This window comes from Marmota monax, unplaced genomic scaffold (genome assembly GCF_021218885.2).
Source record: "Marmota monax isolate L192 unplaced genomic scaffold, Marmota_monax_Labrador192_F-V1.1 WCK01_AAM20220418_F8-fsc00024, whole genome shotgun sequence".
Classification (NCBI taxonomy): Eukaryota; Metazoa; Chordata; class Mammalia; order Rodentia; family Sciuridae; genus Marmota; species Marmota monax.
In genome coordinates this window covers 8,731,092-8,802,378 of record NW_026695224.1, presented here as the reverse complement: position 1 = coordinate 8,802,378, position 71,287 = coordinate 8,731,092, and positions in this window count along the sequence as shown.

The window sequence follows — 71,287 nt, the reverse complement described above, 5'->3', positions numbered from 1 at the left end:
CGCGGTTGAAAGACGCCTGTTACGCCGGGCGGAGACGGAGGGAGCCACGGCGCAGGGGGCGTGGGGCGTTGATGGAAGAGGCGCAGCATGGAGAGGATTCGGGGCTCCCAGGAGACAGCCCATCCCAGCCCCCAAGAGAGACCTCACAAGACCTCACAAGACCTCACACCCTCTGGAGTCACCCCACCTGTGACCATGACATCCACAGGTTGAGCTGAGGCCCCAGGACAGTACTGAAGCCCAGGTCCTGGACCAAGGCTGGGGTGCAGGTCAGTTGTAGCGTCAGCACACAGTGTCCTGGGAGGAGGAGGGCCCGTGGTGGAAGATGCATCCCTTTCTTGTGGGTCATTTGTCCCCCTCAGGTGGGACCTTGAATGTACCTGTGCTTAGAGGCAGTGTGGCATCTGCTAAGACAGGACTGGTTTGCTCACCAAAGCAGCTGCCCTGACACCTATGATGTCCGCACCATATGAGGCACCCAGGGGGTGAGCTGGTGGGACACTCCCCCTCTTTGACCCCAGGGAGCTGACAGTTGGGTTGCAGAGAGGGGCCCACTGTGACATGTGCGCACCCAGCAGGGAGCCGGCCACAGGTGGTGGGCAGGAAGGCCACTGGGGGTCCTCCTCCCTGGTGAGCCCAGTGTGGCCACATCCCATCTTCAGAGAACACTGTGACCTTGGAACAGTCAAGATGTGAGTTTCTTTGGCAGGTGACGCCCACCCCCACATCCACCTCCAGGAGGGACGGAAAAGAAAAGCCACCAGTAAGCCCCGTGTCCCCGGCTCCTCGCCCCCTTTCCAACCAGCTGCCTGCCGTCCCTCGTCCTCCTGTTTGGGCTGTACCCGGAGTGGCCCGTGGCAAAGGCCGGGGAGGGGGCTAGCTCCTCCAGTCACTGCGGTGGCCCTGGGCAAGCCACACGCCACCCGTGCCTCAGCGTCTTCACTTGTAAGTGGGAGTGACAGCCTGTCTCACGGGGCTGCTGGGTCCCGAGTGTGGCGTCGGCGTGGAGCCATCGTCAGTATCTGTGGCCCCCTCCCTGCACCTGGCCACCCTGTCCCCGTCCTTCCAATGCATCCCCCTGTGAACAGAAAGGTAGCCGGAGTCCCCAGGGCCGGGGGGGCTGTGACACTGCCTGGGTGAGGCCTGACCCTGCTCTCGCAGCCTGAGACGGGCAGGGGCCAGTTCCACCTCCCAGCTGCCCTGAGGTGCTCACCTCCAGCCCATGTTTGCCGCTGGCTGAAGCTGGGCTGTTTGCTGACTGGCTCCAGCCTCCGTCCACTCTCTGGATGATCCTGATCCCCGTAAGTTCACGGAGACTCTTGGGGTGCAGGGAAGGCGCCTCAGGGCTCCAGGGAGGCAGGCGGCAGTCAGGGGAGCTGGAGCCGTCACCTGAAGGCCCAGGAGGACTCCGGCTGCAAGCCTCGGTGGCCTCACCCGGGAAACGGAGCTCCCATGACCCACTGAGGCCAGCTGCTCAGTCACAGGGTCCACTCAGGAGCCACGTGGGCAGGAGCGTCAACACCAGAACCCAGAGCACCCCTCCAGCGTCAGCTCATGCCAGGCCCAGGTGCAGCCTCTCCCCTTGGGGACCCAGCTGTGTGGGGAGAAAGGCAGTGAACAAATGTATGAAGAAGTGCAGTGGACACAGTGGCCGCGTGTCTCTGATGGCCTCCCGTCGCGGCTCAGTTACCTCCAGCTCCTGCTTTCCTGCTCAGAAGACTCCTGGCTTGGAAAATGAATTCTGTACCCGCCTCAATAGGAAGAAAATGAGAGCATCCAACCAAGCGTCCTTAGATGGGTCGGGAAACTCAGTCGAGGGCTGAGGGTTTTGTTATGACCTGGATAAAGGGAAGGAGAAAGCTGAACAATTATCTGCAGAATGAGCCAGGTGGGGGAAACAGTAAGATCAAAGGCCCTGTGGCAGCCATGAGCTTTGGGCATTGCAGGAACAGGAAGACTCACAATGCAGTTGGAGCAAGATGAGCAGAGGACGCAGTGTTGCAGAAGGAGGGCCCGGGGCAGGACAAGATCACAGAGGACCTGGTGGCCCTGAGCAGGAAATCTTTTTAAGCTTTGTTCTCCAGGACAGATGTCAGCAAACTTTTTCTTGGGAAGGCTGATAGTAGGTGATTTAGACCTTGCGGGCTCTGCTGCAACGGCATCATTGTTTATGCTGTTTTTAATACCAAAAAATAGTCATAGGAAATATGCAAATGCAGGAGGCCACGTTCCAATAAAACTTTATTTACAAGAACAGGAGGCAGGCCTGCCAATGTGGGCCCAATTTGACCTCAAGCCAGAATTTGTTGACCCGGTTTTCAGTAATAGGAGGTTATGGAGGGATTTTATGATCTGGCCAGTGTGACCGGAGGTGATCTTCATTGTTAAAGGAATCTCTGATCTGGGAGGAGAGTGGATGGCAGTAGGTAAATAGAAATGCCTGTTTTTAAAGACCTGCTAGAGAACTCCCGAGAAGCGCTGTGGTCTTGGACTTGGAGTTTAGCAAAGAGAGAGACATGAAAGACAGATTTGGGAGCAGCCCAGATGGGTTGTCCCTGAGATTTGTGGCTCTGAAGTATGATTACTAACACTGTCACCTGTACCTTCTTGCTTGTCACAGGGGCTGGCTGGCCTGGCGGCCACCAGATCCAAACATAAAGTTTTGCAGAAATTGCCTTCCTAGTTCAGATCACTTAGAAAAGCCCAGGCTGCAATTATAAAGCTTCATAGCTGTGCAGCATCCATAAAAAGAGGTAATTTTAATATTTGGTTCAACTTCAAAGCAGTAACTTAGAATTATATATACCCCATTAAAATATAATGTTTTTCCCCCAAACTAATCAAATGGCTAAATCAATTGTTGGTGGATTGCCAGTGGCCTGAGGATCAATGGGAATAGAAAATGTATTCTATATTTTCCTTGTTACATAGAGTTAGAGCACATATTTTATTAATGTTCATCCTTTAGAGACCAGATTTGTGCGTTCGCTAAAATAAACACTATAGTCTTTGGGGTTTGGTTGGATGGACAGCACAGAAGTATAAAGGTGAACACTGGTTCACAGTGAAGCAGCCATCCTAGACCTCTCACGGGCTGATGGAAGGTGCTCAGGGCTGGGAAACAGAGACCTGAGTCCTGCATCCACCGCTCATGACTTGAATGACTTTGAAATACATCCTTTCTCTTAGTCTCTTCTTTTGTCAAACGAAGAGCTTGGATATGATCACAAAAGGCAAACAGGCTTTGCACTCATTTAGCTCACCTAGTAGGCATGGTATGGAGTTTTGCTTGGGGAAGGATTCTGAAACCATACCTGGCTTTGGAGGGAGGTGTCATGGTTAATATTATTTGTGCACTTGACGAGGCTAAGGATGCCCACTATGGCTGGGTGTATAAGTCTGTTTTGTGTTCCTATAGCAAAATTCCAGAGGCAGGCTAAATTCACATATAAAAAAGGTTTATTTAGCTCACAGTTCTAGAGAGTCAAGGTCCAAGCTTAGGCAGTTCCATTGGTTTCCGTCTCTGATGAAGGCCTCTGGTGGTGTCACATCATGGTAGGAGTCTCTGAGGAAGAACGAAGAGTAAAGATCATGAACTGGGGAACAACCACATCAGTCTTGGTCTGAGAACCAGGAGTGCTGATTTCCAAGGGCAGGAGAAGATAGAATGTGTCTTGAGTCAGGAAGCCAGAGAGCTGGGCTTGGGCTTTTATAACAGTCCTCTTGCCAGAGTTGATCCAGCCCCTTAAGAAATATCCTTTGGATGGCACACCTCTAATTGACCTAAGAGCCTCCCATTAGGCCCCTCCTCTTAAAGGGTCCACCCTGGCTCCCAATACCATCTCTCTGGTGATTGATTTCCTGACAATATAAACCTTTGGTGGGATAAGCATTATGCAAACCTAGCACTGGTAAGATATTTTTTTCTAGAAGAGATTTGTATTTGGATCAGAAGACTGAGTAAAGAAAAAGCACTGTCCCCAAAGAGTGTTCATCTTCCCATAGACCAAAGACCCGAATAAAACAAAAAGGTGGAGGAAGGGCAAATTCTCTCTCTGCATCTTCTCCTGCCCTTGGACATGGACATGCTGGTTGTCAGGCCCGTGGACTCAGACCAGGACTTATGCCGTTGTTCCCCCAGTTCACGGCTCTTTGGACTTCATCCTAATTATGCCACTGGCTTCCTTGCTCTCCAGTTTGCAGGTGACTTCCTACCGCATGAGTCAATTCCAGTCTCTGTCTCTCTGTCTCTGCCCCCTGTCCCCCCACCTCCCGCCACACGCACACTCACATTGAGTCTGTTTCTACAGAGGATCCTGTCTAATACAAAGGGGCATGCTGTGATCAATTAGTAATGTCTGCCATGGACATGGGTGCAGCATGCTGGAGGTCAGCTGATTGTGATCCCTGAAGGACATGAAGTCTAAAGTCCCTTCTCTTCTAACAGACCGAGTAAAGGTCTGTTGGTCTCATCCAACAATCCTCCTCTATGACTTGTAGGATCTTTGGCCAGCATTGGTCTGACCGGGCCTCCTCGGGGTGCAGAGAGACCCTGTTCTGTATTCAATATGCCAAGTGTAAACGTCAAGGTGTGTACTGTGCACCAGGCAGAGCAGATTCGAAGCTTCCCAGCCATGACTGCAGCCTTGTGTGAGCAGGGCCTGTGGAGAGGGGCACTTAATTTAAAAAGGGCCATCAACTAACAAAATACAACCTGCGTCTCCCTGACTTTCCTTCCATATTAGGGGGCAGCCAATCAAGAGGGAGCTCTCTGATCTCTCTTCCCCCTCTGAGTGTCACCTCCTCCTTGGCAGTTGCAGGCAGCAGTGACTTCTAGGCAACCAAGAAATGGACAGGAAAGCTATCGGGAAGAGCTCCTGGGGTGACAGGGAGGCTGCAGAATTGGCTCAGAAAAAGAGAGCGTGTCCTGGAGTAGAAGGGACTTGTGGGGAGAGTCCCGGTGGCCAACTGGAACTCCATTCTCTTTTCTTGGTAGCAGAGACCTTTGGTTTACAGATGCACATGATGGAGGAGAGAGAATGTCTCAAAAGAAGGGCCAGAGGCAGATGGCAGCAGAAGGGGACCTGGATGTTGGGACATCAAAACCAGACCACGCCCGGAGCAGCAGACCCCAGCTCTTCCCCTCCACAGCCGGCGGGAGCCTCCCGGGTCCCTAGTGAAGGGCCACCAGGGCTGCTGTAGACGGTAGGGTCTGACCCACCTGCTGTGTTATTTCCTGTGGCTCCTGGGACAGATCCCCATGAGCTAGATGACTTCAAGCAGCAGAAATGTGTCCCCTCATGGTTCTGAGGGCAGGAAGTCCAAAACTATCAGCAGGAACCTGGTCCTTCAGGAGGCTCCTGGGGAGAATCTTTTCTGTGTTTCTAATGGTGACAATTGACATCCCTTGACTTCTGACTCCGTCACCTCCCTGGTGACATTGCCTTCTCTTCTGTCCATCGCAAATCTCACTCTACCTTCCTCCCACAGGGCATTTGTCACTGGATTAGGGCCTCCATGGTGATCCAGAGTGATCTCTTCATCTCAAGATCCTTAACTGCATCTGCAAAGACCCTTGGTACAAAGAAGGTCGCATTCACCAGGTCGGGGATTAGGAGACGTCTTTTCTGGGTCCACATTCAACCATTTCTCTGATGCTGGACATCCTTCTTCCTTGGGACCTATTTCTCTCAGGATTCCAAGGGTGGGGAACATCCTCACATTTTCCTAAATTTTTTTTATACATTCTCTATAATGTTTCTTTGAGTTTCTTTCCCCCATTTTTTATGGTGCATTATAGTTGTATATAATGGTGGGATTTGTTGTTACGTATTTGTACACGCACACAACATAATGATATGATTTGTACAATATTTGTTAGAGGTTTTAGATATCCAGAGTTCCTGCCATGTGCCAGGCATTATCACATGCAAGACTAGTTTAATCCCTACAGCAACTCTACTAGGAAGAGACTGGTTTCCTAATCCCAATCCCCTGTGGTCCAGAGGGGACGTGAACCCCTCTACTAAGAAGCCATAGAGCTGGATTTCCACAAGGGCTCGCTGAGTCTCTCACCTGAACACTTTTCAGTGTGAACAACTCCTTTTTGACAATCCTTGGGATTTATTCTAGCCCTTATTTCTCCAAGAACCTTAAGGAACCTCCCTGAAGATTGGGTAAGGAGGACAATGTGAGTGTCATCTCCTGATGTCACCCCTAAGGTTGTCCTTCTCTGTCCCCCGAATGGCCCGGATTTGCAGGCTGGGCTGGAACGCTGGGAGCCTCTCCTTTCTCATGGAGTTTGAGGGCCTCAAAGCTCCGTGCCCTCTTAGCGGTTCATCCCCAGTTCCTCCAAGAGGACCCAGGACTACAAATGTATCTTCCTATAGTCCCTCGGAGTTCCTCTGTAAAAGTGGGAGACCTGGAACCCCTCCAGTCAAGGCTAGGTTTCCTCCTGCTCTCAAGGGGCTACCATCAACCTGCAGGTGCAGAAGGGTTGGACAACAGCACCCAGCATCCCCTCACGTGTTGTCTCAGGACGCACGATTGAAACTTTCCACGTAGATTGGTGGCCTGGGCCGTGCATTCGCTCTGTGAGCAGAACTCTACCTGGTCACTGCACTCTGAGGATTGAGGGTGCTGCGGGCCCCTGAGCCCCTGCAATGATGGAATGGGAAAGAACTGAGCAGCATGAAGCCAGAGACACCCCCAGGGTTGGACATTGCCCAGTTCAGGCCCGCGGCTTCCCTTAGGACTGGGAGGTCTATTAGTCGGCGTCTAGTTAAACGTTTTCACATTCCAGACGGCGACACCAAGGCCCAGGGAGAGACCAAGACCTGCTCAAAGCCCCCAGAGCTCACCTGTCCTGGCTCCCTCCCTGGGGCTTTCCCCAGCTCCCCAGGTGGGCTGTGTGAAGCAGTGGGCAGACCCCGTGCATGGGGGCCTGTGCAGCAGCCAGGGATGGAGCCCACCAACTAGTCCGGAAAGTGACAAGCATGAGAGAAATCACCTCTACAAGAAACCTAGACGTTCCACAGAGAAAATCAGACTCCTCACAGCCTCCAAGTGCCCCCATACAGGATCCTGGCCAAATAGCCAAGAACACACGGCAGCTTGGGACTCCTTCACAGGCTCCATTTAAATGATTTCACCCGGGGAAAGGTTTTGTTTTATCCACTGGAAAAATAAGAACCATCAACTTAGTGGTTCAGAGGGAATGCCTTCTTGGAGGGAGAGGAGACGCGTTTGCAGAGAAGCAGCCATCCACTCGCTGTCCTGTTCTTTCTTTTCTCAGGCTTTACTTTAGTTGTAGTCAATGCTAAGCACTAAGGAGACAGCAGCAAGCAAGAGAGACCTGGCCCTAGGATGATGATGATGATGATGATGATGATGGTGGTGATGAAGGTGGTGAAGATGGTGATGATGGTGATGGTGGTGGTGATGGTGGTGATGATGGTGGTGGTGATGATGGTGGTGGTGGTAATGGTGGTGGTGGTGGTGGCTGTGGCCAGGAAGATGATTGGTGGAGGCTGGAGGTGGAGGTAGCAATGTTGGTGACAGCATTTAACCTTTTAGGGTGCACCAGGCCCATGCCAGGTTCCTTCCCTGACTATCTCATTGGACCCTCTGCACCAAGGCCGTGAGGCCGGAGCTTCTGACAGATGGGAGGTGGGAGGGGCCCTCCAGTGGTGCTCACTTGGAAACCGATGGAGCCAGGTTGGATTCAGGAGAATTAAAGGAAGGACCTCTGTGTGTGTGTGTGTGTGGGGGGGGGGGTGTCTTAGGGGAAAGCTGGAAAACGATGTGTCAGTAGGCCTCGCGTCACTGGGGAAAGTCGCCCAAGGTAAACCAGCCTATGAGGGGACTCGGGGCCTCGGAGTCCCCAGTCCATGTCGTGTGGCTCTGTTGCTGTGGGCCTGGGGGGGCACAGTACCTCCTGGGGGAGCACGTGGCAGAGGGGGCCTGCTCCTGCCATGGCAGCCAGGGGGAGAGGTCCAGGAAGAGGCGAGGTCCCCATTCCCCTTTCAGTGACACCTGGGGTGGAAGTCAAGTCACGGTTGCTCCTCCACACGGTCCTCGCTGCCCCACTCCTGAGCGACCCCGCCTGGACCCACACACTCGGTCAGACCATGTGACGTCCCCCTGAACACGAGCTTCTCTCTCACCTCGAGCTGCCCGGGCTGTGCCCCGCGGGGCTGCCATGTTGTTCCCAGGGCCATCTGTGCTGACCTCATCTTTCCCAGACTGACCCGTCTTCCCACACTCAGCCTGATCCCCTGGCCGGGCCCCCCAGGAGGGTCAGCGCAGCTCACCTGAGACACACAGTGTCGGGAGGGTGGGTCACAGGAGCAGAAGGAGCCCTGAGGCCCAGTCCAGGCTCATTGACAAACCTCGGTCCATGCCAGCTCCGTGACCCTGGGAAAGCCACTCAACCTCTCGGAGCTGGGACTCCCGTCTGCAAGAGGGGGCCAACAGCATGGACTTCACGTACCTTTGCTGTGACATCTGGTGTGCGCTGGCTCTCTGCTGGGGGGCTCCTCAGGACCCCACCTGAGATGGGCACCCGCAGGCACAGGGTAAGCTCCACTGTGGTCACTAACAGCCCTTCCTTGGGGAACCCGCTTCTCTCCCAGCCAAGTTGCTGAAACCAGAAGCTCCTCACCCTCATCCCCATACTAGCTTGATTGTCCCCTTCCCAAGGACATTGGCCACGGACCAGCTGGAAAAGATGGACAGTGCCAATCAGATTCTTGCATCAAGATGTTCTTGGGCCATGAGGGCTCTGCCCCCATGAACAGGTCAGTCCACTCATGGATCAATGGGCCCAGGGGCTGTGGAAAGAGTAGCTTCCTGATGAAAAGTGACCTCTCGCCGGCATGCTTGCCCTGCTACCATTTGATACCTTCTGCCATGTTGTGACACAAAACATCACCCTTCCCAGATGCCAGTGACATGCCCTGGGGCTTCCCAGACTCTGGAACTGTGAGCTCAATAAACCTCTGTTATTTACAAGTTAACCAAGCCTCAGGTATTTTGTTTTGGCAAACAGACAAACAAACAAAGACCACAATGGTTGGTTCGATGGTTCGGTTGGGATCTGTACCTGCATTAGAGGGACTTGTGCCCTTCACTTCTGCTGGGGGACTCTTCTGTTTACTGCTCTCACCTGTAGGATTGCTACGTAGCTTACACCATCTGGAATGGGGGTTCCTAACTTCTAGCTGTAAAGCAGTTAAATAGTTATTGTGCAAAGTAACAGTGTCATTAAAAGGTCAATGCAACCTATAGGAAGTGAGCGGGGAACCCAGTGGAGCAGGGGACAGCAGGGGTCCCACAGGGGTGGGCTGAGAGTTGTGTGGATCCTGTGGGCTCCGCGAGCACTACAGGGAGAGAGTGGAAGCTGTGGGGCTGGTCCCAGCACTTGGGGCCTCAGCCCCTCCAGGCAGGAGGGCTGTCTACTTAGTCCCCTAAATCTGTATAAGTGGGACAGGGCCACACCCTTCCAAAGGCTCCCTTCCAGAGCAGATGGTCCCGCCTGGCTCCCATGTGATGACATCACCTCCGAGGCCAAGTTCAGCTCCGACTGAGTTCACCAGGTACTGGAGCACTGGATGTATGAAAGCAAGACACTTGCAGGGTCCCATTCCAGGACACAGGTCATTCATTCATTCATCACATATTTATTGACCCCTTATCATGTGGCTGATGCAGGACTAGATATTGGCGGGGACAGTGATGACCAATGTCCTAGCCTTCAGAGAGCTCATATCTAGCCAGAGTGACATGAAAGTCACAGCGGATGGGCTCTGGTAGACTTTTCAATATAGGTGATTCCAGTAGGGGGGGCGGGGAGCAGGGGACGGGACTTTCACAGTCAACAGGTACATTGTGTCTGACCTGCTCAGTGGGGAGTTTTTTATTTATCAACTTGTACAGCTTGGAAGATTTTATATAAACACCTAACAAGAAGTCTGCTGCAGTTTGGCCAGGAGCCTGCCCTGGCCTCCTCTCTCCGCAGCCCCGACTGTCAGAGGAGCTGTAATCATGGGAGCAGGTACAGGAGTTCTGAGGGTTTCCCACCAGTAATTAATTGACCGGGAACAGAATGGGCTTTTGACTACTCACAACTTCACTGGCCAGAACTGGTCACATGGCCTCAGCCAGGGGCCAGGAAGTGTAATTCTACCATGTTTCCAGAAGGGGGCTCTTTGGGAACAGCACCCAGGACTCCTCTGCTTGCCTGGTGGGTGTCGGAATCTGAGCGTGTGGCCCTTGCTCTAGTTTGACCTACTCATTTTATAGTGGGGAAGACTAAGGTCTGGAGAGGGGAAGAAACTCAACAGTACCCAGGCCAGGTCCTATGCTAAGGACTGCTCACGTGTTGCAAATTTTGCACTGATAAAACGGTGCGGCTACCATGATGGTTGGATGTAGGAATAAAGTCTGACTCTGCCTCTGGCCAATGCTTGAACTTGGGCAACTTTCAAAGCTTCCCCAAGCCCATTGTAAACGGGAGAACACTGGGATCTGCCTCTTTCTAAAGTCAATTCTGGGTGAGGCACCCAAAGTCACATCTTGAATGCACATCGTTAGCTACTCCAAAACCTAGAGCCTTTTGCAGATGAAACCACTGAGGTCCAGAGCAATTGAGGAACTTGCTGTAAAGTTCATGCAGCTGAACTGGGTTCCGAGCCCAGGTCTCTGGACTCCCCGGAAGTAGCTCACACTTCCACACTTCATGGCTTTTCCTTTCTTGGGAACTTTCATCTTCACCATGTTCAACCTTCATGGCCTGCGATCTTGTCAATGTCAGTGTTGGCCTGTTGGCTGTCCCGGAAGCCACTGCATGCTGCTGAGGTCAGGAGTCAAATGGGTATGTACCTGCCTGCTGGTGGCCTCTGGTGCAGACAGGGCCCCTATGCTGGGAGTCACAACCACACTGTTGCTTCTGTGGGCTTGCTGTGTGGCCCTGAGAAAGTCATTTCACCCCAGGCCTCTGTCTCCTCACCTGCATAATGGGGAAATGAAAAGTTCTCCAAGAGTCTGCCCAGCTGTAAAGTGCTCAATGATGCCACTTCCTTTATTCCTGGGGCACCGTGAGAAGCTACTCAGATAACATGTGGAAGGATTTTGAAAATTCAAGGTCTCACTATAGTACAGAGGCTGAGAGCACAGGCTCCGGAGGCCATCAAGTCCAGGGTTGAACTCCTCGTCCAGCTCTTCCTTGTTGAGTCTGGGTGTAATGGACTGAACTTGTGGGTCTACTCAAATTGCATATGTTAAAATGTTAACCTCCATTGTGATGGTGTTTGGGAGGTGACTTGGTGTTGAAGATCGAGCCCTCCTGAATGGTGTATTAATCCATTTTCCAATGCTATAACAAAATGCCCAAGGTGAGTAGTACATAAAGAAAAGAAAGTTTGTTTTTAAACAAATGCAGTTTTGGAAGTTTAAGGGCATAGTGGCATCATTGGCTCTGCTGTGGTAGTGACGACATGGCATCATGGTGGATGGTATAATGGGGCAGCGGAGAAATCATGTGGCAAGACAGGAAGCCAGAGAACAGTTATTTTTTTTTTAAATAACTCATTCTCTTGAGAACAAACAAGGTTCCTCCCACTGGGTCCTACCTCTTATAGTTCTCAGCCCTCAACACTGCCACGCTGAGGACAAGCCACCAGCACATGATACTTTGGAGGACAAACCACCTTTAGGCCATACCAAATGGAATTAGAGCCCCCATAAAAGGGTCCCAGGGAGCTCTCTCGCCCTCCTCTGCCATGTGAGATGAGAGGGAACAAGTCTGCAGCCCTCTAGAGAGGCCTCACCAGAAACGGACACGCTGGCACCTGATACTCGGGCATGCTGGCATCCAGTGCCACACCAGAGAAACAAAGTCCTGTTTGCTTGAGCCACACGGGCTTTGGGACTTGATCCTGCAGCCTGCGCTGACGGGGGTGGGGGGACAGGGGAGCTGCTGGGACTCTCTCCTAGGTCTCCTGGGGGGTGGAGAGCCCGATGACAAGGTCCTCACTCACTTTGCGGTGACAATTCAACAAGTGGGGAAAGTGCTTAGAGCGAGGCCGGTGCTGAGCAGTGCTCAGTAAATATTGGCAGTGCAGGGCCCTGTCACCCAGCAGCCTCCATGCTTGAGGGGCCTCTAGACACACGGAGACAAGAGGGGTCTCCCAAGGGCAGCCTGGGGTCAACAGGACGGTACGGTATTCCGCGTGGACTCGGGGAGGGCACCTAGGGAGCCGGGGAAGGGTGGCCTGGAAGAGCCAAGCACGGCTTCTCCAAGCAGGGTGCTGGTGGAGACGGGGCGGGGGGAGCGAGGGCTGTGGGTGGGAGGGGACTTGTTAAATGAGGAATCTTGTTCTGGGTAGGAGAAGAACATGGACCAGTCATGGCTTCACTGGAGCATTCAGATCTTGAACGATGCCTCGTCCGGATGTGTCAGGAGCAAGGTGAACACCGGGATTCAGTGTCACAGCCAAGGCCCTGGGCAATGAGTGAGGAGTGACAGTCCCAGCTCTGCCACTCTGAAGCTGTGTGATTTGGCCACGTCATCTAAGCTGAGCATTACTTTCCCATTATTTAAAAATGGGGATAACAGTGTCACCTCATTCTGTGGCTCTTTGAAGATCAAATGACCTTATGCCTAAAAAGGAGGGCAGTCCTGCTAAGGGACAGCTATTGGTTTTGAGTGACTGATTTTGAGTGACTCTTGCATTGGGAATTGTGGGAGCATGGCGTGTGGGAGAGATAGCTTCTGACAGGGAAGTGCACGTGATTCAAGGATATAAGATCTATGCTGAGTCCAGCTTCCCCAAACCCAGGGATGACCCTACAAAAGAAGCAAACCTCCCCAACAGGCCAATTCAAAGCACAGTTGGTGTGCGCACAGCAGCCCACGACACTCCATCAGGACTCCGCAATGAGACAGTTACAAAAGTCAAGAGTAAACGTTCAGCAACTTTTATGGCAATTTCACATCCCCCACACGTCAGCTCTGCAGATATGTCTCACTGAACAGGGATGGATCGGCTCCGTTATTACTGAACTTGTGAACTGCAGGTGACCCAGGCTGATACCAGGCATGTGCAGTGGGACCAGGGGTCAATCTACGATGGGTCCATTGCATCAGGTAATTTGAGAAACACTTTTTATAGGCAGGCCGAGTCTCAAATCTTGAATAGGTAGATTCAGGGTCCACTAGGAAAACAAAAATTGTCCAACGTGGAAAATTTAATAGAGGGGATTGAACAAGCAGGTAATGGGAGATCTGGGTGGGGGGGGCTCAGCAAAGGGTGACCACACAACTCTGAGGTCAGCTATGGAAGGAGGTTCTATCACTTCTAGGACTGGAGGGAAAAGAGGATGTGGTACAACCCAGCTCAACCTGTCCTAGATCCATGGCTAGGGCTGTCATTGCCAAGTTCACCATTGGAAACGAGCAACCAGAAATACCTTGACTTTCCTCCTCCTGCCCTCCTGTCTCCTGCCAGTGTCTTCCACAGATTGGACCTACCCACAACCCCGTTGCCAAGAGAGTTTGGGAAAGCAAAGTGACTATACATTCGAGAGCAAACGAGCCAACCTCTGTCCCAGGACAAGAGAGCAGGCCAGATGGAAATGACCTCCAATCTGCCTCTGAGCCTGGTGAGTGGGTGGTGGATGAAAACCTTTCTGCTCCTCCTTCTTCCCATCCTTCCCTCTTTGCTGAGAAGACCAGGTCAGCTGACACTTGACTCCTAGAGTCTGGAAGGATGGACGTGGAGAAGGTGGAGTGTGTGTACCTTCGGCGCCAAGGGCAGGAATAAGGAACTAGATTAAAGTCTATTTCTCTAGCATGACCCTCAACCTCCCTCTTGTGAAACAACTTCAAAGCACAAAAAAAAAATTAATAATAATCCTTGAAGTATGTGGTGTCCTCCATTTTCAGCAGAGATTTAGGAGTATTTCTTAGGAAATGAAGAAAAGAACTCTAGGGGAAAGTTAAAGCAAAAACAAAACAAAACCAAAAAAAATCAGAAATTTGAGAGAAGAGAACACTTGTAAAAAGAACTTGCCAGGCTGGGATGCAGGGAGAAAATTGATATTAATGAAACATCATGAGCGAATTAAGACAGCCAAAGTGCTCTCAGATGTCTGTGGGGACTGCTGCTCTCGCTGGCTTTTGGAAGAAGTTAACATGTAAAACTTCCTCATAAACAGAAGTATTTGAAGAATTTCAACTTGGAGACATTCCTAGCTAGCATCGCTCATGCAGTTGGGAATACCTTTGATTAATTCCGGCTGGTAATTAGGTTGGAGTGTGTTTGGGCCAAGTGCTCCCAAGAGCAGCCACAAGGGGTGAGGAGGAAGGCAGGGCCCCCAGGACAGTCCTCACTTCCCACCTCCCTGCCTGGACAGTGGGTGAGCTACATGGAACTTTCTGGTTTCATACATGAGACCAGTGCCCTCTCCGCCTAGTTCACATCATCTGTTAGACCGTTATCAGAACCACTCTGCGTGTGACTTGGGCACACACCCAGTGGGTGTCTCACCAGCACGCACCTCCTTTCGCTAAGAACAGCCCCTCTCTCTCCCACTTTGGACAAGCTCAGGCAGCCATATTTATATCACAAGATTTCTGTCTTGGACATAACTGATTGGACCGGGGAGGTCACCTGACTAAAGCTGAGCCAATCAGATTCTCTCTCTCCCCCAGAATTTGAAACTGGGTTTGCAGATGGGTTGGTCAGTTCCCATTTGCTGCTTGAAGTGTGGAGTGTCAGCTCAGGGAACGCTGCTGCCTGCCTTTCACAGAGAAGACAGCGTGCAGAAAAAGACAAAGAAGATGCAGATGAACAACTCCAGGAACGACTCCAGGCCATGGGGCATAAGAGAGAACCTGGTTACCCGTCTGTAGATCCTGTCCCTCTTGAGGCCCTGTTTCAAGGTGTTTCCTTGGGTTTGGAGAAATAGATCCCATAAATAGTTCCCCTTTTTATTTATTGGGCAAACTTGAAGGGTTTTCTGCTCTTTCCACCAAGTCAACAATACCATGAGAAAATGGTGGTAGACACATGATAGCCTGAGATGGCCCTGGTTCCTACCTGTGAGACTCGTCATAAATACTTTCTTCGTACTCATTTCAGTTTAGGCAAACGTCTACGTAATGGCTCTTACAAACCTCTCTTCCATGGTTTGAACATCTGTTCCAAAATTCAGGTTGACAACTTAATTCCTAGTACAAGTCTTTGGAGGTGGGGCTTTTACAAAGCAGTTATGCCTCAGGGCTGTGCCCCATGGATGGATTAGTGCCCTAGAGAAGGGCTGGAGGGAACCAGCTGTGCTCTTTACGACTAACGGGAACACCCAGCCGCCATCTTGGAAGCAGAGGCCAGGCCCTCCTCAGACACCGAATCTGCCAGAGCCTTGATTTTGAACTTCTCAGCCTCCATCATTATGAAAAATAAGTTTATACTGTTTCACAATTATCCAGTTTAAAGAATGTTATAACAGGAGGAGAAGGACTAAAACACTCCCGTTTGGGGGTGACCATAAAGAGAAAAGAGGGTGAGAACATGTGTGAGGAGGTGGCTCTCCAAGGGTCGTCATGACTGAGAGCCTCCCCTGCCCACCTGCCTTGTGTCCCACCATTAAGTTCATCCCATTCTGCGTAGGTCAGCACAGAGTGATCCACGAGGAAGCAAAGATCCCCCTTCTACAGATGGCACCACTGAAGCTTAGACCTTACCCAGTGGCTCCTTGCACCCTCTGGCACCCTGGGTGCTTATTTTATAACTGATAAGAGCAACCTAGCATCAGCACCAACTTGAGACTGGGACCCAGCTCCGACTCAGTCCCTGATATCATCCCATTGACACGGCTTTGGCCTTTCTAAGGAATCCCGCGACGCTCTGAGGGGCATGACTGACTGTCACTTCCCTGAATGCTTTAGAATTATTTAGAAAACTTTTTGAAAAGGAGTTGAAATCTTGACCACATTCCAGACCCACGGAATCAAGTCTCTGGATCTGGGACTTGGACATGGTTCTTTTAAAAAATATACTGAGATGATTCTGGAGGTTGAGAACTACGGAGCGGGGCGAATTACATTACTTTTGGAAAGGGGCAGAGATGCCTTTAGCTGGAGAAGGCTGGGTCTTCACTCTGAGTGGGGGACCATGAACTTCTCGAGCTCCTTCCTGGGGATGGGTCAGAGAAAGAGGGAAGAATATCATAAAGTGGGACTGAATTGACTTCAGATGTTTCCTGTTATCTTTGATTGTCACACTGGCTTTGACTTTCTGAAATCCAGTCATGGTCCTTAATTAGAATTTGGACCCAACACGAGAATTTATGAATATTCTCAAAGTATGAGGAAACAGCCTTGTTCAATAGGGGAACTTTGTAAATAAGACTTCCCAAGACCTTCTTTAGCTGGCTTAAGGGAATCAGCCACACACACACACACACACACACACACACACACACTCTCCCCAGTGGTGGGCTTGTTAATGATACACTGGATTTTAGTTAGTCATTAAAGTCGATCTGTGGGGACCTCTGTTTGCTGAACACTGTTGCTGGCATATGGTGGAGGCTCAATAAATATTTGTTGAATCTATGAATAAATGAACATATTGTCACTGTAGAACTCACCACATGCTCTTTGGATTAGAGAGATTCTTAAAAAGGAGTGTTAGATGTTGAGATCCAAACAAAAAAAGGAGCCGGCCTGCCTCCACTGAGAACCTGGGGGCTCACGGGCTGCCAGTCACAATTGTGGCCTCTGCCAGTGTCCATGGGTTTTGCTTTCAAGACTCTTGAGTACCAAGGGGCTGGGGTTGGGTGTGGGTACCTCACACGTGTCCTATACCAGGGGGACAGCCATTCCCACTTAGCTTCTCCTCCACGTTTTCAAGGGACAAATGGGCAGCCCAGGGCTTCTCAGTCTTGTCGACCCAGACAGCAGCAGGGGCAGAGGAGCATGAACTCCTGACCCCCCTGATTTAGTGGCATTCCCAATGCCTGCAGGGGTCTCGGAAATTTCTAGAATTATTTAAGAATTTTATTCTGGTGTTGTAGTCCACCTGGTAATCAACCCCAACAGAAAAGGAAGTCCCCTCCTTGCCAGTCCTCCGCTGGCCCACTCCTGTGGGGTTTTACATGTTGGCATGATGGTGTCTGCCTCAGGGCTGTGGCAAGTCGCTCACTGTCCCATGGTAGGGAAGTCACCCACCTCGCGTGGCCTTCCGGCCTGGACCTCCAAAACCCTCGGTTGGAGCCGAAGTTCTTGGTGGAGAAGAACCAAGCCTCCTGGTCCTCCTTCCCAATCCGGTGGGTCTTGCTCTTTCCTTCTGGACCATGTAAATCCCACAAGCCCTCCGCTGGTTAAACAGCCGATGGGCTCTGATGGCACCCTGAGGGGAATTGGTTGGAGGGGACGGATTAACAGTCCTTCCCTGCATGGACCCTGCAGATGGGAGTCTTTCAATATGGCGCCTTGAAAAATGCGTCCAATCCCTTTGCCAACCAAAGGAGAGCCATGGCAGAGGCAGCAGTGGGCCTCAGTCTGTGTCCCTGGGCAAGCTGCTCAACCTCCTCCTGTCCCTGCTTCCTTCTCTAAAAAGTGGAAGTAAGTGTAGAAATTAACCTGTGGAGTCAGATGTAACATGAGATAATCCATAAAAAGGTCTTTGCCTGGTGCATGATAAATAAAAAAAATGAAAACTGTTTTCATAATCACCATCATCATCATCACAACCACAATCATCATAACTATCATCAGTCACCACCATCACCGTGATCACCACCATCACCACCATCACCATCACCATCATCACCACCATCACCATCACCATCACCATGATCACCATCATCAACATCACCATGATCACCACCATCACCACCATCGCCATGATCACCATCATCACCATCACCATCATCACTATTGTTATCATCAACATCACCATCATCACCACTATCACCACCATCACCACCCCCATGATCACCACCACCACCACCATTACCACCATCACCATCACCATCATCACTATCTCCACCATCACCACCCCCATGATCACCACCATCACCACCATCATCACCAACACCATCACCATGATCACCACCGTCACCACCATTACCACCATCACCATCACCATCATCACCACCATCACCATCATCACTACCATCATCATCACCATCATTACCACCATCACCCTCACCGTCATCACTATCATATCAACATCATTATGGTCATCATCACCATCACCATTGTCATCACCATCATCACTTTTACCATCATCATCACCATAAATATCATCATCATCACCACAACCACAATCATCCTCACTGTCGCCATCACCACCACCATCATCACCATTACCATCACCATCATCATCATCATCACCACGATCACCACCATCTTACTATCCCCGTCATCATCACCATCAGTATCATCATCAACATCACAACTACAATCTGAGCAACACTGGCTTTTCCTAAGAGACCTTGACCCCATTCATTAAGAGGGTCAGGGGGAATTCCTTAAATAATGAAGAGGTGGAGCTGTGTCTGAAGAGTGGTGAAGACACGGGCCAGGTGACTAGACAGAGAAGAGAGGAGGGCAGCGCAGGTGTGGTGGGGAGACATACCCAGGGGGGTTAGGGGTCAGCAAATAGCACAGTTGTCTACAGTGGGTAGAGAGAGAGGGGAAATGAGGCAGAAGAGAGAGAGAAGGTGGCCTGGCTGTCAGGTTGGGGGCCTGGGCACCACGTGTTGGTTTTGTTTTTTTTCACTCCAACTTATTTGATCAGAGAAAATGTGCATGCTCAGGAAGAATCATCTGCTTTCTAGAGAAAATAGATATCCTGAACGAGGACAATCTTTAGTCTTAACAAAATGGCCAACACCGCCACGTGCTTGGATGTTCCGTTTGTCAAATCATATCCTTTGCTTCGACAGCAAAGCCGGGGCCCTGTGACAGCTGTTTGGAAGCAAATGTGTAGGACATTTCATTGGAGAGTATTGAATTTGTTCAGACCCTTGCAATTTCCCTGGAAGGGGCCATGGATACAGGGTCAATTTACCCTCCGACCTGGAGCCACAAAGTTGATAATCAGCTGCCACCGTCTACGGGGGAGAGGAACTGCTGTGTGGAGCTGTTCAATAAATCTACTATTAGCAGGGAAAGTGCTTACATGCACTTAAAAAAAATTAAACAACAAAATAAGAACCCTTGATTGACAAGGCGTCAATAAAGCTGTGCAGGTGCACTGTTGACCTCCCCCCCGCCCACCTGCCAATCTGTGTTTATTAGAAATCAGTTCCTATAAATAGCTGGTGGGAGAGAAAACAGCCAGCTGCTTCTCAAATGTGCAATTGTGAAATGCTAACTGTTTAATAGGGGGCTCTTGGTTCTATTGGGGAGGGAGGGAGGGGCTGCTGTCCGGAGGTGGTCCACCTTTGAAGCAGAACTGCTGTCTCCCACCTCACATCTATTCTTCCTTTTTGCTTACTAAAAGAACCCCAATCTATTTTCAGGGTGGCAATGTGTTCCAATAAAATGAGTGGCCTTCTTATTCTTTAAAGCGAAGGTTGTTGTTCTGACCAATGACCCACAAGCTAAGCATTTTTGAGAAATTCTTATTGTTCTCAAAAACACACTAGCTCTTTTGCTTTCTTCCTTCTGTTTTCTTCCTGCCTAGAATGTAGATGAAAGTCTAGGGGCACAGCAGCCATATTGTGACTATGAGGTTACGAGCTGGAGGATGGTGACCACTCTGCTAACTATGATGGTGCAGAAAGATGGGCATGGCTGAAGTCCCTGGTGGTGTTATTGAGGCATTTCTAACCCCAAGCCGCCTGTTCACAGACTCTGTTGTGTGATAGAAAGGGATTCATCTATTGAAGACACAGTGGAAAGACTGTCTGCTAATTGCAGCTGACCACATCCCCAGGTGACAAACCACCTTCCAGAATCTCTTCTGAGATTTATGCTGTCAGTAGCAGGTGAGGACCATGGGCCCAACATCAGACAATATTCAATGTGGGTAAAGTGAACAACACCGTAATCACACTTTTTCTCATCGTCACAGATATGAGACACCTATAAAACTTACCTATAGCGTATACTATGTAATTATATAACAAAATTATAATGTAACAATAATATCAGTTAAGATAAAAATACATGGAAACTCGAGATTATTATCTCCAACCCATTTTAATCCCCCTGTGTTGATTTCATTGAACTCTCTGCACATTAGAAACTTGGGACTTTGTGGATTGAGTAAAATGCAGTGGTTCTTGAACCAGACAGACGTGGGCTTGGGTCCCGAAGTGAGCTGCCACTCCCTAGCTCCGGGACCTTGGCCAAGTCTCTTTACAGGTGTGAGCCTTGCTTGTGCCACCTGTGAAGTGGGGTCACGGTGTCACTTACTCTGTGGGTTGTTGTAAGCCTTTAATGGGGCACATATTGAACTTGCTCTGTGCCTCTTCTAGAGTCTTCTCTCCCGGTTTTCCACCCGGGGGTCCAGGGTCCTTCCCAACACCCTCAGACACACATGAGGCAGGGCTGCCTCTGAGCCTTGGTCCATACATTCCCCCACCTGGATCCGCTTGGATTCCACCCATCGGGGTGCTGCTGGCCAGCTCTGGGGGCCCCTCCATGAAGTCTCCTCCATCCTGCTGGACAGAGGGCACCTGTCCCACCTCCCCGGGCCGTTGTTGAGAAAGGCCGAGCCCAGGGCGCTCGCAGCAGAGGGGCACAGCAGCCATATTGTGACTATGAGGTTACAAGGCAGATTCCGGTCGACAGTTTCCCCCCTCAAAGGAGGAGAAGCCATTCTAGGTTGGGTGGTGTAGGGATCCCAGAGGGGCCCTGAGCCACAGTTCCCAGGGGGAGAGAAGTCGGTGCTCCTGGAGAGGACCAGGGAGGACGGGGACAACGGGGCAGGTGGGTTGGAGAGGGAAGTCTGGGGGGTTCTCTGTCTTTTCTGGAATCTGACCTGGCCTCTGTTCATGTCGTGGCCAGCTAAGCAAGGGTTGGTTGGAAGTGTCTCTGGTGGCTTCTGGACCAGGCCCTTCAGCCCGCTCTCCTTTCGGGTTCAGACTTGAGTCTGTTCCTCTGTCTGCCCAGTGTCTCCGGTGGCCGTCGTGCGGGGATAATTCAATAGAGGGGATTGACTGGGCAGATGGACAAGAAGTGGGGAGTCAAGTGGGACTGGAGGCCCCAGGACCAAAGCAGTAGCCAGAGGAGGTGGGTCCACAGTCCCCAGAATCTGGGATCTCCAGGATGGAGCTGCCCAGCTGGGAGCCCTGGGGACTGTCAAAGCCAGAACCCCCTGCTGGTCCCCACCTGGCCTGTCAATCTTCTGTCAGTCCCTCCCGTTGAGAGACCCACTAGGGAGACATTGTCCAGGGAGCCTGGGAAGTGTATCTCCCCTTACAGCAGACAATGTAGCAGAGAAGACTCAGGCGGATGGTCACCATGGGGCGATGGGGCAGGGGACAGCTTCTTAGATGTCCACTGTACGGGTCGGAGCCTGCAGGGGTGAGAGGAAGCTCTGAGAACACGGGGCTCTGCCTCCACTTGACAGCCCAGCAGGCGGAGGCTCAGAGAGGAGGAGATCTGCTCAACTCCCCGCAGCCAAGATCCGGGCGGTCTGGAGAGAGGCTCCTGGCCTCTAGACGCTGACTGCTTTCCCCCTGAACCCACCCAGGGCCCCCTTCCCCGCAGCCCGGCACCTGACCCAGCAGGCTCTCCCTGACGCTCCTGATGACTTTATTAAAAGTCAGCTCCCTGAGCCTGGACTTCAGCTCAGCCTGGAGGTCCCGTGACTCAGTCTCCGTCCTGCAGGGAACAAGACGAGCCACTTGACGTGAGCCAGCTGGGCCAGGCCTGGCTGAGAGGGAAGGCCCCGAGGGTCCAGCTCTGGATGCGGCCCACAGGCCAGGCCTGCTGTCTCCCTCGGAGGCTGTGCCCGGTTCCCCTTTCCTCCCAGGGATGGGGTTGGCCTGGCCTGGCCTGCCTGGACCGTAGCAGTGGGGGGACAGGCCCCGTGCCTTCCCAGCCCCCCACTCCCAGGCTTTCCAGGGAGCAGGGCTGGGCCTTTGCCCTTCAGACTGATGAAGACGCAGCAAGTCCCGTGGCCAGTGCCGGCTGAGATCAGGGGATAAAGGACAGGGTGGTGCCCACAGCGTCCTGGCCAGATCCCTTGGTGAGACCCGCCCCCTCAGCCCTCAGGGTGGGTGAGCAGGAGCGGCTAAGGGCTCCCAGGTACTACTTTCTTCAGGTAATTGTCCTGGGAGACTGTAGGTCCCCTGCCAGAGGCTGAGACCCCCTGCTAGGGCCGGGACCTGGTTTGAGCCCTCTAAGACTCAGGTTGAAACCCGAGTACCACCGCAGCGTGTCCACAGGGGCCTGGGGCTGCTGGGTCCCAGGGCAGAGCCCTCCAGGGACGAGCGTCTGGCTCCTGGGAACCGGCCGTCCCCTGTAGCTGTCATGGGGTTGGCTCCCTTTCCGTTTGCCACCATGAGTCAGTGCAGCCCAGTTCTCACCAGATGACCCCACGGGATCTGGATCACAGCCTCTAGGACCAAGAGCCCCTCCACCAAAAAAAGTCCTCTTTCAAAATAAATGTCCTGATCTTGGTTAATTTAGGATACAACAGGAAATGGTCCAAGCTACTCCTCAGTCCCCGAGAGTGGCCTCCCCGTCAGTGCTTGCCCAGTGGCCAGCGTGGACACGGGGCCTCTGAGTGGCACCACCCAGGGGCGGTGGTTCACGCTGGGGGTTCCTGGGGGGCAGGCTGAGGCCCGACGCCCAGGGAGACCCAGCTCCTGCTGAGCTCCTCTCTCGCCCCCTCCCATCTCCCCTGCTCTTCCTCCCAAGCAAAGGGAGCCACCCACACCCCGGTCCCTGGCTCTGCTTCTGGGGACGCCGGCTGAAGGTACCTGGGCGAGACCCGGGAAGTCATCTAGTCCAACCCCACTTCTTACGGAGGCCCATCTGCTCCTGCGCCCGAGCCAGGACGGGTCACCACTCCCGGCTCCGGACCTTCTGGGCTGACTGGTAATTGTCCGTGTGTCTCTCTGTCTTGGTGGACAGGGCTGGGTCTTAGTCCACTGTATATCTTCCTGTTCAGGGTCTGTCCACGGCGAGCATCCTGTGATAAGAACAATCGAGGCTTGAAAAGAGCCACGAAAGGGAAGACTCGGGCCGGAACGCCACACTCCGGACCCTCACTGGGGGGCTCTCTCCCTCTGAGAGAGAAGGCATCCCCCCTGCAAAGACAGGGAGGACTGGTTCAGAAGCTTCCCGAGCACCACCCCTCACCTGGCCCCGCGGATGGCAGTTCTGCGGGGCAGCAGCCCGCCTCGACAGGGCTCCGCATCCCGCCCCACAGCGCAGAGCGCGCCACAGTGGGAGGCAAGGCTGACTGCAGAATACTGCTCCCAGCTGGGCCAGTGGGCTACCTGCTTCGGGAGCGAAGGCTGTCCAGGCGCCCTGGGTGGGCACGAGGTGGACAGCACGGTGCGAAGGAAGCGGTGGCTTCACACTTTGGCCATGATCCCGGTCGAGGTATTTACTGTGGTTTGGATATGGTTTGAGTGTGGCCCCGAAGGGTGGGTAGCTTGGTCCCCAGTGTGGCTAGGTTGAAAGGAAGTGGGACCTCGGGAGGTGGCCTTGTGCAAGGTCACAGGCCCTGGGGGAGCTGCCCTGGCAAGGAATTAATGAAGATTCTCAGGGACCCTGTGAAAGGATTGTCATAAAGTATAAGCCTGGCCCCTCCCTTTTTTGTGTCTTCCTGTCAAACCAGTGATCTCTTCCTACCTCATGTGATCTGCCATGAGGCCATCCACCAAGTGACAAAGCCAGAGGGGCCCTCACCAGAGTTCCACAGATGTGGGCACCACGCTTCAGACCTCCAAAACTGTGAGTAAATAAATCTTTTTTCTTTACCGATTACCCAGCTTCGGGTGTTTTGTTACAGCAACGGTAAACAGACTAATACAGTATCTTTGCCTCCACTGGAGACCCATCAACTGCTCAGACATTAACATCTTCTTGCTCTTTCTACTCAAGATGTGAACCTCATAGAGCATCTCAGCATCTCAAGAGTATGAGGAACTTCAGGGGTCATGGGACCCACCCCTAACTCAGGAATGATAGTACTAGCAATAGGATTAGTTCACATGTAAAGAGCCTGTGCTGTGAGACAGGTCCTCTGCTCGATGCTTTCTGTCTGTCTAAACCATCCCAGGAGGAAGGTGCACAGACAGCTCTAATTTTCTGGAGAAGAAATGAGGTGTGGAGAATGAAGTAATTTGCTTAAAATCATGCAAAAAGTAAGTGTATTCTTTAGGGTTACAAGCACTCCCCAAAATACTCAGGTGTAACACAGCAGGGATTCACCACGGGACTCCCTAAGGGGTGTTTCTGGTCTCTGGGTGCTGTCCTCTCCATGGTGTTTTGGGGACCAGACTCTTTCCGTCTGTGACTCTGCTACCCCAGGTCTTCTTCCGTCAACCATTCCATCTGGAAGAAGGAGGAGCCTGGAGCTTCCAATCTCGGCCCGGAGGTGACATGGGTCACTTCCGCTCCCATCTCGTGGGGAGAGTCAGTGATGTTGCCAATCTGGGTGTCAGAGGGGAAGGCTGTCACTTCTCAAGGACAAGTCTGCACTGCAGAGTGAAAAGAGTCACTTGGGTGGCAGCTAGCCATCTGTCCCCCACCAAATCCTTGATGGAGGTAGAAGGAAGGGGGACAGGGACCAGGTGGACATCACGTGGGCTCAGCTGTCCCTGGTAACGGAGAACACGACATCTTCCCTGGTCCTCCTTCCGCCAGCTCCCACGCAGGCTGGGGGGCAGAACAGGGTCACAGCCCATCCCTGACTCAGGGAAGGTGGGAAACCAGAGAGCAGGAGTGTCACGGGCTTAGACGGGACCGTCCACCACCTGGGAGCGGGCATGTGGCCTCTAGAACTTGAACAGGATTTGATTTGCAAGGAAAAAGGGGCGATAAAGGAAAAAGAGATGAGAAACCAGCTTCTTGAGTCTATCACCCACTCATTTATTAAAAATTGGTCCCGCCAATGTTGAGTGGTCATCTGCTGAGGGCCCAGCCCTGGTGGCCAGCTGTGGGCAGTGTCCGAGGCCATTCTGACTTCCACTCACATTGCACAGAAAATGCCTGCACCATCCCCGGTCACCTAGGACCTCAAGGTAGCTAAGTCCCCAAGATGACTTCTAGGGCGCTCCCCGCAGCAATAGATGCTATTGGTCACTCCAAGTTGTCTGTCCTCTCTGGGGTAGCCAGCGAAAACACAGATCCCAGGGCCAGACATGGAACTAACAGGACCACAGGAGGTGGAGGGACCCTCCTGCACCCTCAGCAACTCCATCACCAGAGGAGATGACCGTGGAAGAGCCAGGAGCCCTACCCACCAGCCGCCCCTCTGCCTGGCTCCCCGGAGGGGACCGGGAAGGGCCTCCCCCCATCATGGCTGATGATTAGACCAAGTTCATGTTCAGAATGTCTATAAAGCTATTTGGGCCAAATTTCCATGTTAACTGTTCAGACCGGAAATGCTCAGTGTCAGTAAAATTTGGTTGGATTCTAAGACAACTCAGTCAACATCAGGAACACGTGGGGGCTGGTTTGATTTAACCCAGAGAAGAAACGCCTCTCCCCTCCTGCGCGGCTGTAACCCCAAACGCATAAAGATACACGCGCACTTGGTCTCCGCCAGAAATGTCAACTGCTTTTGATCTCTCCCTTTAGATATTAAAGTCCCCTGCTCACCTCCGGCTAGGCGGCCCCGCCCAGGGCTTTCAGACCCATAGACAGGGCGAGAGGGTGGAAGCTGTTTGCTTTTGAGCCGGGGCCCTGTGGCCCGAAGGTCGCGTTTAATCAGCCTCAAGGTTTTGATGAACATGGACTTGGAGTCTAAAATGGCATTTCAGTCCACCCCGCCCCTTCCTGCTGCCCCACCACCAGCCAGGGAGGGGGGGACAGGGGCCGTGGGGGTGTGGGGGGGGTGGTGTGTTTGTTGTTAAGGTTCAGAAGCAAATGAGCTGTGCTTGGCTGGTGGCCACCACGGCACACGGCTCTCCTCCTGGCTGTGGGGAGGGGCCCTGCCCCAATGCCAGGACCGGGTCCTGGGTGCCCCCTGGTTACAGGACTTGAGCAGCAGAGTGCCCGATGGAGGCTGAGGTCACGTTCTCCTTCTCAGAGGGTAAAGACAGATGCTGCCGCTCAGGAGAGGGCCTGGGGCTAGTCTCCTGTGACTTCTCTTCTGGCCACCAAGTGGGTAGAACGTGAAAGTAAAGGTGTTTCAGTCTGTCCTAGGGGCCGATGGCAAACCCGGCCACGACTGAAGAGGGTAGAACAAACTCGCAGCTGCTCCTGCCCTTGGAGGGACGTACATGCCACATCCTGGGATGGCCGCTGGGCTGTCTCTGCTCTCTCGGGTTCTCCTCCCACTTCTGACCTCTCCATCCTTGCTGGAGGGTTCGCAGAGAGCCTTGGCTGACCTCATTTCCCCACTCTTTCCTTCTTGCGTGGACTTTTTGGAATAACGGTAGAATGTTCTAGAAACGGAACACCCTACACTATGGAGGAACTGCGAGGGACAGCTCAGGCTTTGTCCCTGACCCTCCTGGCTCTGTCATGAGCTGGGGAGGACCTGCCCAGGACAATCGGGATCTGCTCCTGCCTCCCCTGGAAGCAGGAAGGTTCTTGAAGCTTTGCCCGTGGTGGAGTCAGACTGCTCTTTAGGTGAGGAACCCAGAGGGCTGCCATTCTGCTGGGCTGGCCAGAATGTCCAGGGTGACTCCAGTCCCGCCCAGGTGTCCAGCGGATCTGGCTGGGGCAGCACTGGTGGGCCCCGGGTAAGCAGTCCTGGTGTTCAGGAAACAACGGAGAATAAACCCCAAGGCTTGGCCTCTGTGCAGAGCCCCAGGGAGGGGAAGGGCCACCTCCTCAGGGTCACCCTTGCCTCCACGCCCAGCGACCTAACAAACAGAGGCCTCTGAGAATCTGACCCACGGGGAAATAATAAGACACGTCATGGTCAGATCCTGACCTAAGCCCTGGAACCAGGTCTGCAGAGGCAGGAAGCACAGGGAGCCAGGCGTCCCTCTCTTGTTTGGTCATTAGTGGGGTAGTTCCTGGTGGTGCCAGCCCCCAAAGATGATGTGTGGCCCCTGGCCTGCCACCCTGCAAGAGCTGCTAACCTCTGACAGGAGGTAAACAGAAAAATCATCCCAAGACATGGAGCAGACTCCAGAACAGGGGGAGGTGCACACTGTGATGGGACGCAGGAGTGGCAGTCACCACCCGTGCAGAGGGTGGGCTTCAATGAGGAGGCGATATGGATGCTGAGAGGCTTCACCTCATTCAGAACACTGGTATAGGCAAAGAGAACAGTGTGTGCAAAGGCCCTGGGGTGTAAAAACGCATTATGTATCCTATCAACACTAATTTACTAAACATGGGGCTAACATTGGGCACAAGCTGTGGGCAAGAGACGGCCATGGCTGGAGAGAGATTTGTGCTTTGGGATGGGCTGGGACGGGTGATGAGGAATTTACAGGGTACCACAGAACCTGAGCTCTCTGAAAGTTCAGCAGATGTGGAGATGGAGGTTCATCCTGGGCAGAGACCTGTGTGAGGAGGAGAGAGGGGCCCAGGAAGGTCTGGTCCAAGTCACCATTATGTCACCAGGGACCACGAACACAGCCGACTAAAACACCCACTTACCAGCTCAGAGGTTGAGGCTGATGTCATCAGGTTCTGTGGTCAGGTCTCTGGCTGAGACTGATGTGCTGCCCAGAGTCCTCCCAGGGCCTCTCTGATGGTTGGCAAAATCCATTTCCTCCTATTGTAGGATTGAGGTCCCGGATGGGCCGCTGGCTGTCAGCTGCAGCCTGTCCCAGAGCCCCGCCATGGTGGAGATCTCTGTCAGTGGTCATGGAATCAGCCTCCTCCACGGCCAGTGGGTCTCTGACCTTCCTCTGCAGCTAGAGGGGAAAACCGCTCTGCTTTAACTAGAAGGGCCCCTGTGGTAGCTCAGGCCCACCCGGGTTATCTCCGTGTCTGAAGGTCAACAGACTTGGGACGTGAGCGCCATCTGTCAATCCCCCAGAGCAACACCCCGGCCCAGGGGTGGGGAGTCGGGGCGCAGCTCAGCAAGCCGCCTGTCCCGGGGAGGAGGGCCCGGCAGCTGGAGCACAGTCCTGGGGGACAGAGGAGGCCCCACTTGCCTCCTGATGCAGCTTGCCCTGTCACCCGAGGCTTGCTGGCCGGGGGGTCGCAGAGAGGTGGCCTTCCCAGGGCCTGGCTTAGGATGGCCCTGTGGCAGGGGCTTTGGGTCAATGGAATGCTCTGTCGGAGACTGGGTTCCACTGGGCCCAGCGACCAGTGTGGGACGAAGGGGTGGGGAAATCCACCACAGGGTAGAGGCTTGGGGCCTCACCTTGTCCCCCAGGCCCACCAGCCTTCGGTTCCTGCTGCCGGGCCTCCTCGTACCAGCAAAGCTGCCCAGAGAAGCCGGAAGTCCCCACCCAAGTGCCTGCTGGCCTGTCACCTCCCTTCTGAGACCCTGCAGCTGGGAGACACCACCGTTGCCACTTTCAGGGAAGACGTTAGATAAAAGCCAGGGCTAGGCCGGACGCGGTCACACACCCCTGTAATCCCAGTGGCTCTGGAGGCTGAGGCAGGAGGATGGCGAGTTCAAAGGCAGCCTCAGCAAAAGCAAGGTGCTAAACAACTCAGTGAGACCCTGTCTCTAAATACAATACAAAATAGGGCTGGGGTGGGGCTCAGTGGTTAAGTGCCCCTGAGTTCAATCCCCAGTGCCAAAAAACCCCCCCAAAACACAAGCTAAAGCTTAGAAGAGCCAAAGAGTGCCCCCAGGGACGTCCCCCTTGGCTGCAGGCTCCGTGTCGGTCACTCCCTCTGATGCCCCTCCCACTCAGATATCTGTCTCTTCTTCTTTGCCTCCTTCTGGAAACTCTAGGGCTCAAGGCTTCGTATCCAGGAAAGAGGCTCCGAGCAGAGAGGAGTCTGCTCCGGGGGACGTCTGTGGCACCATAACAAAGTAGGAATGTGACAATTCTGAACCTCAACACAGGACAGTGTTCAGCCCACAGAAACGACCTGCAGAGCCGCAGGTCACCCAAAGGTAAAGAGCAGAGGCCCCTGAGGGAGGCCGGGCCTGTCCTCGGCTCCAGATCACAGCTGGCACCGTCTGCCCCCTCCCGCCCCACCCCCACCCCCGCTCTTCTTGTTCCCTTCGTTTCTGGAACCTCCCGTCGTCCCACCTCCACCCTCAGCTCTGAAATGTCATTTTGAAGTCTTTCAGTGACTCAGGTGAGATGAGGAGGGAAGTCCGCGGTCAGCGCCCGGGATCCACACTGCTTGACGTTGACCTTGGGCTCCCAGAGGACGTGGGTCAGAGGGGTTCATTAGAAAGCACCCCAACCTGGCCCTCGCTCACCGCCAGGCAGGCCTGAGCTGGGTGCCAGGTGGAAGGAGCCTAATGCCCCCCAAGAGCACACGGAGACAGATGCCCGGCGCAGCCTGCGGATCACCCTCCTGGCAGACTCGGGGCTATTAAGTTCCTCCATTTACCTCTGAAAGGGAAGGGGCTCCCCGGACCTGCAGGGGGCTGCTCTCTCCCCTCTTGGGCTCATCCTCCGCCCCCAGCAGGCTCTGAGAAGGGTGGGTAGATCTTTGGGGCTGGGAGGAGGTAAGTCTTTGGGGTTAGGGGTGAGAAGAGGAAGTAGTTTAACCAAAGCTAATTAGCTCTTTCTAGCTACATGACCTTGATCTCTCTGAAGGTCATTCTGCTGATTTGTAAACTGGGGGGAATGATCACACTTACCTGTGAGGATTGCAGGGAAACAGGAAGGGAGCGTGTTGGTGGGGGAGAGGCTGGATGCCCACCCAGAGTCCATTCTGCTCTTCTTCAATATCTACGGACTTGTGGTCCTGGGGAGAGTAGTAAGAAATGCCCAGATAAAATAATGCTTTTCTGGCTTTCCTCTGTTAAGGATGCCCATGAGCTATGAATAGAAGTTGGGTGGAGGTAGTGGAGCTTCCTAGGAACATTAGAGCGGGTATGTTCAGCTGAGAGATGTCTTTTTCCTTCCCACTTCCTCCTCCTTCCTGCTTGGAGTGCAGACATGATGGCTGGTGCTCCAGGAGCTACTTTTGGAGAATGAAGCATCCTTAAGAATAGATTCAGAGCTATAGATGGTGGAACTTTAGTCCACTGCCCCTGGACTATTTCTGGATTTCTTTGAAAGGAGAGAAAATTAATCTCTCTTTTTATTTAAGCCATGGGTTCTCAAACTTTAGCCTGGATTAAAAAAAAAATCACCTGGGAAGCTCATTAAAACACACATACTGTTGGACTCCACCCCCAGATCTTCTAATTCAGGAGGTGGACCCCTAGAATTTTATTTCTATCATATTCTCAGATGATACTGTTTCTTCTGGTCTGAGCACTACACTTTAAGAACAAGGAGTTCAAGCCACCATCTGTCAGATTCCTGTTTTACAAAGGAGAAGTGAGTTCTAATTCACCCACAAATAAAGACTTCACACTCGATAAATGTGATGTGTACTTTTGCACAGGAACGAGGGTTATGTTCGTGAGGGGTTCTACCTGTTCACTGTCCTGGGACCCAGCCACAAAGTAAGTCAGGGTCTCAGGGGAGCTGGAAGGGAACAGAAAACTGGGTGACAAGAGCTCCGCCCACCTCCACCAAAGAGCAGGTTGACCTCAAGAGCCTCGGTGGACACCAGGTTGTCCCAGGGCCCTGCTTGCTCAGGCCCAACCCACGGCACCATCCCGCTTGTCCATGTGTCCTTAGACTTGGCCTGAGCCAAGCCCTCTGCATGGATCATCTCATTTAATCCTCACGATCCATTTCACAGTCCGGGAGACTGAGGCCGACGGCGCCCAGCTAGCTTCCCCACAGTCACAAGACGCTAGCAAGCAATGGAGCCCCGACCTGAGCTTGTATCTGTCTGACCACGAACGCCACCTTGCAAACAGCCTTTTGCTGGAGTCACCAGGACTGTGTCACCACGGCTCTGCCATTAGGCTACGTTCAACCACATTCCCAAGGACGGGAAAGCAAGAGGACTTTGGGCAGCTCTGGGAGAGGGTGGGGAGAGTTGGACCCCTCTCGGCTCCCACCCCTGTGTCCTTGGACACTCATTAAGGGCTGAGCACAGGCCCTGGAGAGGTAGCGAGGACCACTCCCAGCAGGTGGGCGGTGGTGACAGATTGGAAGCCGCGCTGCTCCTGAGGGGAGGGTCCGTGGCCCAGCATTGCCATCTGTTCCAATAAAATATGGAGTTGGGGACGTCCAGGCGTCTCTCTCTCTGCACCGAGCGATGACCTTGCAGTCGGCTCCCGGGCGAACTTGATTTATCAACTCCAGCCTGGGCAGCCGAGAGGGATGGATGAGCTTCGGGGGCTGCAGACGAGAGCAGGGTCCCTGGGAGCAGCGAGGGCCTGGGCGTGGGGCCGTCTGTCACCACCAAGGCCTGCTTAATTGTGGGAAGATGAAGCGAGGGACAGGGGACTGTACCGTATAAATCTCCGCCTTCCGTGGTGCAGCCGGGGCCTTGTCTGCCCACGAGGACACTCCCATTTGGAGGGGAGGCGCAGGACAAGGCCACCACTTCATGACAGAAGCAGTGTGGCATATGGGCCTCCGAGATGGCCCTGCTGGAAGGGACAGATAAGTGGTGTTCGGGCCTCATGGAACCCCCTGCACTCTGTGGTCAGAGTGTCCTGGGTTGGAATCCTGGCTGTGCCCTTCACCAGCCACAAAGCGGTCTCTGACTTCCGCCCTGCGCGCTGGGGCTCAGCCCCCACTCTGTCCCCGTGGTCCTTACCAGCTGTGGAGCGGGAGCAGCCTACCCGGAGACCGGCTCCCAGGCTAACTTGACTTACCGGCTCCAGCCTTGTCCCGTCCTGTGTTTTGTAAGATGGGGCTGACCACCGTCCTTAGCTTGCAGGGCTGTGCCAGTGTCTCGGGACTGGGAAGACAAAACCCGCCAAAGAGGTGGCTTAAAACCACACAGTGCGCGTTTGTGTGGTTCTGGAGACAGGGAGCTGGAGACCAAGGTGCTGGCAGGGCCATGTGCCTCTGGAGGTCCCAGGGGAACCCCCCTGTGGTCCCCAGAGCTCCTCGGCTTGCAGCTACTGCAATCTCTGCCTTTGCAGTCACGCGATCGTCCCCTCTCCTCTTTGTCTGTCCCCCTCTTTCGTGTCTTAGGACTCTTGTCATTGGATTTCGGAGTCACCTGGGCTACCCAGATGACCTTAGCGCAGGATCTTTAATGTACTTACAGTTGGCTGAGACTCTGTTCAAATTGGGTCACAACCGCAGATTCTAGGGCTTAGGATTTGGACGTATGTTTCGGAAGGGCCACTGTCCAACCCACACTAAGTGCTGTCATGAGAATGGGAGGGTGAACATTTGTACCTTAGAAGAGGGCCCCGCAGGCAGGGAGTGCCCAAGACTGTATGCAGCTGTCTGTCCAAAACATGAGTATATGACCTTTAACAGGTTCTGCCTTTTGTGTTAATTTTATCCATTACGTGTTCGGGTCCTATGTACACGCATGTGCGTGCAATTAACGCACAGGAGCACATTATACAGTCAGCCCACATGCAGGAGTCACGGAAGACCAAGGCTCCCTTCTTGAGGCAAGTCTGTCGAATGTCAGTCTTGAGATGACGGTGGGCACAAGGTGGGGTCACCGTCCTCAGGGAATAGCGGACCCTCAGCAAATGGCGGCTTTTGTGATGGCCACGTTGTGTCGGACCCAGGGCTGGGGGGAGATCAGATCACCCAGTTAGTCCACAGATATTTATTGAGCATCTACGATGTGCCAGGTGCTGTCAGGAACGAGGGGTGCGCAAAGCGGTAAATGGGGCAATCATCCGGACGTCGCTGAGCCCTTTCTGTGGTGGGGAACGGACAGGTAACAGATGAAAGTGTCCCGTCCCGTCTGCCACCATGAGGAGAGAAGGGAGGAGGGGCTGAAGACCGCTGTAACCGTGGTGCAGACTCAGTGGTGGCCTGGTGGAGGGTGGAGCCCATGAGGAGATGGGCCCTGTCTTCCATCCTGGGTGTCCCAAGTGGGAGGGGAGAGGCTGGGCCCCACGGGGGAGGCTAGAGGTTTCAGGTTGGAGAGGCAGATCTTGAAGCACGTGTGGGGGGGTGTCCACCACTGTGAGACAGCAGGGTGACACTATAAGAAATGCGTGTTTGACCTTTGTTCATGGTTCTGGCACAAGAGACTCTAAGCCCCTTGGAATCTCCAGAGTGATGAGTCAATGAGATGTCACTGAGATGACTGGTGGCGGAAGCCCCTAGATGGCTCCAGGATGGAGTCTGGTGGCCAGAGAACTCAGCTAGGTGACGGGAGCGTGGGAAGTCTTAGCCCCACTCTGGACCTCCAGGAACTGGAGAGGACCTGGCACTCGAGTCTGTCCACCGATGGCCAAAGGTGGATCAAATATGCCCACATGATGGAGCCCCCTACAACTTCTTCCAGGCTGGTGACTGCACCCCCGGAGTGGGGCGGAGCAGCCCAACAGTCCAGGGACAGATGCTCCCGTGCCCAGGATCCTTCTAGATCTCACCCTCTGCCCCCCTTCATTTGGCCGTTCATTTGTGTCCTTGAGGGATCTTTAATAAACCAGTAAACATAAGCCCAGTGTTCCCCCGAGTCCTGTAGGACCATCTGGCAAAGTGGCTACCAAGAAGGGAGGCCGAGGGCTCTCAGTGAAACCAGAGCCTCTCTGTTTCTGTGGCGCGTGGGCTCTAAGCCGTTGGGTGTTAGCAGCTGATCAAGGCACCAGATCCGTGCCTGAGTCAGCTCTTGTCCAACACAGCAGGACTCTTCTCCATGACCCTTGAGTAGTGGCATGTGGCAGCTCTGAGTGGCAGGTGTGCCCTCCCGTGCAGCAGCAGACCCCGGAGCTCACCGCCCGTTCCTCCAGTCTTGTCTCATGAATTCAAAGGATGCAGTCCCCTGATGAGAGTGAGTGCCCAGCAGGAGGAGGGACGCATGGGGGAAAGAGGGCTCTGGGGGCAGGAGGGGGCCAGCACGGGTGGCTTGTCTACCTTGGGTCCATGCTATGCTCCAAATTTATGCTCATCAGGGTCTGGGAAATTATTAACGCTGCAGGTTGACCCTTGGTCTGCACTTCAGCTCGGGTCTGCCTCCCTCCACGCTCCTCCTGCTCACCTGCCATCCCGGCTACCTAGGAGGCGACGTAGGTGGGTCGAGGATGCTCTGGGTCCTGGCTGCAGTGTGCTGTGTGGAGGGGGCTCCAGCCCCAGCCAGCCAGGTCTGCACCATGTCACTCTGCGTGACAGGTCAGCACGTCCTGTTGTGCCTCTGCCCTGGCTCGCTCCATCTCAGGTCCGGGCTGGCACCACAGGCTCTGGTGGCCAGCTGCTGCTCCAGCCCGCCTGGGCCACTTCTCAGCTGAGGTTAATGGGCTGGCCCTGCGGCTTGGCAGCCAGGAGCCACGTGACCCCTTCGTAACAGGTGGGTCGGGAGCACTTGGAGACTGGCATCTGGAGTGGGACAGTTGGTGGGACCGAGCCCTCAATATGGGCTCTGGAACCAACTCCAGATAGATAGGTCAGAGTGGACTTGAATTGCTGGATCCCGGTTGGTATCCAAAGAAGACGGGGGAAGGGCTGGGCACGGGGAAGCCACACTTTGCTGTCAGGAGTGAGAGTTTTCCTTCCAGCCAGCCAGGGTTGGGGGAGGAGGACGCATTTGGCGGGTGGGACAGCAGGAGCCGAGGTGTGTGGCCCGGGGGAGGATGGCATGCAGGTGACTTGGCCTGTGGAGGGGCGGGAGCTGGAGGTGTGGGCTGTCAGGGGACCTGTGAGCTCTCTGGGCCGCCTCTGGCTCCAGCCAGGTGCCACGTTGTCGTGGTCTAACTAGGATCAGCCAGGAAGCTTGTACCTTGCTGGAAATGTGAGTTCTGGATTGATGGGGACGGACGAGGGAGCTGTTTTAGTCCATTTTTGGCTGTTGTGACCGAAAGACATGAGCAGAACCATTTTAGAGGAGGAAGACTTTATTTGGGGGCTCATGGTTTCAGAGGTCTCAGTCCACAGGTGGCTGATTCCATTGCTCTGGCCCTGAGCAGAACATCATGGCAGAAGAGTATGGTGGAGGATGGCTCAGGATATGAGGATCGGGAAGCTTTGCTCTTCAGGGATAAAATATATACCCCCAAAGCCAGGCTCCCAGTGACCCACTCCCTCCAGCCACACCCTACCTGCCTACAGGCACCACCCAGTTAGGAAAAACCTCTCACAACCCAGTAGTTTCACCTCTAAACCTTCCTGCATCATCTCACACATGAGCTTTTGGGGGACGCTTCCTATCTGAACCATAACAGGAGCAGTGGGTGAGGACCAGGATGGGGATTAAACTGACATTTTAATACCCAATAATGTGTGCCAGACTCCGAATTTAGAACAGTAACCACACTGTCAGACTTGGCCCTCACATCTGTAATCCCAGGTACTCAGGAGGCTGAGGCAGGAGGATCCTAAGTCCAAGTCTGCCTGAGCTACTGAGGGAGACCCCGCCTCAAAATAAAAATACACAGAACTGGGGGTGCAGCTCAGGGGTAATGTGCCCTGGGTTCATTCCTTAGTACCAAAACGACATCAAATAGTCCTCATGTCCGTCTATAAAGGAGCCTCAGAGGGGTGCAGGAACTTGCCTGGGGTCACACAGCCGGCCAGTCCTTCCCTGCTGTGGCCTGCTAGGCCCTGCTCATCGGCCCCAAGCCCCGCCCCTCCTCTCTCCATTGGCCCCTGTTCTGGCCACACCTCCCTGAGGGGTTCTGGAGCCAATCGCCTCCCAGCTCCCCACTGAGCTTGGCACTTGACCTTCCCACTGCTGCCCCCAGGAATCCTCAGTTCCTATCCCGGATGCCCAGCTGGAGCGTCCCCTGGGAGGCCTTCCCAGACCCTGCTCTCTGAGGAGCCCAGCAGCCCATCTAGGAGGGCTGAGCCTCAACCCGTCAGGTCCCTGGGACGGTGGCTGCAGCTGTGCGGGTGACAGTCCTGGAACAAACCTGCTCGCCTCATCCCAGCGCCCCCCAAAGCCTTGGCCACTCGCCCAGCCCTGTGGGTGCCGGGGGTCTGGAGGACCGGGTGGAGACACAAAGGCCCCGTGCAAATAATTAGGGGCAGACAGGAGATGGTGGGTGGATGCCACAACCCTGCAGCCTTCCGAGGGGCGGTGTGGCTTCAGGGATCGGTCCCAGCGGACCTCGGTGCCAGCTGCCTCATTGACAAAGCCCTTGTTTGCGCCTCTCCCTTCCCCGTGTCTCTCAGTCTCCACCCCTCGTTGCACCCAGCCCCCTGCACCCAGGCCTTGGCTCAGGGCCTGCTTTTATGGACTCTCAGAATAAGACAGCACCGTCCCGCTCTGGTATTTTGTCACAGTGCTGTGTACTGTGCTCACACCGCTCCCCACAATCTGTGAGCAACCTGCTCGGTGACTATGGCAGCCGACTTCCCCTCTGTGTCCTAGTGTCCCGGCCCGGATGAAACCCACCCTCCCTATCTTGCCTCAGAGTAGCTTGCTGTGACCAGTAGGCGCCCCTAGAGTATTGGCATGTGGCTTCTGAGACTGAGACCTAAAAACATGGCCCTTCCATCAGATCACGGGGATCCCATGCTCCGGCGGCAGCCTGTCTCTGTATTTGAGCAAGCTCTCCAAAGGGTGGGGTCCACCATTGAGGGACTGAGGCCTCCCACCACAGCTGTCATCACCTGGCCACCCCTGTGAGTCAGCCAGGTTGGAAGAGGACCCTCCACAGGACCACACCCCAGGCCAGCAACTTGATGCCACTTCACAAGAGACCTTGAGCCCCACCAACCCACTGAGCTGCTCCTAAATTCCCAACCCACAAAATGGTGCGAAATGATACCTGCTCATGATGATCCCAGCCGCCAAGTTTTGGATGATTTTCTACTCAGCAAGGCATAGCTAGTGCATGTGCTCAATTGCATTCATTTCACAGATATTTACCGCACGGCTCTCCTGCGTCGAATGCGGACGTTATAGCGCCACCCTGCAGACGCAGACACTTGCACGATTATAGCTGCGCTCAGCGCCACCAAGAAGAAGGAGGAGAGGAACGTGAGGCTTTGGAGAGTGTGGGGGGAAGCTGGCCTCATCTGGGAGGACGAGGAAGGCCTCAGAGAGCTAAGGGCAGAGGGTGAGGAGGGGTAGATGAGCGGCAGGAGGACAGTTCCGGAGCCAGGGGACCAAGCAGGGCACCTCAGCACGGGAAGTAGCTTTCCACCCGCGATTCCCTTCCCTGATGTCACCCATGCTAAGGTCTAGTTAACGTCCTACCAGCTGCTCTCCAGTCTCAACTCACAGTCTTCTCCAGGAAAACGTTCTCGGGCCCCGCAGAGCAGCCACTTCCTCCCTTACCTGTTGCCCACAGGTGCGCCAGGTAAGTACCTGCTGCCTTCACTCCCTTCCGGTCATGGTTGGTAGGAAGGCTCTTTTTTAGTCAGCTTTTTTCTCTGCCTAAGTCCTAAGCAAAACAACTGAAGAGGAGGAAAAGTGGATGTTGGGGTTCGTGGTCTCAAGATCCCAGTCCATACACAGCCAGCCCCATTCCTGGGGCTGCAGGTGACATCCTGGTGGAATGAGGAGCGTAGGGGAGGGGAGCAGCTCACATGATGATCAGAAGCAGAGAAAGAAGGTGCCCCCAGATACAAAATATATACCCCAAAGCGACGCCCCACCTCCTCTGGCCACGCCCCACCTCCTCTGGCCACGCCCCGCCTCCTCAGGCCACGCCCCACCGGGTCACCACTTGGTTGGTCCCATCAGAGGATCCGCTTGCTGATTGGGCTCAGGCCCTCACAGCCCAGCCCTGTCTCCTCCCAACCTTGCGCTGTCTCACACAGGAGCTTTTGGGGGTCGTCTCACGTCCAAACCCTGAGGGGTCTGGAATCAGCCTGTGTAAATTCTAGTCTCTAGTCTCGACTCAGCGCTTATTTGTGATTTCACCTCCCTGGGCCCATCCATGAAATGGGAGTCAAAGAAAGAAGTACTTCATCAGGATTCTGCAAGGATCCAGTGGCCATCATACGAACCCGTCGTGCTCCCACCATCTGGTTTCATAACCAGCCACCCCAAATCCAGTGTCTGAAACCCCACGTGCCTCCCTGCTCTGGGGTGGGGAGGCTGGATGGGCTGGGCTGGGCTGGGCCGGGCGTGCCCGCAAGCTGCAGCGCACCCTGAGCCCACAGCTGGTGTGTCTTCCTCCCTGAACCCGAGGGCTGCTGGGGACATGTTCTGCAGGGAAGGAGGAGACACAAGGAGCCAGGGCTGTGGCACAACTGTTTCCAGCCCTTTGGCTAAAGCTAGTCCAGGGCTGAGCTACTCCACCTCCCCGGGAAGGACGGCCAAGTTGCATGGTCAAGGACCTGCCATCCCGTCCACCGAGCACGTGCAAGACATTAGAACTCGCTGGGCCCCCGGAGGTGCTTGTAGGCCGTTATGTGATTATTTTCATATGGGTTCTCTGTGTCCACCCCAAATTGGACTTAGTATTGGATTTAGGATTCCATGAAGCAGAGAGAAGAGAAATGCAAATGGAGCCTTTGTTCCAGATGTCCTGCTGCCCTCCACAGACCTTCTCTCCATTTCACAACCATCTGAAGGGAAGGAGTTTAATTCAGTCTGTTGTACAGGTGAATAAACTAAGGTTCAGAGAATTAAGTATCTTTCTCAAAAACACACAGCTAGTCAGTACTGAAAATGGCTTTACTTTATTCAACCCTCTGCTCCAATGCCATCTCTAGAAGGACTGACTTATCTAAAGTGGCATCCCTCTTCTCTCTATATACTCATTCTACTGGGTCCCTTGTGCTTCTCCATAGTGTGGACCAGAACTGGCTTGTTATACATTTGATTGCTGTCCATCAGCCTTGCTCCCCTCCGACATCAGAAACCTTGCCAGTCTTCTTCACCACAATCCACAGTTGTGTCTGGGACCTGGTAAGAGCTCACTAAATAAATGTATTGAATAATATTATAAACTCTCTCTGATAACTCAGTGAAATAGTAAGATATACTTCCACTTTACCAATGATGAAGCCAAGATTCAGAAAGGTGAAGTGACTTGCCCAGGGCTGAACAGCTAGTAAGTTCTACTGTTGGGTTAAAAAAAAAAAAAGTGTCTCTGCATGATTCCAAAGACTTTGGCAACCCCTTAGCCTATGTTGTCTCACCCAGAAACCCCAACCTGGTTACAGCCTGGGCTCTGCCAGTGTCTCTGCACATAAGTCTCCAACACAACCTGAGGCAGGTCCCTCGCACAGGACTTCAGGCCACCCTCCCCTCATTTCCAGTTGTGACCTGGTGTCACTGGTGGCAAAGGACTGGTGCTCACTCATCATCCCTTCTTGTTGTGCTGTGTAGCATCAGGCAGTTTCCTCCCCTCTCTGACCTTGGCCTTGGGCTCTAAAGAAATCCTCCAGGTCTTTCCCTCTGGGGGAGGAGGGTGAACCGGCCCAGCTTAGAGCCCCGACTCTGGCTCCTAACCTCACCCTGGACAGCTCTCCCTGCCTGTTCTATAGATGAGGGATTTCCAGAAAAATACCCCTTGATACGTACTTAATTAAAATAGTGGCGAATGGGCTGGGGATGTGGCTCAAGCGGTAGCGCGCTCGTCTGGCATGCGTGCGGCCTGGGTTCGATCCTCAGCACCACATACCAACAAAGATGTTGTGTCCGCCGAAAACTAAAAAATAAATATTAAAAAAAGTGTCATTAAAAAAAAAAAAATAAATAAATAAATAAAATAGTGGCAAAGAAAGGAGCCACACCCATTTTGCCCATTTCTGGTGAAGACATAGAACAATCGAACTGCCGTTCCTTGCTGGTGGAATTCAGAATGGGACTGTCACTCTGGCAAATAGCTTAGTAGTTTCTTAGAAAGTTGAACATGATAGTTAAGTTACCATAGGACTCAGGTCCCACTTATGTTAACTATTCACCATAAAGGAAAACATATATATGGGTTTACATAAAAAAATCTGTACACAGAGATGTTCATAGGAGCTCATATGACGTAGAGATAAACTAGCAGCAGACCAGCCACACAGTGAAAGCCCCTCAGCAGTCAGAAGCACTTCATTACTGATGCTCACAGCAACGGGCAACAGTATGTGTGATTCCATTTACAGAACATTCTGGAAGAGGCAAAATTCTGGGGAAAGAAAACAGATCCGTGGTGGCTGGGGGCGGGGGAAGGACTTGACCCCAAAGGGACATGGGGACTTGCAGGGGACAATGGAACTCTTCTCTCTCTGGATGGTGGTAGGAGTTACATAACCGCATATGCTTGTTGGAGTAGCAGAATTGTACGCTTGGAAGGGTGAGTTTTACCAAATGCAAATTATACCTTCATTTAAAACTTTAAAAAAATAAATCATCAGAAGAAAGATTCTGTTGCTACCAAACAAAACCCAGAAAATTCCCCAAACTGGAGCAAACCATGGGTCTTTCCCCAGAGGCCCTGTGGTTCCTGGGAGGAGGAGGCTGCAGCCCTTGCTGCCCGCAGCTGAGGGGAGGGGGCGGGGCTGGCATGTGTCTGAGAGGTGGGTGTGCCCGCCTGGAGACCCTTGGTCCTCCTGGTCAGCCCTGCGTGGCCTCCACTGAACGAACACTGACCCCTGCTGTCTCCATGTTTCCTCCTTCCCATCAGCTTGGACTTGGGGACAGGAAACCCTTGTCCTTCCCCAGGCCTGGAGGACCCTCGGGAGCACTGGGGAGCTGGGGCTGCTGAGGCTGGGACCAGAGCAGGCCGTGCACTTCCTGGGAGGGGGTGGTGCTGGCCAGGGCTCCTGTCTTGGAGTCCCCACCCCCTGGTTGGGACAGGACAAAGCTGATGGGGAAAGCCCGGGGCACCCAGGACACCTTGCCGCCCACTCGCCAGATCCAGATTCCACCGCCCTGGCCTGGGTGTGAGGAAGGGGCACCAGAGGCTCCAAGATGGGGAGTCCCTGGGTGGGGACCGGAGCCCAACAGGGGCAGCTCTGGTGAGGTCCGTCTCCCTGGGCCTCCGTCGTCCAGCGGGTCAGCTGAGTGCGAATCCCTGCTCGTCTGCTGGTTCGCTGGTCCATTGTGCGCAGAGCCCCGGTTGCGGCGGAGTCTCTGGGCGTAAAGGAATGAGCTTCGTCCCGGGTCCCTGCCCTCAGTACTCACAGACCCAAGGGACTGTGGGACCCAGGTCTATGGGTGGGGACTTGAAATCTCTCTGTACTTAATCCCCCCCCCCGCCCCAGGATATCTCTCTGCTGATGTGGTGAAGAAGGAGCATCTGGAAATGGAGCGGGGGAGGGGGAGCAAACAAGATCGACCCCTCATCCCAGTCTCCCCCAAACCCAGGATGCTCACTGGGGAGAGACCCCACCAGCCCAGCTCTAACCCAGCTCCCTCTGGGGCGAACAAGCTCAGGGGGAGAGGAGGCCCAAGGGTCAGAGTCCATGTGCCCAGGACGCTGCTCTCGTGCGGATATCTGTGCCGTGGCTGGGTGTGCACGGGGTGTGTGCGCGCCTCTGTGTGCCTGTAGATACGTGCAGGGCTTGCCTGCATCTGCCTGTGTGAGCACCTGGGGGACACCTGTGTGTTCCTGCTGCCCACGTGGGGGGGTGAGTCCAGGTGTGCAAGGCGTGCGTGGGCCCTGCAGGCCTGCCCTCTGTGTGTGTGCGTGCGCGTGTGTGTGCGCGCGTGTGGTGTGCAGAGCTCTCACGTGCATGCTGTCTCTCGCGTGCCCAGGACCCCTGCTTGAGAGCCCAGGTAAACACACAGCTGCCCTCTTGCCAGGTAGCTGAGCTGCCCTGCCGGCCCCGCCCCGTCAGCCGGCCCCAGCCCGCCCCCTTCCTGTGTGGCTCGGCCTATTTCAGTCTTGCTTGGCTCATCCTGGCGGCTGCTCCCAGCCGTAATGCCCTGTTTCTCCACCCGGCTATTTCTGCTGAGGAATGCGATGTTTGTGTCTCAAACAGAAAACCCAAAACCCCCATTATGGTTAGCTGTCCTGCGGCTCCAGCCGCCACTCGTTTATTTAGGCTTCTCCTGGTCTATATTTGTCGAGGATGACAAGATAAACTTGGAAGGCTGGGGGTGGAGGGGACCAGGGCTCTCTGGGGAGGCTGGAGCGTCCTCCACCCTCAGCCTCCAGGGGGAGCTGGCCTCTCGGCTGGCCTCCCTCTCAGGGGCAGCCCAGAGCCCTGGGCGGGACTCCCTGCCCCAGGCTCGGGGTGTTGGAGGCAGGCCAGCGCTGTCCTCTCCCTGTGTGCCCCACACGGACCACAGGCCTCCCTCTGCGGTGCGTCCCCAGAGCCAGCGTGGGGGGTGGTTAGGACCTAGAACAAAACCGTCTGCCTCAGATCTGAGCTCCAGCACCCACGGCTGGGTCTCCCCCAGCAAGATCCTCATCTCCCAGGTGTCACTGTCCCCCGTCTATGGAGTGGCCAGTCTCTTCCCTGATGGCAAGACACACATGTTCACACTCTGAGTGGATCCTGCCATCAGCGGGGTGGCACGGCTGAACCTGCCACCCTTTTAGTGACATATCAATTATGGTGTGATTTGTAATTGAAGGTGTTGGGGAGCCTGTGAGTGACATCAGGGCCACCATAATAGACGGCATGTCCAAATTCAGATGATGCGAGGAGGATTTAATAAAGGGGTAGGAAGTTTTATGACCGTGCGCTTCAAGGAAGAGGTGGCAGGAGGGACATCAGGACCTGGTAGGGGAGAGTTGTCCAGCTTGAGAGCAATGACTTCAGGGAGAGGACATCGCCACCCACGGGCAGGCTCCTGGCTGCACCATCTTAGCTCTGTGACCTTGGGCAAGTTATTTACTGTATTTGTCCCTCCATTTACTCATCTGCAAAATGGGAATGACAGCGGTTCCTGCCTCACAGAGGTGCTCCAGAGCCTTAAATCCGCTAAGACTCATCAAACATGGAGGTGGCCTGCTAGTATCCCCCATATTCCAGCAATGGCCCTGGATGGTGTCTCTGTGCCCCATTTTCCAAGGTCTCCGGCTTCTCCTCCTAACTCCCAGGCTCTCTCCACCCCCTGTTCTGTAAGCTGTTCTTACACGAGTTAACCCACTCGTTAACCCCAAGCCCAGGGTGATGCCGGAATGACTCAGGATCGGGTATCCTCCCCAGCCGTCACCAGTCATGATACGACCGCTGCTTCCTGCTGAAGCCATCCCTGCCCCACGCATCCCGCGCAGCTGGTCAGAGGAGGATACTGATGAGAAGCGCCATTGGGGGGAGGTGGTCGCTGATCACCGGGGAGTGGGAGGTCAAGGTCCCTCTTCCGTTCCCTCCCTCAGCCCCCAGGACCTCAGCCCCAGCCTGGGAGCCGTGAGCACACTGGCTCCCTCACCCTTGAGCCCAGTGCCCACTCCGGCCAAACCAATGCCCCCTGACCACCTGCGTCCCCCTATCCCACGGCCAGCAGGAGGGAAGGTGGGGATGAAGTCGGAGAGCCCCGGGGACTCTTGAGGCCACCGCATCCTCTGCCCCCACGACCCGCAGCCCGATGCAGCACCTCTGTGTTTGGGTAGTTTCTGGAAGAGGACGGACGGCCCCACACTCTGCTGATGTAAATAGACCTTGCGACAAGCTCTGGGTTAACCGACAGCCCACCACAAGCTAGCTGATGACGAGGGACCCAAACCAGCAGCGACTCATAATTAAAATGTAAGAACAGCAGAGACCGAAACCCAGGGCCAGCCCGCAGCAGCCCCGACGGGCCATCTCTGGGGTCCTGCCCGGACATGGTGCCTGCGTCTCTGCTCTGGGAACACGGGGCACCCTGGCACCACTGCCTGGGGCCTGCAGGGCGCCCCAAGCCTTCAGAGAGCCCTGTAAAGGGCTCATTTTGGTTTATAAAAACCGAATTCTCGAAGCCTGGTGACTCACCCAGCTTATGAGTGAGTGGCTGTTTGTCCCTGGAACCGGGTGTCATTTGCTGAAGACACTCTTCATTAGGAAAATCACAGTGTTTCAGGGAGATCGTCAGAAGGCAGGCGACGCAGGACCTGGGCCGGAGACCTCATCACAGCCAGTGTGCCCCTTGGAGGCTCAGGGACCATGGGGACAGGCTGCTCCGTCCACTGCGATGGGCGGACTGAGAAGTGACATCGGGCTCACGGGAGCCCTACGTCCCTCGTGGAGGAGTGTCACTGGAGGGGCGCAGGGCTGGGTGGCTCAGTGGCTCGGGTGCTTCCCGGCACCTGGTTCTCGGGTCCCTGCTCTGCCTTCCTTGGCTTGGTGGCCACCCAAGAAGCCAATGCACAGAGCCTGTTGCTAGGCGAATGCCAAGGGTGGGCGAGGGCGCAGCGGGGGCACTGCACGGCCCACCGGAGGGAGGCAGAGGAGGGGATGTCGGTCGGGAGCATCCCAAGACGCCTTGCGGTTCCCCAGCAGCTTCAACAGGGGTTCAGCCAAAGCCACTGTCACCCTTGGGTGAGTCGGGTGACGACCTCCCTGGAAGTGGCCTGCAGTCTTCATTCACTGGCTGGAAGCAGCCCTGGGGAGGGGGTGGCCATGAATTCCAGGAGACGGTGGCCACAGCCCTTAGTCAGTTGCAGTCCCCATGTCGAGGTGTTCAGGGGACAGCCTCTAGCAGGTCACAGCTATCTTCTGGCTTAGGTGGGTGGCAAGCCCCACAGTGAAGTGAAAACCTCGGCGTGCTTCTGGCTCCCGTAATAGGACCATTTCAGCTCCCCCATCTCCCATGTCCCCCGTCCCCATCTCATGCGCCAGGGAACGCGGGCATTGCCACTCAGCCGAGCGAGGGTCAGTCTTGTTTCAGCCTCGGCTTCTGACAAGTACCCAGCAGTGCGCTTGCCGCACCCCCGGGGTCCTTGCTAGGGTCTCAGGTGCCCATTCCCCAGGGCAGCGCCCGCCAGCCCGTGAATCCTTGTGATCTCATTTTCCACTCCAGCCCCTGAACTAGAACCCTGAAGCCCACCCCCAGCCGCGGCCCAGGCTCTGCTTATGCCACAAGGTGTGGCTGACTCCTGCCTCGTGTAGACCCTAGTCCCCCCCTGACCTTATCCAGCTGAGGGGTGACGCTAAGCTTTACTCCTTATCAGAGAAGGTGGAGACGCACAGTTCCTCCATGGAGGGCAGATTTCTGCAGCACTTCCAGGCCCAGAGAAGGAGCTGGCTGTCATCAGGGAAGGGGACACCCCTGCAGAATCCACAGCCCCAGGGTCATCTGAACAGGTAGCCCAGGTTTCCCAGGCAGAGCCTCGGCCTTGGCCTTGGCATAACCCCACCTTGGCTGCCCCGAACTCGGAGGCCACTCCTTTCCCCAGCTGGCCTGCCCTCCTGGGCCCTCACCCAGACTCTCTGGTTCTTTTACTGCATCTTAATCGCCTGGGAACAGCTCTCAGGCTGACTCTCCATCTGCATGGACCGTCTACTCCCTGTCCTTGAGAGCACTGTTCACCGGTGACGGTCACACACTCATCCCTAGCCCTGTCCTCCCCTCCACCAGGACATGAGCTCTGACCACTGCACTGTGGCTTTGAACCAGGACTACCCGTGACCACCCACCCTCCAAGATGGCTTCCTTCCCTGCCCCATGGTAGCTGCCAGGCCAGGCCCCTCACCTTCCCACCTGTTTCTCAGACGGCCAATCACCTGGGCTAACCGGGTCCTTCCTGGGGCGGGGGAAGCAATGCTTGTTTTTTTTACCCCACAGGAATTTCAGAAGGAAAATTGCTCCTCTTCTTAGGGATCGGGCTGGCGGAGGTCTGGGGTAAAGGAACCTCTGTGGCCGGGGGTTCACGGTGACAGAGGCAAAGGCAGGTCTGGTGCAGTGTCAGTTCCCTCCAGGGGGGAGCCTCACAGGGCGCACGCTGAGCCGAGCCAGGGGACCCCGGGCCTGCCCTCCCTGCGCTGGCCTGCAGGGCCTCCCTTCTCAGGGTTCTCAGCTCGGTTTGTCACTCTGGTCTCTAAGCCCCGCCTGGGGACCAGCCACATGTCCCTGGAGCACTGCATCAGCACGACCTCGGTTTACTCTCGGGCAACCCCAGTGAGATATTTTTAGAGCAATTAAATGTAGTAATAACCGCTCCCTTTCTTTAAGGGCTCATTTCCCATTTCTCTATTAAAAGGGCTAAAACCCGTCCTGGACGGCTGCCCAGCGCTCTCTGTGGGGAGGAGGGGGACTGGACACCAGGGTCAGGGGGAGTTTGCATGAATCTGCCGTGTGGCTGCTCTGCCTGGGCAGCACCCGCCTTGGCCAGGGCCTGAGGTCCTGCTGCTGTGGCCAGGCCGCAGGGATGGCTCAGGCGGAGGGTCCACCCTCCGGTGGGGCTCCAGAGCAGGCCGCCCCTCACCTCTTCCTATCTGCTTCCCACCAGAAGTCCTCCCGGGGGCCTGAGGGCAGGGCTCTTGTTTTATAAGGAGTGGGTAGAATGAATCCACCCATAATTGTGGGTTCTGGAAGATTCTCTCTCTGCAGACCACTCCCTTTACAACAGAAGCCTCCTAGGAAAGAGGGTCCCTCTTCACCTACCCGTGCAGTTTAGTTGGGAAAGAATATCGGACCTGGGATAGAATCTGCACCTGCCAATTGACAAACTGAGTGAGGTTTTTGTTTTGTTTTGTTTTTTAAGGTTTTTAAAAACTTTGCTATTTGTAAATAATTTTATACTTACCGAAAGGTTTCGAGAATTATACTAAGAGCACCCACACCCACTTTTCCCATGTTCACTACGTGTTCGTATATTTAGAAAATAAGCCTCACGGTGTGCATTGGAGATGTGCAACATGATACCATGAGACACAGCAGATGGTAAAATGGTTGCGATATGAAGCAGTCAACGTAGCCATCATTTCACATAGTTACCCATTTCCCATTTTCTTTCTTTTCTTTTCTTTTCTTTTCTTTTTTTTTTTTTGTGGTGAGAACAGAGGCCATTGACTCAACAAAATCTCCAGTGCTCTGTTGCCAACTGTAAGGCTCACATTGTTCACGATCACTGGACTCGTTCACTCTGTGGAGCTGCTACTCGGCTTCCCTTGATTGACATCTCTCATTTCTTCTCCCCTATCCCATTCCTGGTAACCACAGTTCTATTCTTAGTCTCTGTATATTTGACATTACTTTTTTTTTCAAGATTCCACACATAAGTGAGGTTATTTAGTATTCTGTGTGTCTTTCTGGGTCTGGCTTATTTCACTGAGCATAATATCCTCCAGGTTGATCCATATGGTGGCAAATGGCAGAATCTTCTCCTTTTTCAGGATAGAATAACATTTTATTTTACAAACACACACACACACACACACACACAGTGCAATTTTTTTTTACCCATCCATCTGCCAATGGACACTCGGATTTTGTCCCTATCTTGGCTAGTATAAATAAAACTACAGTGAACATGAGATACAGATATCTTTCAGGGGTGATGATTTCATTTCCTTCGGCTATCTTACCAGAAGAACTTCTTGGTCATAAGAAGGTTCCGTTTTTAATTTCTTTAGAAACTCTCACATTGTTTTCCCTCGTGACGGCCCCAATCTCCATTGTCCCCAACAGTGTACAAGGCTTCCCTCTTCTCTACCCCTCACTAATACTAGTTATCACTGGTCCTAAACATGAGCCCTGAAATTATAAAGCTTCTAGAAGAAAACAAAGGGCCAATCTCCTTGACACTGGCCTAGGCAATAATTTTTTTTTTTTTTAATATCCCACCAAAAGCTCAGGCTACATAAGCAAAATCAAATGAATGGGACTCCATCACAGGTCTGGCATGGCAAGAGAAGCAATCAATCAAAGGGAAAGGCCACCCACAGACTGGGGAAAATATTGCAAATCATATATCTGATAAGGGCTTAATGTCCAAAAATTATTAAAAAATTCATACAACTCAATAGCAAAAAAAAAAAAAAAATACACAGACGTTAAAAAATGGATGAATGACCTGAACAGACATTTCTCCGAAGAAGACATAAAAGTGGTCAACAGGCATATGAGAAAGTGTTTCATATCCCTATCACCAGGAAAATGCAGATCAAAACCAGGGTGAGATAGCATCTCCACCCATTAGGATAGCTATTCCCAAAAGGATAGAGTGTACTCAGCTGAGCAATCCTGAGTTAAGTGGTGCTGATGATAAGGATGTTTGTAGGGCTGCTGCCCTCTCCTGGGAATCTGGCGGAGACCTGACAAATGGTTTTAAAAAGTGCTTTGGAAGATGAGAAGTTCATTTATCAGATTAGGTTAAGCTACGCTGCTGTAACAAACAGACCCTGAAATCTCAATGGCTTAACACATCATTATTTCGCAGGCCAAGTTCTCTGGTTCCATCTTTTAACTTCCGCATCTCAAGTCGTGACTTCCTAAGTCACCGGAACAGAAGTGTGAGATACAGCGAGTCCAACCAACCCTTCAATGCTTGGGCCTTGAAATGACACTCATCCCTTCTGCTCACAGTCCACTGGCCAGAATGAACACCTGGCAGCTAGCGGGGACCCCTCAGTTCTCAAACTGGGGTGAGAGGCCAGTTTCATTGTTTCCTAATTTCCAACCTGACACTGCCTTTTTTTGTTGTTGTTTTTGGTGCCATGGACTGAACTCAGGGACACCCAACCACTGAGCCACATCCCCAGCCCTTTTTATATTTTATTTAGTGACAGGGTCTCACTGAGTTGCTTAGTGTCTCCGTTTTGCTGAGGCTGGCTTTGAACTCATGGTCCTCCTGCCTCAGTCTCCAGAGCTGTTGGGACTGACATGGACTTTTGAAGAATACCATAAAAACGAATCACAAGGGAAACTGAGGACTCTAGACTTTAATCTAGAAAATGACCACCATCAGGGTGTAGGTGAAATACGCTAGAAAATAACCTAGTAAACATTAAATGCTTTTAAGAAGATTTTAGAAAATAATAAAATGCAAATAAAGTGATCGAAAAAATTATCCGGAGACCCAATAAATGAAAGCCTCTTGCTGCCCACATTTGAAAAAATACATATAGAAACAACCCCCCAAAGCATGCCTAGGTCATGGAGATGGAGACCATCTGAACTTGTCTGAATGCGTTCCATGAGACAGAACCCTTGGCCAAGCTCTTGGAAGCTGTACCAGTAGGAAATTGCCATCAAAGTGAAGCCCGGGTCTCAGTTCCCGTCCATCTCCCACGGTGGCCTGGTCACAGAGGTTCACGGCTCGGCACTGACTCATGAATACGCTTGAGGGGAGCTCTGGGTGAGCCCAGCTCAGCTTTCCTAAGGGAAGATGGTAGGCGGACAGTCCTGGAGACGGCTCGCTAACAGAGACCTCTAGCTTTGGCCAGACCTCTCACTTTTTCCACAAAGAGAAAAATCTCTCCAAGTTATGAATGAAACATTGGCCCCCCCAAGACAGAGCTGCGGTGGGGTGGGTGCCTTTTCCCCCAGATCTCAGGGCTCTCCTTCACCACCCTGCGCCCGCACGCCCGGGCCACTCACTCACATTGATGGCTTTGCCTACTCAAGTCTATATTAATTAAAGAGCAGGCTCGCGATAGAAGAGCCAAGTGTCTTATTTCATAAAGTAGATAACGTTAGAGATTTTAATTTACAAGGAGAGAGGAGACCAGGGTCTGTCGGCAGCAGAAAGAGCTGTAGAAAGCTTCTTAGTTTCTGCATCTGATAGCTCAAGACTCTCTGAGTTGCCATAAATTCTGATAAAATGTCTTCCCAGCGGCTAAAGATAATTTTTATAAGCTTTTGGAAGGGACTAATAAAGCCGTAATCTACCGTCTTCCATTATTTAAGGACTTGGCTCGAGGGATGTGATTTGTAAGGGTTTTATATATAAATAGAGAGACGTATATTAATTCTGTGTCTCAATCCATCACTGGCTCGGAAGCGGCCGCAGCAGGGCCCTGGTGGCCCCAGGACTGGCCTCTGGCCTTGGCTGGAGCTGGGAAGGTCTGTGTGTGAGCCTCACCCCCGCAGAGCCCTGGGCCCCCAGGACCCGCCATCAAAGGTGTTGGTGAGAACACCCACATCTGTCCCCTGGCCCTGCGTGATAACCCGAGGGCTGCAATCTGTGTCTGAGATTCTGCGGCGACAAGGCCTGGTGGGGACAGGGGAGGCTTTGTCATCAGCCGACAAGGGACACATGCTGGGGATTTCTGTGTCTTCCCTGGCCCAAGGATTCTAGCTTTAGGTGGCGGCGCAGATGCCAGCCCGAAGGTCCAATACCAACAAGCTGAAGTACACAGCCAGGAGGGGAGGCCTGTCACCCTCCTCCGAGAGCCCCAGGTCCCCTGCCTGGGGACGCCAGCCCATAGGAGAGGCTGTGGGATTTGTGTGGCCTGCTCAACAGCAGCACCAAGTGCCCCCTGAAAGCATTTGCTGCTACTCGAGGAGCATACTGTCCAAGTCCCTGCCTGTCCCCCCTGCCTACCTCCAGCCAGGAGGCCCGGGGACAATAGCAAGAGCTCGGGGACAGGGAGCTGCTCCTTCAAGGGCACAACTGTCCCTGTGTATTCGCCTCATTCCCCGGTGACCTGTCACCCTCCGGACCTGCCTTAGGGGCCCAGCACAGGACACCAAGGAGCGGGAGGCATTTCATGTCTGAGATGGCCTCCTGTTGAGGAGCCCCCGGTAGAAATTTCTAAAGAAACGAAGGGAGAGAGTTGGCACCATTTCATTAGCCCCCTGCAGCTGTGCTGGGTGTTTGCTGGGGGAAGGGACGTGGAGGAACACCTCGAGGACGTAGAGGAGGGAGCAGGAGACCCCGGGGACTTCGGCAGGGAACCTGGGACAGCCCACATGAAGCCCAGGGCTGACCTGGCCGGCTACCCAGGGTCCAGGTGAGCAGTCGGCCCAGCATCCCAGGGAGTCCTACCCCAGAGGCCACCTGCTGTCTTTGTCCGACCACGAGTGGACAAGAAACAGCTCTGATCCCAGGACAGGCAGCTGGCCGCCTGGGGCACCTGGACACGTCTCAGGGCTGGTGCTTTGTGTCTACAGCCGCTGCATGAGGATGCGTTTTAAAGATTCAGGTATAAAGAGTGACCTTGAGGGACATTAGGACTAACTAAGAGGAAGGAATTGTGCAGCGGCTGGCTTCCTGCCACCCGGGGTCCTCCTGAGAAGCTCCCGCACTGGGACAGACAGCAGCAGGGGTCATGGGGGGCAGGTTCCCACGATTCACGGGCGTCCAAACTCCCTGAAAGACAACCTTTGTGACCCTCACTTCCGCCAGCCCCCTGCCCCCGCCCCTCCAGGACTGCACAGCTACCAGTCACCTGGGGTAGACCCTTCCCAGTGGCCGAGCCTTGAATGAGAGGGGGACAAACCCCAGATTGCGGAGCTGAGCCTCCGCCCCCGGCATGAATGAACACCCCCTTCCATTCCGTAAGGGTGAAGGGATGCCCGAGACAGTCACGGGGACGGTCCCACGGCCACACGTCCATGAGGTGGTTCTCATGAGAGATCGGTCTCCCACCCAACACGGGTCTCATCTTTGGGCTTATGGCCACCACGGATCTGGGACAAAAGCAACCCTGAGTGCTTAACCGGCATCAGCCTGGCCGGGGGCTTGAGGGACAGACGATGGCTTTCTCACCGATCCGGAGGCCAAGTTCTAGGTGGCAGTCCGGCAGGGTGGGTCTCTGCTGAGGGCTGTCCTCCCGGCTGGCAGACGGCCACCGTGTCCTTGCGTAGCCCTCCCTCAGCTGCTGCCTGGTGGGGTGGGGGGAGAACGAGAGGAGGGGTCCTCTGGTGTCCCCGTTGATAAGGACACTAGTCCTGCAGATCCGGACCCACCCTGAGGACTTGGCTTAACCTTAACAGCGTCCTCAGAGGCCGATCTCAGGGGTCCCCTGCAGGGTGGGGAGCCCACGCGTGGATCCGAGGGAGCCTCAGCCCTCAGCCCTCACCGACCCTCGGCCGGCCTCTGCCTCCCGCACCAGGAAACCCAGGAAGAGGAGCCGGGGGAGGCCGGGTTGAGGGTCTTCGCCCAATTTCTGCCCAGATCCAAAAAGTCCCACTACTTTCCGGATCCTCCAAAAGGATACCCCGCTGACACCTAGAACCCGCGGAGGCTGTCCCCGGTCCCCACGGTGGCGGGTTTGCTTGGCTCGTGTGATAGATCTTGGAAATCAGAATTTGTCACCAGTGTTTAAATGTGGGAAGACTTGGGGCTGCTTTGGATTAGTGGGGTCGGGACACTCGGGGCTTCGCGTCCACAGAGCCACCGTCCACCCGAATCTGGGGCTGGGTCCTTGCCCAGCTCAGCCCCGGCCTGGCCCCCAGCCCTGGACCTCCCCAGCCCCCTCGGCGCACACGCAGGTCTGAGGAAGACGGGGCGCCGTGTCCTCCTAGGCAGAGGTGACAGCACCGCATGGGTCCCCTTTGATTCCAGGGCTGCCCATCAGTGTCCAGCGGCCCCCTTCCTCCTGACAACATTGCATAACTCACATGAAAGCGCATCGACGCGCAGCCAGGAAAACCAGACATCTGATACGGCTTCTGAGGGCCCCTCTATTTGTAGGAAATCGGGGATCGTCCCAAAATATTCACTTCCCCACCCCTCTGGGGTTTGAAGAGCGTCCCCCAAGACCCTGTCCCACCGACCCTTTGGACGATGACCAGAGAACCCCGTCGGGCGAGGGCGGGTGGCTTCCTGGGCACCCCACGCTGGCCGCAGCCCCCCAAGACCTCCTAAGAAGGCGTTTATTTATTATGAAACGCGCGTCGCCAGCTCGGAATCTCTGGCTGTCTTCTGGCTCTTGCCCAGAGCCTCTCCCCAAACCAGCTCCTCTGATCATTTGTGCCGGAAGTTTCCTCTCTTGGCCCCGGACACAGGGGGCCTGTCATCCCACAGCGCTGCTCAGCCTGGAAACGCAGCCAAGAAGTGGGAATGGATTCAGCCTTTGCTGCCGGATTCGCGGCCCCTTGGCTGTGTGACCTCGGGAAAGGTGCTCTACCTCTCTGGGTGTTCCCTCGTTCTGCTGTCCAGTGGGGTTGGCCATGCCTCAGAGAAAATGGATGGCAATCAGAAATGGGGGAGACTCCCCAGAAAATACAGAAAGGCATATAATAGTGACAATAGTGAATCCGTCAGGGCCCCCAGGAGAACAGGCAGTGTGAAATGGGGTCGTGGGAAGGGAGGACAACACAGGCATGGGCCACTGGGAGGGAACTAACCAGGATGGGGCTATATCTGTGGAGGTCTAAGCAAAGGGGAAACTATACCAGAGCCACGGAGCCTGGCTGTTCCGAGGAGCAGCAGCCTTCAGTCAGGGTGTCCCCTGGGCTGCCTGGTCAGGGGAATCCTGACGCCCTTCTCCTGGCACCCTCCACAGTCCTGCCGGGGTCTTCCACCGGCCAAACCCAACCAACAACAAGAGTGAGGGACCCCTTGCCGCTGCCCTAGGTGCCCTTCTCTCAAGCCACAAATCAGGGAGTGGGAGCTGGAGGCTGGCTCTGGAGGGCAAATGAAAGGCGTCTGGGACCATCCGAAGCAAATGCCCTCCTGTGTGAAAGGGCACCAGGAGCCACAGCAGCGCTGCCCCTCACCCACTTCTCTCACCAGCCGAGGCAGGAGTGGTCTGTCAGCCATTTTACAGATGAGCAGACTGAGGTGTGGGCAGGTCAGTGGACATGCCCAGGATCACCAGGCAGGAGTGGAAGAAGCAGGAACTCGGGACCCCCGTCTCCTGGAGCACGTTACCATATGGCCTCCCAACTACAGAGGGAGGGACGTTTGTGCAGTCACCATTCTGGGCTGCAGTACCAGTCTGGTGCTTTGTGCATTGATCAATATTCAGGTGTCCAGCACCATGGACACATGCAGTCTAGGAGGCGGGGCCTCCTGGGAGGAAGTTGGGTCGCTGGGGGCGTGTCCTTGCAGGGATACTGAGACCCCGGGCCCCATCCTGTCTCTCTTTGCTTCCTGGCGGCCCTGAGGTGAGCGGCTTCCTTCACCCCACACAGGGACAGAAAGTTGAATACACAGTGAGTGGGAAAATCCACTTATTGTCAAGCCACTGACATCTTGGGGCTTGTTTGTTACAGCAGCTGCAATTAACAGAGGTTTTGTATGTAAATCAAATTCTACATATGACCAGGCTCTACAGGATGGACCTCGACCCAGGAGGGTCCCCTGCTCCTTGAAGAACAGGACGACTGGTTCCTCTAAGGGACCTGGCTCTTTCTAGCCAGAGTCAGAGAGCCCTGGATGGGGCTCACAGAAGAAGAGCTCCTCTGGGAGGGTTTCTCTGTGCAGCTAGAACCCCATTCGCGAGACCCAGGAGGGGCCAAGGGTGGATGCTCTACCAACAGACTTCAGGGTGCAAGGTCAGGCTGAGAACTGAGCCAACAGGAAGTTCCTGTCCAGGGCCCTGGATTTCTTATTGCACACGGGTTGAAACAGCACTAGTTTAAAAGTCTCCAAGGGCAGTTTCCCCCATAAAAGGGAGCCACTTTGCATTAAGCAGTTGAGGTCCTTGGTGATCCCTCTCCCTCCCAGTCCCGTCCCCCACTGCGCTCCCGGGACCCAGCCCAAACCGTGGCTTAATTCAGGGCTATTCGATATCTCTGCAAACCCAGGACCCACACGACGTGCTGGGATGGTGTTTGTTTGGAGAACCCGCTTCCAACCCTTACGTCCTGGGAGCCCGGGACCAAAAGAAATTCATGTCTTTTCTGCAAATTCTAGAGTCGGTGAGGGCTCAGGGGGTGGGAGCTTGGAACCACGTAGACGCCACAGATTCTCTGTCCATGAAATGGGTGAGCTGAGCTGAACCCTGTCAGCTCAAAACATGGTTGAAAAGCACTGTGGTGGCGCAGGCCTGTAATCCCAGCGGCTCGGAGGATCGCGAGTTCAGAGCCAGCCTCAGCAACAGTGAAGTGCTCAGCAACTCAGGGAGACCCTGTCTCTAAATAAGATACAAAATAGGGCTGGGGACGGGGCTCAGTGGTCGAGTGCCCCTGAGTTCAATCCCCAGTATCCCGCCTGGTGGAAATTGTCTTTGCTGGTCAGGAAGGTCCCCACCATCAAGGGACAGAAATGCCTACCACCGTGGTCTAAATTAACGGAGGCTTCTTTTTCCCCTAGACGAGGTATCTAGAGGTGGCACTCCGGAGCATTGGTTTACTACTCAGTTACGCGATGAAGGTCTAAGGACTGTTTCATTTTCAGTTCCATCACCCTCCGCATGTTGACTTTGGCCTCAAGGATTTTTCCTCCTGATTCTAAAACGGCTGCTGGTTCTGAACCCTCACATCTGTATCCAAGTGTGGTGGGGGAGGAGGCAGACGCATTCTGAGAAGGAAGCTTCGCCTTTGTATTGGGTTAGAGGAACCATCCGGGGGGCGGTGGCTCCTTATCTCTCAGGGACGGCAAGGAAGACCGGGCCCCGTGAAGGAAGGGCCAGGAGTGGGCGCTTCCAACAGGGGCTGGGGGCGGTCGCCCCAGAACCACGGGCTGCGGCCAGGTGATGCGCGTGGCCCTGCGCTGAAGGTGACCACGTCTGTTACTTTGCACCAGGCAGAGGTCGAGGGCACTGATCTTCGGGGACGTCTGTGGCTGGTGGCTCTGACCTGAATGTGGGGACCCGGCCAGGACAGCCTCCGCCGTGGGACCCCCAGGCCTACTCCCTCTGCTCGCGCCCCTGCCCCTGTCTCACGGAAGATCCGGCCGCCCTGGGGCCCCGTCCCCAACCCAGCTGGCCCCGGCCGATCTCAGAGAGGACCCGCAGCCACCTGGGACGGAACAGGAGGAGCAGCTCGGATTCGGGCCCAGGCCGTGCCGGATTCTAGTTCTGACGACGCTCTTGACTTGCTGGGTGATCTGGTCCGACCTCCTGCCTTCTCTGTGCCCCAGTGTCCCCCCTTGTACAGGGGGGTGTGGCGAGATGACCTGTGCTGGGATTCAACCTCCACCCTGCAGCGGAGAGGGCCAAGGAGGGGGCCGCGGAGGGGGCTGAGGGAGGACTGAGCTCAGGACTCCAGGGTCGGCCCAGAGCCCTGGGGGTGAGCCGGGAGGTCAGGACCCAGCAGGAGCAGGGGCCTCCTCCATGCAGGACCCTGGGCTTCCCGCAGACGAGCGCCCCAGGTCCAGCTAAGACGCAGACACTGATGACTCTCGGAGTTCAGGACACCAGGGTCGAGCCCCTTGTCCCCCCCGACGCCGGCTCATTCTGTGCATCGTGGACTGTGTGTCGAGGCACGGCCTGCAGATGACCCTGTTCTCCCAGACTCAGGTTTTCGGGGCTCATTCTAAGAGCACTTGGCAATGAGTCAGCCCCTGTGTCCCTCCCTCCCTCTCACGTCCCCCCTCCCCTCCACCAACATTTACTGAGCAACTACTGTGTGCCCGAGGCTGAAGGCATAACAGTGACCAGGCTGATGGACAGGGATGTCCACCTGTATGGGACGCTAATGGGAAAAGAGCGCTGAACTGACCCTCACCATCTGCATGTTGAGGCTCAAAGTGGGGAGGCAGGAAGAGCTTTGGGAGCCTGGAAAAGGCCCCATCACACAGCCAAGGAGGAGGCATTCAGAGAGGGCTTCCTGGAGGAGGTGGCATCAACCTCGGAACCTGAAGGCCAGGGCAGAGTGAGCCCAGGGTGGTGGCACAGGTGCCCCCATCCGCCTGCTGAGAGGGGCTGCTGAGGCTCTCCACTGCTCCTCTGCAGGGAATCCCCGGCCCGGACAGGGAGCCACGTCACCAGACTCCCTAAGAGGTGCCCTGTTCTCTCCACGGCCCCCCGCAGAGTGCCCACCTCAGGCCGTGACTGACCAGAGTCCGAGAGCCGACTCCCCCCTGCAGGTGGGACACCCTGGTGCCTCTCTCCAGGACAGGGGACAAAGCTAGGCTGGACTCCCTGAGGCAGCTCCCCCCCTGGCCTTCTCCCTCCCTGACCTGTGAGCAGCTGCTCAGGAGGCCACCTGTCCAAGAACCCCCATGGGAACTGACCCTAAGACACCGGGGACCAAACGACCAAACGCAAAGAAAGCCCAGGGGGCAGGAGAGGAGAGGGGAGTTCAAGTTGCTGGCCTCGGGTCTGGGGGCAGCATGCTGACCAGAAGCTGCCGGCCACTCTGCCAGGCCAGGGTCTCCCCCAGCTACTGTCCCGACCCGGGCCTGGGGAAAGCCCTTGGCAGCCTGGACCTTCTGCTGTCCTACCTGGTTTCCAGAGGTACAAGCAAGCCCGGCCCCAGAGAGGAAGATTTAAAAAAAGAAAAAAGAAGAAAGCCCCAGTGCTCTGCAGACTTGGTCCTGGGTGGTCCTGAGCCGTGTGCCTGAGAATGACCCTGCCCTCCCCGTGTCCTGAGGCTGGCGGCCTGGCTCTGAGAGCCCTGTCCTCACTCAGGAAGAATGGCCTCCTTCTAGCACAGTACGGGCACACACACGAGCAAAGTGGGCCAGTTAGCAGCACAGGTTCTGCGGTCAGACTGTAACAGCTAGCTCTTGCCCTGATACTGCTGGGTAACAATCAACCACAAAATCTCTTATAACCTTAAGTTCTCACTTCATTGATGTGGTTTGGGTGGAACAAACTGCTGATGTTTAGCTTGAACCTGCTCAGATATTTGTGGCCAGCTGGAAAGGAGCTGACCTGGACTGTAGAGCTGGATCTCCCCTGTTTGACCTGAAGATCTGTGGGCCTGGCCCACCTGTCTGTCATCTTCCTGGGTCAAGTGAGCTGACCAGGGTGTATTTTCATAGCAATGGCCAGTGAGCCCGCCAGGAATTGTTCTTACAAAGAAAAGAAAATGGAAACATGCTACTTAAGACCTGAACATGAAACCAATACACTTCCAATCCTGTCTCCTGGTCTTGGCCAGAGGGAGTCATATAACTGAGCCTAAAGAAAAGGGTACAGAAACGCACTCCACATCTCCGCTCAGAGATCCTGTAAAATTGCATGACAAAGGGAAAAAATATCAGAGCGATAATGCAGTCCACCTGTTCTAGACTGCATCTTTGGAATTCTCTACTTGGCTGCTTGCTAGCTGTGTGACCCTGAGCAAGTTACTTAACATCTCTGAGCCTCCATATTCTAAAAGAAAGACAGCAGTGGCGGCTTCCTCTCTGGTGGTTGTGAAACTCTGACTAATGCAGGAAAGTGGCTCTGCAAGGACAGTCATCTTACAGCAGGAAGCCCTGGGCAGTGCAGGAACATCCCTGAGGGTGGAGCCAGCTCTGAGGTGGCAGATTGCTCAGAGAAGGAATCTGATCTTGATGGAGTCGTTCAGCTGCCTGATTGAGTGACCCGAAGGCCCTCAACGCCAGACCTCTGTATGACACCGATTCCCCGCGTGGGCCACAAGTCCTTTCCTTTCAGCCAAAAGATGCAGACACAGACTTTGAATGTTTCCACAGTCTTCTATTTTTTAAAAATTATTTATTTATTCTAATGTGTTCTGTGTGACAGTGGAATGCATTTCAATTCCTAGTTCACATGGGGAGCACAGTTTTTCAAGTCCCTGGTTGTACACAAAGTAGAGTCACACCATTTGTGTCTTCATACATGTACTTAGGGTAATGGTGTCCATCTCATTCCACCGTCTTTCCTACCCACTACCCCTCCCTTCCCCTCCCTCCCCCTTGCCCTGTCTAAAGTTACTCCGTTCCTCCCATCTCTCCCCACCCCCATTATGGATCAGCGTCCACTTATCAGAGAAAACATTCGGCATTTGTTTTGGGGGTTGGCTAACTTCACTTAGCATTATCTTCTCCAACTCCATCCATTTACCTGCAAATGCCATGATTTTATTCTCTTTTATGCTGAGTAATATTCCATTGTGTATCTATACCACAGTTTTTAATTCATTCATCTATTGAAGGGCATCTAGGGTGGCTCCACAGTTTAGCTATTGTGAATTGTGCTGCTATAAACATTGATGTGGCTGTGTCCCTGTAGTATGCTGATTTTAAGTCCTTTGGGTATAAACCAAGGAGTGGGATAGCTGGGTCAAATGGTGGTTCCATTTCCAATTTTCTAAGGAATCTTCATACCATTTTCCAGATTGGCTGCACCAATTTGCAGTCCCACCAGCAGTGTATGAGTGTGCCCTTTCCCCACATCCTCACCAACACTTGTTGTTTGTATTCTGACTGGAGTGAGATGGAATCTTCGAGTAGTTTTGATTTGCATTTCTCTAATTGCTAGAGATGATGAACATTTTTTCATATATTTGTTGACTGATTGTATATCATCTTCTGAGAAGTGTCTGTTCAGGTCCTTGGCCCATTTATTGACTGGGTTATTTATTTATTTATTTATTTATTTATTTATTGGTGTTAAGATTTTTGAGTTCTTTCTGTATCCTAGAGATTAATGCTCTTACGTGCAAGTGGTAAGAATTTGTTCCCAATTTGTAGGCTCTCTATTCACCTCACTGATTGTTTCTTTTGTTGAGAAGAAGCTTTTTAGCTTGAAGCCATCCCATTTGTTGATTCTTGATTTTATTTCTTGCACTTTACGACTTGTTAAGGAAGTTGGGGCCTAATCTGATATGTTGAAAATTTGGGCCTACTTTTTCTTCTATTCGGTGCAGGGTCTCTGATTTTATTCCTAGTTCCTTGATCCACTTTGAGCTGAGTTTTGTGCATGGTGAGAGATAGGGGCTTAATTTCATCTTGCTACATATGGATTTCCAGTTTTCCCAGCACCATTTGTTGAAGAGGCCATCTTTTCTCCAGTGCATGTTTTTGGCGCCTTTGTCTAGTATGAGATAACTCTAATTTTAAGGGTTAGTCTCTGTGTCCTCTACTCTGTACCATTGGTCTACAGGTCTGTTTTGGTGCCAATACCATGCTGTTTTTGTTACCATTGCTCTGTGGTGTAGTTTAAGGTCTGGAATAGTGATGCTCTTGTTCCACTCTTCTTGGTGAGGATTGTTTTGGCTATTCTGGGTCTCATATTTTTGCAGATAAATTTCACGATTGCTTTTTCAATTTCAGTGAGGAATGTCACTGGGTTTTGATTGGAATTGCATTCGATCTGAATAGTGCTTTTGGTAGTACAGCCATTTTGGCAATATTAATCAGGTCTATCCAAGAACAAGGGAGATCTTTCCATCTTCTAAAGTCTTCCTTAGTTTCTCTCTTTAGCGTTCTATAGTTTTCATTGAAGTGGTCCTTCACCTCTTTCGTTAGGCTGATTCCCAAGTATTTAATCTTTCGGAGGCTATTGTAAAGGGGGTGGTTTCCTTGTTTCCCTCTCAGAGGATTCATCACTGATGTACAGAAATGCCTTTGATTTATGGTGTTGATTTCAGCAAAGTCACAGGATATAAAATCCACAGCCTTTTCTTAAGCCTTGATTTTCTATTTTTTTTTTATAAGCAATGAATAGCTCATGAAAAGAAATCTTCGACAACCATTTAAATTTCACAACAGTTTATTTTTTCTTCCATTCAATTCATGCTAAACATATCCAGGAATTTTTAATTCACAGTAACATACAGACCAGGAGGTGATTTTAGACCCGTCCGACTGTCTGTCTGTAAGGCAAGCGTCTTAGAGAATAGCAGGAAGTGTCCACACTAATGCTGACCTCGGTCATTTGGGATGGTTTGGGGGTTGATTTTCACTTCTTATGTTTTGAAGTTTCTTGTATTTTTTAAACGAGTTGATCATTTTTTTTACTTCACCCCGTGTTAAAATTATTAGACTTTTAAAAAAATAAAAACTGCTGAGAAGAAAAACAGAGAGCTGCCATTGGGGGGGGGGGGGCGGTGCCCACCACATCCTGAGGGACTCTTTACAGAAGCTCATTAAAGATGACAGGGGTCCCACTCAGACCCCCTCCCCGTCTTCTTGCCCCTCTTTGGACCAAGTCTTCACCCTCCTCGTCCGTGAGGCAGCAGGTCCGAGCTGTGATGGCTGAATCAGAGAGGCCAAGTCGTTTAGCCAAAGATGCTCAGCCAAAGCCCCGTCTCAGATCCCAGCCTGGACTTCGCAGCTGGGCCTGTTGGAAGTTGGGTGTGGGAAGCTGGACGTCCACTTCTCAGCCGGGACTTGGTGCTGCGGCTTTCTTTATCTTCTAGAATCCTGGTTGAGTCTCGCCTGCTGCAGTGGGTTCCCCAGCCTGATGCTTCGGGGAGCCTTTGATGAATCACAATCAGCTCTGGGGACATTTTTTTAAGTTGCTAATATTAATTTTACAGAAATAAAATCTAATTGCATTCCTCCTGGCTTTCCCCCATTAACTTAATGTTATGGGCTTTTAACGGATGTTTTAATTAGACATTCCTATTAATGGGAATATGGTTCAATTTTCAAACGAGGGTCTGGGCTGCCAATATTCCCATTTGGACTTTTAATTAAGGTGAGAAAATATTAACCACTTACCCCGGGTTCTTGCCTGGGATTCTGGGGGGGATGCAGAGGTCACAGCAGACCAGACGTGTAAGGGGCTGGGGGCACTGAGGATGGGGGTGGGCTGAGGTCTTGGGGTGGGGACAGGGCCGGTCCCTGGGGAATGCGGGGCCCTGGATCAGCTGTTTCCACGTACTCCTCTGCACCTCTCCCTGACCCTCTGGGTGTCTGGAATTCTCAGTTGGCACGGCACGTGTATCCGTCTGATTTGCTGTGTAACAAACACCCCAACCCCAGTGGCTTTCCAGACCACCTTTTATAACCTCATAATCCTGCAGGACAGCAATTTGGGCTGAACGTCACTGAGCCTCTGTTCTGGTCTGGGCTGGACTGGGCTCATCTGGGCTGGGCCTGTTCAAGCATCTGTGGCCGACCTGCGCATGCGTCGGGGCTGGCTGGAGAGGACGGTCTTGCTGGGACAGTGGGTGACTGTGTCCTTTCTCCATGGGTCCCCCTCCCTCCTGTGGTCCAGCCCAGCCTACAGGGTTTTAAGAGCCACCAGAGGGCACGGGCCAGTGCTCAAATACTACACAAGCCTTCGCTTGGGTCTACCACCAACCATGGGCCAAAGCTCGTCACACAGAGGGTGCCGTCAAAGCTGAGCACATCTGTGCCACTTGGGTAGAAGGCAGGTGGGGACAGAGACGGCTCTGAAGCACTCCACCAGATGTCCCCAGGGCCAGAGCCTGGAGGGCAGGCCCGGCGGCACGCATGGTGACACCCTGTGACCCACGCTTTGCCCTAAAGGACTCTCCAGGACCCAGCCCCAGCGAGTGGCTGCCTGCAGGAAGACCAGCCGAGGGGCCAGGAAACCGACTTTCTCCGTCAAAGCTGCCACCGTCATCTCAGAACAGAGTCTCTCGATGTTTAAAGACTGGAAACCAGTGAAAAGCTTGAAGCCCGGAACAGTCCGAAGAAGAATGGGGGGACAGTTAGAATAAGCACTTCCCACACGAGGGAGAAATCAGCAGTCGTCCGAGTGAAGCCAATTAAACCAAGAATGAGGTGCGACGGGGTGAAAGCCAGGACCAGATACTTTCCAGACGGGTAGAATATATGCATAGATTGTACCCAGGAATCCCACTCCATGGCACATGCTAAGAAATGAGAGCCCATATTCACCAAGAAACAAAGGTAATAATGGGCATCGTGGCATTGAAAGCTTGGGAAACGACATCCAGGATGAACTGATAAAGACATTTTCAAGTAACCAAACAATGGAGTACTAGACAGCAATGAAAATGGCCAAGGTATGGACATGTGTAACAACAACGTGGGTGAGTCCCACCAACGTGATGTTGAGTGAAAAGAAGCAAGATGCAGACTAATGCAGACTGTAGGAGTCCTTACATATGGAGTTCAGAGAGGATTAAAATCATACGTCTAAGTATGTGCACATGAATGATAAAACAACTTCCAGAAGAGAGGAAGATATTCCATGACAGGGGGTCATGATTGTCCAGGGGCACCGTAGGGGCTCAGGAGTGGGCCAAGTTGCTGCCAACTCCTCTTTCTTGACTGGATGGTGGTGACGTGAATTAGGAATTTGTATTTGAATTCGAATGGGATTCAGTGGTGCAATTATTTGGCTCCGATGAGTGTCGTCTGGGGTCACTTGGTGGTATTAAGTTGGCTACTGTGGATCATCCAAGGTGCCTTTGGTCCCATCCTTGGTGCCCTGGTAAGAACAGCTGCAAGATCAGGCTCATCTGGGACCCCCCCTCCTTCTCCATGTGGTCTCCTTACTCAGGGGTGGCTCAGCATTCTGGGAGTGAATGTTCTAGAGACAGAAAGTGGAGGCCACAGGCCTCCCAAGGCCTTGATGTGCCTCCACCATATTCCATTCATCAGAGCACCTAGGTCCAAAAAGAGGGACCCTGGAGCCCACCTCTCCAAGAGGGGAGCCGATCACTGACGTTGTCATCACTGTATTCATTCATCACCCCCCGGTAAGAAATGGGGGAGGGAAACCCGGAACCAAAGTTCTCCTGTGGCCCTTCTTGGTCTGGGGTGGGGTCCTGGCTCCTGAGCACTCTCTGCCTGACCAGGGGGCAGGGGATGAGCAGGTGTGTGGCAGAGAGGAGCCTGTGCCCCCCACCCCATGCCCAAGCAGCAGAGCCACCCTGCCCGCCACGCCCCCTGCCAGGGGCCCCTGCCCAGCCTCCCCTGGTCCCTGGAGGCCGCACAGCTGCAAGGAGGCTCTCGTGACCCAGTTGCCCATCAGCTCCCTCCTAGGAGGCTCCTTTTAGTGTTTTATGGAGACGCAGATTAAAAGTGACAGTTCTGTGCCTTAGAGCTCAGTCACAGGGCTTCACTTTAGCTCTTCCGTCTACGACTGTGCGGCCTCAATTGAACAGATCAATACCTCATTCTCCTTGTCTGTAAAATGGGGTGATAATAACACCCTCCCGGGAGGTGTGCAGGTCACACCGTGAAGCCCAGAGAACAGTGCCTGCTCCGAGAGGGGCCTCTGCGAGTGTCTGCTCTTCTTTTTCTCGTTGCAAAGCAAAAATGCAAGTGGTGACAATTACACAGAAGTGCACAGGACCCAAGGCAGCCTTGCCACCGCTGGACTTGGCCACCCAGGAGCAACCTCTGCTAGGAGTTGCTCAGATCCACTGCCAGAAATGTCATCCAGGCACATGTGTGTGTGACCTTGAAAATGTGGTGCCTGCCTGCGCGCGTGTGTGTGCGCGTGTGTGTGCGTGTGTGCGTGTGTGTGTGCGTGTGTGCATGTGTGTGCGTGTGTGTGCCTGTGTGCATGTGTGTGTGTGTGCGTGTGCGCGTGTGTGTAAGTGTGAATGTGCACATATGTGGGAATGCCGACTGCTTTGGCAGTGCCGTGTGCATACCTGGGGGAGCTCGGAGCACTTTGGAAACCCTGGCTTCTTAGCTCAGAGCCCAGGAGCGTGGCCGGCACATCTGGGTTCATGCCCCACAGCCCTGACGGGCAGCTCAGGGTCCTCAGGCCCCAAGGGAAGAGGTGTCCGGAGGGAAAGTCCTTCAGGAAGTCCTCCTCACAAGCTCTCTGGTAGGCAGTCCCCATTCTGCGAATGGCTTTTAGGGTTTTGTCCCCAGTTCACTGTGTCACCTGAGCAGTGTCTTCGTCTGGCCTCGGCTTGCCCCTCTGCAAAGTGGGTGTCAGACACACCTTTCTCCAAGCAGGACATTGTCGGGGACCTTGGAGGGGCATGGACGCTGACCACCTACCCCAGTGACACTAGTCCAGCTCTCTCCAGTGTCGCCCGGGGCCCGGGGACCACAGGGTTCCCGTCTTCTGCCGTGGGCACAGCAGCAGAGAGGCACATTCCACACGCCCCCGCAGAGCAGCCCTGGAATGAGTGCCACTGAGGCGTGGGGACTCGGGGACCAAGGCCAAAGCGGGGAGGAGGCGACTGTCCGGGGACCGCCTGAGCTGAACCCAGGCGCTGGAGACGCCGGGCGGGCGGCCTGGGTTTGTGTTGGACGCAGTGCAGCCGCCGCTGCAGTAACTGAACCCGCTGTTGTTTGTTTCTCTAAATAGAAGACGAGGCTGGGGCCCGGGTGGCTCCACCAACAGCCCCAGGCCGAGGAGGCGGCTGCCGGCTGGGCAGCCACAGCCGCAGGGACTGAGCACGGGCGCCCCAAGGCCAGGCCGACCGAGCTGCCAGGGACTTGGCTGCTGCTGGGGAGCCTGGGCCGTCCTGGGGACCCCATGCAGAAGTGGAGGGCAGGAAGGAGGGGGCCGTACTGGCCCTAGCGTTGCCTGGAGAGGCCTCCTCCCTCCACCCGGCTCTGCCTGTTGCTTGGCCCAGGGGGTGAGGTCGCAGGGGTGACCTGGGCTCCCCCCGCCTCTCCAGAGCAGCTCAGGTCGAGGTCCCCTGGCCTCTCTTCTGCATGGAGGATCCGCACAGCAGCAGGGGGCGGCTGGTGTCTCTGAGGCCAGCAGAGCTGTGGGCACTGAGCCGCCACCCAGGGGACGCCCTGAAGTCCTCACCGCGGGTTCCTCTCTGTCCCAAGGCATCCCTGAAAAGACAGGGGAAGCAATGGATGGCACCACAGAATTAAAGAGGTCTTTGTTCTGTTGTGAGAAAGGAGATAAAGACTAGAGAGACGCAGACCCAGGGAGACCTGGATGTAGGTATGGATCTGGACTTGGACTTGGGTGTGGACAGAGATAATGGGCACAGATACCAACGTTGCTGCAGACAGGGATATGAGCCTAGTGGAGGCTGGGAAGGTTTGGAAGAGAGACTTATGGTTCAGAAATGGTCTCATCCCGCCAATTTCATGTGCTTCAACCCGACACTTGCAGTTATGCAGACAGAAATGTCCAGACAGCGTGGATACAGACAAATGTATACACATGGAGGCTTAAATATGCATTTCCATTGTTTGTGGGGGGGACTGAACTCAGGGACACCCGGCTGCTGAGCCCCATCCCCAGCCCTATTGTGTATTTTATTTAGAGACAGGGTCTCCCTGAGTTGCTGAGCGCCTCGCTTTTGCTGAGGCTGGCTTTGAACTCGCGATCCTCCTGCCTCAGCCTCGTGAGAAGCAGGGATTACAGGCGGGTCCGTTTTTGAATGATACAATAGTCACTGGATTGTTAGTTTTCCTGAACTGGCTGAGACGAATGTCACAGACCTTTTCTCTGCCCTTTGTACCCCCTCTTTCCACCGCCCCCCCAAGTTCCAAGACCTTGGTGTGGTCCAGAGGTCTGCACCTAAGGGCCTCCGCAGCCCAGAGAGCAGCCCCCAGGGATGGCTGACTAGGGCTGAACCCCACTGAGTCGCAGCAACTCGGAGACTGAAAGGAGCTTCAGCCTTGGGGTGGGGGTGGGGGTTCTTTGCAGTTTACAACAGCGTGGCCTCTGCTTCCTCAGCTAGGGGCAGGGGCTGCCCATAGGCCTTTGGGAGGGTGGGATGAATCCACCAGCACTACCCAGGACACAGTGGCTGGGACAGCCTTTCTTCCCTCACCCTTTTCTTACTGGGCTCTTTTCTTAGGTGGCTGCCAGGAGGGAAGACTTGCTTTGGCTACTGTGCCCGGGGAGATGCCCAAACTTTCTGTTCTTATGCAACTTTTTTTTAACTTACAGACGTAAGCCAAGTTCATTTTCTAAAATACGGCAATATAAAGGAACAAAGTAAAAGCTCCCTGATTCCATAACCCGAGAGGGCCAGGGTTGTTGCTTTATATGACAGAGAATTCTTTCATTTTTTATTTGCAAGTAAAGAAGATCTGATTCGACTGCATCTAGGACAAAGGAGAATTTATCATATGTGACTAAAGAGTTGAGAAGAACTTTGTCAGGCATCAGGCATTAGCTGTGTCTCAGGGATCCTTCTGCCCTTCCAACTTCGCTCCTCGGTGTGGCCTCATCTTGTGGCAGGATGATGAAGACCTGTGGCAGGTCTTCAATAAGGTTGTCCCCACGGTTTGTGCAAAAGTGTCAGAGCTCCATGTGATTGGCCGAGACCAGGTCATGTGTCCATTCTGAACCAATCACTGGGTTATTGATTGGCCAGGCCTGTGTAAGGCCACACTGGGGCCTGGGGTGGAAATCAGTTCCCCAGGAATCCTTGGCCTGAAAGTGAAGAGGGGCCAGTTCCCCCAAAGAAATGGGGGTGCTGTGTCCCCCCGAAGGCCGCATGGAGGCTGGGCAGGTGAAACGACTCTCGGCTACTGCATACCTGAAATACAATCGTGAGGAAGACATTGTCCCCAAGGTTACATAGTCCAAAGGGTTGGGGAGCTTGGAGGGGCGTAGGTGCCCACCCCCCACCCAACACCAGCAGCACAGCCCCCTGCCCACCATCGCTCTACAGGTGCCTCCTGCCTGGGTGCCCCCCAGACCCCACACCAGCCCCCCACATGGGCCACCTCCGAAAAACAAATTTCCTAGCAGACATGTCCCCTCTAGAGAACCAAGGTGACTCCAGGCCCCGACTCTGCCCCTCAAAGGCTTTGAAAAGGAAAAATGACATCAAATCCCTTAGCCCCCCCCCCCCAAACAGGCAGTTACCACACCGTCAGAAGATGAGGGCTCTGGCCCTGCCTCTGCCCTGACCTCTCCCCTCTGGTCCCCAGTGGGCCCAGCTGTGAAGGGAGAACCTGGATTTGAGTCACAGACCGTTGGGGGGCCCAACCCCCAAATCATCACCCTGATTTCCTTTTGTGTGTGTGTGTGTGTGCCAGGGATTGAACCCAGGGACACTCAACCACTGAGCCACATCCCCAGCCCCTTTTAAAATGCTTTTTTTAGAGGCAGGGTCTCACTGAGCTACTTAAGGGCCTCAGTAGGTTGCTGACTTTGAGCTTGAGGTCCTCCTGCCTCAGCCTCCTGAGCCACTGGGATTATAGGCGTGTGTCACTGCGCCTGGCAGCACCCTGGTTTTCTTTGGGAGAATGACCTTTCTCCCTCAGGGGACGGGTTTGGATAGAGTGACAGAATCTGGAGCTGACTCTGCTGTGCAGAAGTCAGCAAGACAAGGCCCGTCCTCTCCTGCCACTCTGCAACCAGGGGACAGGTGTGTGATAGTGGTGCCAAACAGGTGTCCTCACGGGGATTTGGTTCATGGGGCCAAGGACACGCAGATTCAACAAGGACAGGTTTTCTTCCCCCAGCTGTGGTCTGCCAACTCCTCCTTTGGCAACACAGCTGTGGTGGCTGCTCCTTAGGCTTCTAGAACATTCTTTCCATGTCCAAACCCATGGTTCCGTGCCATCCTGCCATTGATTTTCCTAATGCTGGGGTGTCTCTGTTGCTTACAACCAAAGGACCTAAGCCAACCATGCTCGAGGGGTCCCTTCGATTTTGCAGTCACCTGAGGTGGATAGCTGTGGCAGAGCTGCTCTGAGCACCCCTGCACACTGTCCCCTCTTCCTCCTGGGCGTGCTGCGAGACTGCCCAGGTACTTCTCCACTCCCAATAGGGTCACATCCCAGTAAACCCATGGTGAGTTGATAACATTGAAAGTGGAAATGAGCTTAACGCACGTAACCTACCCCACACCACAGTTTAGCCAAACCCACCTTAAAAGCACTCAGAACACTTAGGTGACGGTGAGTTCTGGCCGTTGGAATGCAGGCAGTAAGTGGTGGTGTCGCTTTCTGACTGGATCCGGAGAACTTCAGTGTGAGTCTCCAAGGAGAGGACTCTGAAGCCCCAGAGGAGGTGCAAGACCAGGGGTCGGAAAGCACCTTACAGCGGAGCACCGAGTCGCCTCAGCCCCACACCCTGCCACCACTTCAGAGCCCATGAGACAGAACTGGAGCCCTTCTCTGTGGAGCCACGGAGACGCTGGGGTTTAGTCGTTATAGCAGCTGACACTGTGTGCACTGACTCATACAGCCATTCTCCCAGGAAAAAATCCCTCCGGCTTCCAACTGGCTAAGAAGACACCCACGAAAGCCAAGAAGTGACCCCTAGCTGCTGCTTCCCTTGTCATCCAGGGGGTGGGCTCCCCAGACGTGCCCCAGGCCGGGCACGTCTCCCGTAACGCTGCAGAGGCTTGATTGGCAAAGAGCCTCAGCTGAGGCTGGCCACCGGGGGACTGCTCCTTTATTGCTCCTTCAAGTAGAACCTGCAATTACATTAACAGTGAAGCTCCATCAGGGACCCGGGGATTTTGAAGTGACTTTTGAATGTTCTAGAATCTTCCCTTCAGAGTTCCCTGGGCTGGGCTTCTTTTCCCAGAGCACTTTGGGAAGATCCTTCCCTGAGTAGAGGAGCAGATGTCGATTTGCATATATGCATGTTTCTGGCCTCTGATGAGATTAGGAGGTGCATTTTTAATCAAAGCCTCCAGCGAGGCCGGGCCCTGGGAGGCCGACTCGGGGAGGGAAGAGGAAATGTCACAGCATAGAGGGAGCCGGCCTGGGACAGAGGGGCTCTCAGGACCGGGCCTTGTTTACAAAGTCAGAGGGGCTGGCGGGGCTCTGCGGCTGGAAAGATGGCAGGAGGCTCAGAAGTGGGGACGTCTGTCCTGAGCCCCTGCACTTGCTACCTGTGACACCCCGCACAAGTCCTGTCCCTCCCAACACAGTTTCCCCCACAAAATGGACCCTCGGGCTGATGTCGCCGGACTCTGAAGTTTTCCAAGTCGTTGTGCAAACGAACAGACACCTCAGGATGCAAAATGCCTTGTGTGTAACCTGCCCTAATCACGCAGGGACAGGAAATAGCTCCTGACGTTTGTGCAGAGGGAGGCCTACCCTCCTTAACCCCTGGGCCCTCGTCTTGTGGGAAGAAAGGGCTACAGATCCAAGCCCAAGGGGGTCATGGGTCAGTCCTAAAATGTACTTCCCTTCTCCCAACAAGATGCACAGTTTGGAGATGGATGTAGATGGAAATTCTCCAGCATCCTTCTTGGAGGATGGGAGATACATACCTTTTATCAGAAGACGATGTTAAGAAATTATTCCAGGGTGAACTCTGAGTACCTTATGGCACAGAGCAGAATAACCTGAAGGGTTTTAAAAACATGAATTGTTCCTGCACAGATTCCTCGAACGCATCCAACAGTTTGCAACCTCAGGGCCTTTGCACTAGCTTTTTCCTCTATCTAGAATGCCCCACTTTCCTTCATGTCTCTGCTGAATTCTTACCTCTTTCCCTGACTAGAGGAGCACGGTTCTTCACAGGTCCGTTCCGAGCAGGGCGTCCCTGTGGCCTGCAGAGGTCAGCTCCCTCCTGGGCTCCTGAAGGAGACAAAGTTAACAGGGCCCCACTGCATGGACAATAAAAGCCACTGTGTGCGTGGAGTAGAGACCTATATCACCTCCACCCACACCTCCCTCCCACATCTCCTTTGCTCCGCCCCCTTTGAAGCGAGGCCTGCGCCAAGCTGGCCTCCTTGGTGTTCTTTGAACACTCAAAGCACATGCTGCCCCTGGGCCTTTGCACTTGCTGTTGCCTCTTCTGTAAGCTCTTTTCAAGGCCTGCACTGTCCTCATCTCCCCAGGGATCTACTCAGGGAGTCCTTTGCTGACCACCCTACTTATGTAATGTGTGTCCTCTCTTGCGCCCTCAAGAAGTCAGCTCCCTGAGCACAAAAGCTTTTTTGTGGTACGAGGGGTTGAACCTGGAGGTACTTAACCACTGAGCCACCTCCCCAGCCCTTTTTATTTTTTATTTAGAGACAGGGTCTCTCTGAGTTGCTTATGGCCTTGCTAAGTTGCTGAGGCTGGCTTTGAATTCATGATCCTCCTGCCTCAGCCTCTTGAGCTGCTGGGATGACACTGTGCCCTGCTGAGTGCAGGGGCTTTTATAGTGTTTGTTCTCTGCTGTATCCTCAGCTTCTAGAATGTTGTTTGGTGCATTCTTGGTGATGTGTGTGTGTGTGTGTGTGCCCGTGCACGCACACACGCGCACACATGGAGCACAGGTTCACGTGTGTGATTAATTGAACCCTCACTGCCAGGCCCTAAACCACCCTGGCACACAGTGGAGCAGGTCTAGGTTGGGTTCTTCGGGGCCGATGCTAAGACAGAGTCAGGTGATTTATTAGGATGCATTCCCAGGACCAACCCACAGGGATGGGGAAGGGATAGGGAAGGAAAAGGGACCAGGACGGGGTGCCTGTCTCACCAAGGCCTACAGAAGGCCCCTGGGGCTGGGGCCATGGCTCAGCCAGCAGCGCTGCCCCATCAGAAGTGAGGGAGGTGCTGTTCTTATCCCCAGCCCCTCGTGCTGCGGCAGGGTGAAGGGTCCAGGTGCCTCTGACTGTCCGTGTGCCCAGGCCACTTGTCCCAGCAACCTGAGGGCAGCCCAGTGGCCCAACAGGCAGGTGCTGGCTGCGGGGGCGGGGGCAGGGGCG